At 47.2% G+C, this 72,089-nt stretch overlaps 1 protein-coding gene across 1 annotated transcript; it reads left to right on the top strand.

Moving 5' to 3' along the window:
* The first annotated feature begins 52,380 nt into the window (after positions 1-52,380).
* Positions 52,381-55,399, top strand: LOC147990885 (uncharacterized). The gene is made up of 10 exons (XM_087538436.1): positions 52,381-52,830; positions 52,944-53,117; positions 54,014-54,115; positions 54,197-54,232; positions 54,335-54,427; positions 54,510-54,602; positions 54,718-54,825; positions 55,046-55,099; positions 55,210-55,301; positions 55,390-55,399. Exons 1-10 carry the CDS (start codon positions 52,381-52,383, stop codon positions 55,397-55,399), a joined length of 1,212 nt encoding a protein of 403 aa, XP_087394562.1.
* Positions 55,400-72,089: the final 16,690 nt, after the last annotated feature.

Genomic DNA, 72,089 nt, shown 5'->3' with positions numbered 1-72,089 from the left:
CACATGTGATTTTTCAACCAACTTTGGTGCACTGGAGCATGTGCTTGTAGTTCAAATTTTAATTATGCACATAAAATTCCTAGAAACCCCAGTTAATGTATAAAAAAGGCCAAACGAACCCTGAAAAATTCCAAGATTAAACACAACACTCCTGTTGTTCTATGTTGACACTATAAAATTTTTGAAAGCAATAACAGGCAACGGATATCGTTCCGTCCCCAAAGGTGGCACGTTCCCTACCAAAACCATCACGCTTGTTGTGAGAAGCTCCGGTTTGTGAGAAGCTTATACCCAAACCTGTCCCCAAATGGGACAATTTTTTTACCACGGCATGTTGATGCCGCTCCATGATACCGTGCCAAGTTTCATGAATTTTAGATGATTTTTGGATTTACTAGAATTTAAAAACCAGGTATCTCAACGTTTTTCCTGCAATCAACAATGCCCTGGTGTTTGAAATTCATTCCCATTTCTTGCATGGGACCTAAGCATGCACCCAAGGACACAAATTTGATTTTTCAACCAGTTTATATGCACTGGAGCATGTGCATGTAGTTTAATTTTGAATTGTGCAGCTGAAATGGCTAGAAAACCAGTTTAATGTATAAAATGTCCAAACGAACCCTGAATAATTCCAATTCTTTTACGACACACATATAGTTGCATGTTCACTGCACATAAAAGGTCTAGCAATTCAAACAGCATCCATTGCCACTGTGACCCCATTATGTAATTCAAATCAAGTAGAGCCCACACAGTTTATTATCACCAACCGTGTGAGATGTAGTACAAAATATCTTGGAGCACAGTCGGTGTATAGTACGCATATGGCTTACGCGAGAAGGTGCGTCGGCTGGGCCGATCGCTCTGTGTCTGGGCCTCCCGATCGCTCTGTGTCTGGGCCACCTGGGCGCAATCAGCAAAACCAGCCCATCTGCCCGGAAGCTGGAATGACTAGCACTATCAACATTTTCCAGCCTGATTATAATTCTTTTTGCTCTAAATGTTTGGGCTATGAACACATGCTTTATCATTGTAACAATAAAATCAGGTGCCGTGCATGTTATGGTTGTAATCATATTGCTAGATTTTGTTTAAACAAGAAAATCTCGGGTCAAGCTTATCGGATCAAACCAAACCTGCAACCTCTGCTTGTTATATCTGCCACCCGCGACGCCTCCTCGCCTTCTCACCTTCGTCCACCATCCCCTTCTCCGCCTGCTTGTGCCTCGCCTCCCGAGATGGCTTGCTACCCCTGCAACCCCCTCCTTCACCTCCCTATAGGCACCAACATCATCCTAGCTGGCCCTCTCCATGCTCGTCGTGGCTATGTGGTACTAGGAGGAGAACTTCCCATGGTGTGCGATGAGTGGGCTATCGCCACCTTGGTTCCGGGAGTTTCTGCTGAAGAGTTCCATGGTGCCATTGCTCTGATCATCAACTACCTTGAAGGGCGTGGATGGCGCATCAACTACACCTCTCGCTGCGGTATGGGTATGGCTCTTGTCCAATTTACCACTGCTCGCTCTAGAGATACGGCCATCAGTCTTAGCCGGTTTCAGATCGGAGACTCTGTTTTGAGGATTACTAGGTAGGACAAAGGATTGAACTATCATAGCATTGCTTTTACTCATGATGTTTGGATCTTGATGATGAACTACCCCCTGGAATGTTGGGATGTTGGGGTTATCAGTCGCGCAGTATCTCCTTATGGTAGATTTCTCATTTGGAACAAGGATCCTAGAGACAAAACTAGAGTTATAGTGAAGCTCAGAGTTTTTAATGTTGACACTATTCCCATCAGCATTGTTGTGCTTTGCAATCTAGATGACGTTGGCTATGGGGATTCATGGACTTCCCGACTTACATCGTCTCTAGAGATTTGATTGGGCAGCAGGGTGGTGATGAGGACGCACTCCCACATGATGGTGGCAATCCACACCCATTGCCTCATGTTCATGGAGGATTTTGGCATGATAATGTGCTTGGCAACATCCCAATGGATCAAGTTGTTATTAACCCACACAATGGAAACCTAGGTGCTCCTTATGAAGATGTTCATGCTGTCAACAATAACAACAATGTTAATCATGAGGCAGAGTCTGATGAGCTATCTGAGCAGATTCCTATTGGTGGGAATTCAGTTTCTGTTCTGAATGAAGTTGGTCTAAATGCTCCTGGTATGAATGATGTTATTGGAAATGAAGCTGTTGTGGATGTTGTGGAGCAGATGCATGACACCATTGGGCCTGATTACATCCCACTTGATCAGGCACAAGATCAATAGACTTCTACTGCTACTAGCCCTGCATTTGTCCCCTCCAATGTTGATATGAACTACAATGAGCTCCCTTCTACCAGTGCTAGCATGCCTGTCCAAACCTATAATATATCTGTGGAAGGACTATCTGAGCACATTTCAGTTCTGCAGGACCTAGTGGGTAATCTGGTCTCCAATGCAAATGATATCATCCCAAAGCTTGGTGGCAGCAAGATCATTAATGCAAAATGTAATGTGGTGGATGTTGTTGGAACTGATGGTTCTAATAAAACATGCTTTCTTCAGATTCAGACTATCCAAGATCTTTCATAGCAGTCTAGTACTGTCAGCATTGAGGAAATCACCAGCCAAGAATTTGCTGAAGTTTAGAAGCCTGGCAACAAGAAGAAAAAGAAGCCAATTATTGATGAAGCATTCTGCAGGAGGAGTAACAGAATTGCCCACATCAACCAAGGTTTTAAGAACAAAGCTGTTGCTGATGCTGCAAACATGAAGGTGGATTCTTCCACTAATCAACAGAAAATGCAACACAGCCCTAAGAAGCAGAAGACTGCTGTGCCAGTTAACCTGGGTCCCCAAATTGATGTTGGTGTGATCAACAAGCATGCTCCACCCCCACCTGAGCTTCCTATGAACACCTTGTAGGCAGTTGGCACTAGCCCATGTAAGATGGCACCTCATGAAGTGTCATCTCCGGCTCTGGAGTATGACAACTCTGATGAATAGAAGCTTGATCCACTTTTGGGGCTTGGGTGGCTCCCCACTCTGTCACCTAGTTATCTTAGTTTCAAATTGTCAGTTTCATTGCCTGCACTTCTGTTTCCTTGTTCCATTTGGATGCCTGCGTGCATCACTTAAAACTATGGCCTATAATAATCTGCACTTTTGCTCTCATGGATTTCTTAGTATGTCATATGGTTGCTGTTATGGAGTATTTACCTGCTATGTGGAATTTGTGGACTTTCATGCTCAAATTATGCTGCTTAGAATAGCAACGTTTTGCAGTTGTGACCAATGTATGCTCACTCAAAATCTCCATTAACAACCAAGGATTTATCATGCTATGCTATTCATAATATGAACAATGCTCAATTATTATATGACAATCATGAATAGAAGTTGGAATATTCTAAACTGGAATGTTAAAGGGATAAATTCTTCTACTAGATGGGATGACATTAGGAAGAAAATTGATGAAAGTGCTTGTTGCATTATGACCTTCCAAGAAACCAAAAGGGACAGCTTTAATCTTGCTTACATAAAAAACTTCTGTCCCAAGAGATTTAATCAGTATTGTTTCTCCCCTTCCAATGGTAACTCAGGTGGTTTAATTACTATTTGGAATGGCAACATGTTCAAGGGTGAGGTCATATCTAGTAACTATTTCCACATTACTATCAAAATCACTTCTAACTTGGATAATAGTTGTTGGTATATCACAAATGTGTATGGTCCCAATTCTGTGGATGGCAAACTGGAATTTGTGACTTGGCTACATAATCTTAACATCAATCAGAGCAAGTTATGGATGATAATGGGGGATTTCAACTTTATCAGAGGACCTGACAACAGAAACAAGCCAGGAGGTGACCCAAACAACATGATGCTCTTTAATAATATCATCATAAACCTTGACTTAGTTGAAATACCATTGAAAGGGATATCATTCACATGGAGTAATAAACAGGACAATCCACTATTGGAAAAGTTGGATTGGGTTTTCACTAGCTCCCACTGGACTTCTGTGCATACATCTACCATGGCAATACCATTGGCCAAGATCTCATCTGACCATGTTCCCATTAAAATTATGATTGGCGGTACCATTCCAAAGAGCAACATTTTCAGATTTGAGGAGTTCTGGACTGGATTTAATGGTTTCATTGAAATACTTGAGAACCATTGGTATAATTCTATACACTTTTTTGATTCTGCCAAGCATCTAAATGCCAAGTTTAAGGCTCTTAGGAGAGGTCTCAAAAAGTGGAGCAAGAAATTCTCACAACTCAGTAAAACCATTGAAAATTGTTGCTTTATGTTAAGCTTATTGATGGATTGGAAGACCAAAGATTACTTACCAGAAGGGAGGCAAACTTCAGGAAAATCCTCATCAACCACACTAATAAACTACTAGAGGCCAAAAGGTTATACTGGAGAATTAGAGCAAACATCAGATGGGCAAAACTTGGTGATGAAAATACCAAGTTCTTTCATGCTATTGCATCTCAGGTATTTAGGCACAATTATATTACTTTCCTGATTTCCCCTGATGGCCAATACAGTTATGATCATGACCAAAAGGCTGCCTTAATATGGGCTTCCTTTAAGGATAGAATTGGCACTCATGCTGACAGTTTTAGTGATTTTGACATATCTCATTTGAGAATGGATAATATCACTTCAGGTCTTGACATGCCTTTTTCATCTGAGGAAATTGATGAGGTTATTAAGAACATGCCCAATGACAAGTCTTCTAGACCTGATAGATTTAATGGATTATTAATGAAAAATGCTGTCACATCATCAAGCATAGTTTCTACAAATTCATCTATGATTTTCATCAAGAATCTGTCTCTCTGCAGCCTATCAATATCGCTTATATTGCAATTATCCCTAAAAAGGACAACCCTGAAACTCCTAATGACTTTAGGCCCATCTCCCTTGTGAGTATGCCTATCAAAATTGTCACAAAATTACTGGCCAACAAAGCTCAGCCAGTTATTTTACCAAGGGTCAGCAAAAATCAGTATGGTTTTATTAAAACTAGGAACATTCAAGATTGTCTAGCTTGGAGTTTTGAATATATCCACATGTGTCACAAGTCAAAAAAGGAAATCATCATCTTCAAGATTGACTTTGTGAAAGCATTTGACAAAGTAAACTACAATGCTATTATTTTCATGATGAGGCATTTTGGATCTAGTGAAAAATGGATCAGTTGGGTCAACATGATTTTATCCACCGCTTCCACTTCTGTTATTCTTAATGGTGTTCCTGGGGAAAACATCCATTGCAAATGTGGTGTCAGGCAAGGAGACCCGTTTTCCCCTCTGTTATATGTGTTGGTTGGTGAATTATTGCAAATATTAGTCAATGAATCTTGGAGAAATGGTGTCCTTAATTTATCTATTGATACCAACAACACTGAAAGTTATCCCATCATACAGTATGCTGATGATACTCTTGCCATATTGCCTGCTCGGGAGGAACAAATTAACAAATTCACAGAGATCCTAGATAGCTTTTCTAGGTTTATTGGGTTCATTGTTAATTATAGTAAATCATCTCTTGTACCAATCAATATCTCTGATGATAGAGCTCAAGAATTAGCTAACATTCTTAAATGCAAGAAGGAATCCATGCCTTTCACTTACCTAGGGTTGCCTATGGGTACTACAAGACCTAAAGTTATTGATCTCATGCCAATGGTGTCTAAATTGGACCACAGATTATCTCGCATTGCAAACCTGATGACATACTCAGGTAGACTCACACATCTTAAAGCCATTGTATCTACTCTGCCCATATTTGCTATGTGTTGTATCAGAGTGCCTTTCACTATCAATCCTGGGAGAAGCTTCCTATGGTATGGAAAGGGGATCAACAAACATGGGAACTGCTTGGTTAAATGGGAGAAAGTATGCCTCCCAAACAAAGCTGGATGTTTAGGTGTGCTAGACCTTAGAATGCAAAATAGGGTTCTGCTTACCAAGTACTTATACAAATTCTACAACAAAAATGATATCCCCTGGGTTAAATTGATATGGAGAAATTACTATCATAATGGGGAACTACCAAAATTTCCTACAACTGTGGGATCCTTTTGGTGGAGAGACTGTTGTTCTATTGTGCACTCAGCCAATAATGAGCATGATGGCTCAACTATTCTCATATACAAAAGATGAACACATCACTCTGGAGGCTGCCACCAACCTGGATGACTCTATTTTTTATGAGATGTTTCATCTCCCTATGTCCAGCATTGTTGTTAAACAAAGTACTCAACTAAAAGCCGTGATTAATGATAGAGGGAACTAGACAGAGATGGATTCATGGAAATTTCACTTGGGTGACTCCAACTATTCTAACAAATGGATATACCTAGAATATATTGGGAACCCTGCTGATGCCCCCAAACCATTTTAGTGGATATGGAAATCATGCACATTAGCTAAGCAAAAGTTTTTCTTCTGGCTACTTCTACAGGTCAGATTAAATACTAGAGATTTGCTTACAAGGAAAAATTTCCATATTGAGTCTGCTAGGTATGTGCTATGTGATGATGAACCAAAGGAGTGCCTTACTCATCTGTTTTTTAGTTGTGATTTCAGCCAGAACTTCTGGATGGCCATTGGATTTCAATGGAACACTGACTATGAGCTTTTGGACATGCTCATGGAGGGCAAGAGACACAATCATGTTGTATGTTTCAAGGAGTGCCTCATTGCAGGATGTTGGAGTATTTGGAAGCACAGAAACAACATCATCTTTGATCACAAACCCAAAAATATGTAGTATTACATTAGTACTTTCAAGGAGCACTTCGAGATGATCATCAAAAAAGCCAAACCTAGTTTGGAGGAAGGGATGCAGAGTTGGTTAGATTACTTGTAGATTATTTCAACTTTTCATGTTAAATCATGTACAGTGATGTAACTTGTTTTACCATATTAATGAAAAATCAGAGTTACAGTGGGGGCCTTCCCCACTGTTTTTGCTCCCCAAAAAAGGTGTGTCGGCTACAGTCCACAGCCAGCGTGTCAAGCACACTAGCTCGCTCCCCAAATACTCCCGCCTCTGCATCCCTCGCAATCTCAAAAATATTACTGCCTCATAATCTCAAAAATATCTACCACCTGGAAGGTTTTAATGTTTGATAGCACATGATTAGTATGTGCAGACCGTGTGCGATGTCTGTTACTCCCGCTCTACTTCAGTCCCTTGATTCAAATTTTTAGTAGCCCCGGCATTTTACTCCCGCCTCTGCATCCCTCGCAATATCAAAAATATTTGCTCGCCCTTGATCCAAATTTTTAGTAGCCCCGCCTTGTTACTCCCGCCTGGTAAAATTTTTAGTTGCTGCAGTATTTCCTCAAACACAACCTTGCCCCCCTCAAAACCATTGGTAGGTCGCCGCCATCGCCGGCACCTCCATCCTCAACCTCTGCCTGTGTGCCGGGGAGCTCGAGGAGCCAATGGCCAAAAAGAGGTTGCCCGATCCACCCGCCGTCGTGCCGTTATGTAGGTTCGAGGACTTCCCCGTCCTCCCTCGGACCCGACAGTCGACGAGGTCCTACCTCGGGGTCCGGTAGTGGAGGTGGGGGACGTGGGTCGCCGAGATTACAAATCGAGAGACCCACACCCGCTGGTGGCTTGGTAGCTTCCACACGGCCGAGCTCGCGGCCCTGGAGTACGACCGCTAGTAGGTCCGCTACCACGGCACGGCGGCTAGGCTCAATTTCCCCTATGGCACACGTCCAGTCCACCTCGTTCCACCAGAGCCAGGGGTGGTGATCTCGGCTATGGCGTGGGAGGACCGCGAGGCGTGGGAGCGCCTCGAGGCCGAGGCCGCCGACAAGGCCTACATGCAAGAGCTCCGCCGGCAGCACCCGAAGCTCGGGGAGGCAGAGCGGGCGATCTTTGCTAGTGCAGAGGGTGGCGAGGTTATTGCGCTCTCCTCCGATGACGAGGTTGAAGGCGGCGTGGACGGCGGTGCAGAGGGCAGCGAGGTTATCGTGCTCTCCTCCGATGACGAGGTCGAAGGCGAAGGCGACGGCAGCGCAGAGGGCGTTGAGGTGGGCCTCGAGGAAGAGGAGATCAACATTGACAAGTGGAGGAGTGCCTTCCCCAACGACCCCGATGACGGCACCGGCCCGGACCCGGCTCGCGGCACACCGTACATGATGAGGAAGGATTGACTCAACCTCTACTTTGACCAAAAGTAGTTTAGCTCAGTTTAAATTTAAGTTTTATGTTTGGTTATGCAAAACTATCTATGTTTATGTTTGAATGCATGCTACTTTCGGTTGAAACTTCTTTGAACTTGATCAAATTGAAGTTTACAACCTTAAGTTCAGGGGATCGACTAGAAAAGGCCAAAAATTGCTAGAGTATACATATATATCCACTAAGGGTTTTAGTCCTTTAACTTTTTAAGGATCGGCTAGAGATGGCCTTATGACTTGTTTATTTCAGTTCTTCACAATGTGATGCTTTATATGTGCAACTATTTTCCGTGCAGTTCAATTTCATCAATAACAGTTTCAGGAATACCACTAGGAATTACGATATTTGGTTGTTGTTAAGGATATTGCAGTTAACATGCCTTTTCGTTTTTTAACAATAACTAGTGTACTGTAGACCCGCACAATACCAGTTTGAATGACTATTTGCTTGTTTTTAAATGTTATGCCTGATGCAGTTAAGACACCTTTCCATTTCTTGTTTTGCTTAACTAGCGTGCTTAAGCCTGCACACTGAAGCTATCATTTGTAGATTATGTTGTCTACCATGGATATATTTGGTTGATGTTTAGCCTATTGTGCTTGACATGCCTTTATATGTACTCATGCAGGACAATATTGAGAACAATGTTGTTCTCCATCGAGGTTACTTTCATTGCATTGCTTATATGTACTCACTGTTCAGGATATCGGTAGCTGGTACCATATAGCCTGGGGATGATAAGGGATTAATCGTCGAATCGGACATTTCACTGAATATATCTGTAACCCATTTATCAGTAGGTTAACTAGGGTCATATTTAATATATCTGAGGCTACATAGCAACATGCATTGTAGTGAATGACTAAATATGCAATCCCAGGCTACATAGCAACAAGGAAGAGTGTTACCTTAATGTTTTGACGATGTCTAGATATACATGTAATAAAGTCTTATATACTGGGATGGAGGGAGTGTTGTACTACATCATTTTTCAATTATTGTTTAGCTTCTAATAGTAACTTGGTGCTTTTAGGTACATATATCATTGCCGAAGATCCACACTTCGATCCTTTCTGCGTATGGGGCAATGAGATATTCATGAACCAGCATCAAGTGAGGAAACTGATAAAGATTTTTATTAAAATGGGTCAATAGATGTCAATCGAACTATTTGTTTAGACTTTATGCAAGACAACAGTGAACTGCAGGAAGGTAAGTAAGAACCCTGTAGCCTTCTTTTTACTGCCCGTAATGAGTTGTGTTAGATGACAATATCTGAATTTTTTTTCTTTTGCAGTGGATCCTGAAGCAGTTTACTCAAGATTACCTCTCAAACTACATGATTGGCGGCCGACCATCACAAGGGGTTGGACTAGAGTCCTGCATGCCTTCTGCATCCATGAGAGCACAATAGGGCCATTCCGCTTCACCTTGTTCAGCAACCGGAATGTCTGTTGCCTCTTTCTTTACCATCTATAATAGTACAAGTATAGAACCCTGGTTCATCATTCTTTATTTGGTGCTTATGTAATTCTTAAACATATGTACCTGTGAATTGAATAATGCATTGTTTGTTTGAACCTAATGGATATGAATAAAGCTATAGCCTACTTTCAAGTGTAAATTATGTACAATTTTAAATAGCAGTAGGGAGAAATTACGTTGTGCAAGTCATTATGGCACACACGGTTGGTAAAACACAAACATTTGCAATATACACCATAATCCGAGACGGTTCACAAAGAGGAAATGTGTGCAAGCATTGTAACACCCCGGGTGTCATGCTATAGTAATCCCTGAGATCAAGCTAATCATTTTGCTATAACAGTGCTTAGTCAATTTGATCAATATCCCATGTGAAATTCTAGTCAAATTCAAACTCAAATGTTAAGTGAAATTTGTAAATTGGTCAAACATGAAAACTAAAATGTCCATCATGTGGCAAATATTCTTTTGATAATATTGGTAGTGATCTAACATTTTTCCAAAATGTCTAAGTGCCCTAAACTGTTTAAAACAGTGGCTAAAGCAATTAAATTAAATGCTTTTTAAATTATAAAAAATGCTAATCTAATTTATTTAACTACCGAGCAAATTGTGGCAGTAGCCTATTTTATAATAATAACTTAGGTTCAAGTTTTGTTTATTATGAAGCTATTTTGTTTCAACAGAAAAGGAAAAATAAAAGACTTAAAACCTACTGTACATATGGGCACTATGCAACTACAATGCACGTCCCAAGCCCACCATGGCCTTCTCCTTCCTGCTGTACAGGAGGAGGCAGCGCCCTGGCATGGCCGTGCACACGGCCGTCCACGCCACGGATGTTGCCGTGTCGACCATCCGGAGCCCCCTGGAGATGCATAAGGACCTCCCCGACCGAGTGGACAAACCCTAGCCATCCAATTCGTTCCCCTCGCGCCTCTCTGTTCAGATTTAGAGCTCGCCCAGGTCATGGTCGTCGTCGTCACCGCAGCCATCATCCACCTCAGCACCTTAGAAGACGTCGAGGAGCTCCGCCATCGCCGTCTCTTTCGCCCTCGCCGAAGGGCTCGAGCTAGGATGCCCAGTACACTCGACATCAGGCACATCTTCATCGGTACATCACCGGCGTCCGACGTCGTTTGCCATGGCTCCGGTTCGTCCTCGGCCTCCCCGACCTCATCATCCAACTCGCGGTGAGCTTCTCCTCCGGATCCCATCTTCCCAGGTCTCGATTCGTGTCGTATGTCACCGCCCCGCCGCCATGGCCGAAGCTCGCCATGGCCGTGTCTGCGCTCCTTCGCGCTCATAGTGTCGCGGTCCGCGCTCCCGGGTGACCCCAGGCCGCACCTACCCGCGCCGCTGCTGCTGTCCATCGCCGTCCGCGCTGCTTCTGTTGCCCGCAGGACATGGCCGCGCCCCTGCCAGGCCTGCTGCTCTCTCATGTCGGCGGTAGTGCAGCAGCGGGGCCGTCGGCAGCAACGCGCCCCTGCCCACTGCTCTCTCGCGTCGTCCAGGCACGCGCGACGCCCGCTCGCCACCCTGGTGTGCTGCTACCGCCACCGCTGCTGCCTTTGCTTTGCTGCTATGCTACTTTGCTACTACTCTGCTCCATGCTGCTTTGCTACTACTCTACTCCATGCTGCTCTGCTGCTCACTGCTGGTGCTGCGTATGGTAGTTGATGCCTTGTTTCTGCGTTATAGCTGCTGCTGCTCATGACCATGGCCGTTGTGGCTCAGCGCCCATGCGTGCTGACCGTGCCCACACAACCGTGGCCCAGCCAGTGAACGTGAGGCATGGCTATACCAATGGCTAGCCCAATTAATTAGGAGTAGGTTAGGTTAGGGGCTAATTAATACTAGTTAAATTAGTTGCTACCCTATGACATGTGGCTCCCATTTAATTAGGTTAGTTTTATTTATTTTTTTGGTACAACCTATCACATGTGAGACACCCGTACCTATTTGACCAGTCAATTTGACTTGGTCAACTCGAATTAATCAAAAGCAGAAATTTTGGAATACTGTTAAAACTATAAAAATTAATAGAAAATAAACCATAGCTCGGATGAAATTGTTTTCTACATAAAAGTTGTTCAGAAAAATCCAACGAATCCGGATACATGGTCCATTCATCAGTCACATGCCCCTAGCATGCTGAACATGGAACCGTCCCCTCTCTTTTCATTAGTCCGGAAAACATCAGACGTCGGGAAAACCCTCCGGATGTTTTCCCTCTCCATCTGCAACGTCTAGCACTGCGTTAGTTCACCTCTAAAACCGCGTATTACCATGTTATGCTTTATGATGCTTTGTTTGCTTTATAATTACTGTTTCTTCCCCCCTCTTCTCTCCGGTAGACCCCGAGATCGATGTTGCCCTTGTGATCGACTTCACAACGGACGACACTGCCTTTGCCACCGAGCAACCAGGCAAGCCCCCCTTTGATCATCCCGATATCGCCCATTTCCTTTCTCTCATGCTTGCATTATATTTTGCTACTATAATTGTTTGCTCCTATTCTGATGCATAGCCTGCTTTTGTAACCTGCTCATTGTACCTTACCTGCTTATCCTAAACTTCTTAGTATAGGTTGGTTAGTGATCCATCAGTGACCCCCACCTTGTCCTTGTTTCCCCTGCTTCATCATTGAAGACCCGATCAGCGGGATCGAAGACCAGGCCCCGGCACCACACATCACTTTCCCCTTAGTTGCTCGACACTACTGGGTTACTATCGAGTGCCGAGGGTGAGACCTCTACAACACTTCTGATGTTAACCCTGTAGTGTAGCTATTCGGTCGTGGTCATCGAGGGTGATTCCGCCTTAACCACTTCCGATACGACTCTGTCGTGCAGCCCCTCAAGTGTGAACCTCAGGGGTGGTTCCTATTACGTTCACCTTGATGATTACATCGAATGGAATTCACCGAGGGTGATTCCTCGGGTTTTCCCCTTGATGTTTGGACACACAGATACTTGGACTTTACAACTATTACTTGGAAGGGCAGGTCGACCCTGAGGGGTACCCGCAAGTGATGTGGAGACGGGTTGACCTGGAGGGCGAGGCATTCCTAGCCCTTGCTGCAAGTCCTCGAGACGGGGCTACAGGGTCAATTCTTTATGAGTCTCTGCTTGTTATTGCGTGCTCCTAATACACTACGATTTGGATATTTGATCCAGGGGCCTCTGGCCTGATAGCACTAACCATCACGTGGGCATAGTATGGGTGTTGTGCGTTGTATGCATCAGCCGAAGCTTAATAGACGTCAGCGACTGAGCGGCACTCGCCGGATTGGACTGGTAAGCTCCTGCCTTTTTAGGGAGGTAGCTAGGTCTGCTCACCGGCCGGGTACGCAACATGCAGGACTTCCTGGGGTGATGGCCCATGACCCCTGGGGGCATAGGTTTAGTCCGGCGTGTTGACCTCTCTATTAAGCCTAGGTCAGGTTGCGGCGTATTGTTTGGCCGAGGCCGGGCATGACCCAGGAAAGTGTGTCCGGCCGGAGTTAATCGAGCATGGTGGGTAAGTTGGTGCACCCCTACAGGGAAGAAAACATCTATCGATAGCCTATCCTACGGTAACGGACACTTGGAGTTGTATCCCGATCGATGCAACTAGAATTGGATACTTGAGATGAGGCTTGGATATGAGGTGATAAATGGATAGTATGGCTCTGGGATTGCTTTCTCACAGGGAGTCGAGAAAGGATCTCTGGCCGAGGTTGATAATACTTCTATTACTTTACTTTATGCTACTCTACTCCCTCCTATTGCTGCAAGATGGTGGTTTTCAGAAGATGCTAGTCTCTGATAGGACTAGGTTCTCCCCTCTATTCTGGCATTTCTGTAGCCCAGTCCACATATACAGCCTTCCTTTGATAATGTTGCATATGTAGTGTAGATCCTTGCTTGCGAGTACTTTGGATGAGTACTCCTGGTTGCTTTTCTCCCCCTTTTCCCCCTTTCTTCTTCTTTCCGGTTGATGCAGCCAGATGTCGGAGCCCAGGAGCTAGAGGCCACCGTCGATGCCTACTACTACGTGGAGACCGCCGACGGCCAGGAGTAGTTAGGAGGCTCCCAGGCAGGAGGCCTTGCCTTTTCGATCGATGCTACTTTTGTGCTAGCCTTCTTAAGGCAGACTTGTCTAACTTATGTCTGTACTCAGATATTGTTGCTTCTGCTGACACTTCTGTATTCGAGCTCTCGAGGCCCCTAGCTTGTAATATAAAGCTTGTATTATTTTAATTTGTGTCTAGAGTTGTGTTGTGATATCTTCCCGTAAGTCCTTGACCTTGATCGTACACATTTGCGTGTATGATTAGTGTACGAATGAACCGAGGGCGTCACAAGTTGGTATCAGAGCCGACTGCCTGTAGGTAGCCGCCTTTCCAACTCCTTGGCCGAAGTCGAGTCTTGTGACTACAAAAACTTTTACTAACTTGGTTGTGTGGCTTACGGGCCCACATCGCCAATTGGGTGTTATTAGAATCTTTTACTCCTCGCCTATACTCTGGGATTCGAATCTCTCTTCTATTCGGTTTAAATGATTTTATTAACTCTAACATTAGGTTCTCGTAACCATTTCCTCCCGGAGAGCCCTTCATTCCAGATGATCGCCTGCTACACCAGAAGATTCTGAAGATACTCTCTGATTTTCTCTCGAGACTTGTACCGATCGCTTTTGCAATTCCCTACCATCGATATATCCTTATGGATAACTACGTACACTTGCCATTCATACAATCATTCCCTGATGCTCTTATTATTACAACATGCCCCGAAATACTCTCTGTTGCCCCGAGAATCCTTTGAGCTTACTGTCTTGCAGTTCTTTACCACATGAATACCCCTACGGATAATTCCTCGCACTTACCGAGTATCGGCTCATCCATTTGTTCTTGTGTTTCACAAAAGTCTTCGAAATACTATTCGATCCTCCAAAAATCCTTAGTAGCTTATTGCTTTGCAAATACTTGCCTGCTTGCATTATGGATGCTTCCCATATGGCTGGCAATATTCATTAGTCTCCTTTGACACCGTCATTTTGATCCTATTTATTCAACATGAGTGCGAATGCACGAAATCATCGGTTGATCCTTCTAAATTATATTTCCAGCTCAGATGTCATTTTGAACATGAGCTGGTTATCGACCCATCAAATTGCTATCGATTGTACCCCTAAGCCTATTCAACCTATCCATCCTTGATCAGAGCGTTTGCTTCTGGTATCTTGATTTGGAAATCATAATTCCTTTGCACTTGATTGAATTAGTCAGTTGTTTCTATAATCTGATCCCCTTGCATTCTTTCTTCTTCTAGTTGAGTATCGATACTCACATCCGATTCTTTGTGGTCTGCCAGATCCTTTTGTGGATTATTATCCGACCGTTCCAGCATATTCTCAAAACCTTGAGTTCTTCCCCTGATACAATACGCCTTTGGTACGTTGTATCATCTGCTTTTGTCAACCATGCTCAGCTTCTGAACTTGAGTTATTTGCTACTGAAGTTTGTGGTATATGTTCCTAAGTTGCCTCGATGGGTTGAACCTGTACCTTTCTGTAACACCCCGGATATGACTTCCCCAATTTGTATTCCAACTCTTGCCGTTTCCGGCGTTAAGTTATTTTATTTTCTCGGGTTCGGGTTTTTGTCTCCGTGTGTTGTTGTCGTTGTCATGCATCTCATATCATGTCATCATGTGCATTGCATTGCATACGTGTTCGTCTCATGCATCCGAGCATTTTCCCCGTTGTCCGTTTTGCATTCCGGTGCTTCGTTCTCCTCCGGTGGTCATTTCTAGCTTTCTTTCGTGTGTGGGGATTAAACATTTCCGGATTGGACCGAGACTTGCCAAGCGGCCTTGGTTTACTACCGGTAGACCGCCTGTCAAGTTTCGTGCCATTTGGACTTCGTTTGATACTCCAACGGTTAACCGAGGGACCGAAAAGGCCTCATGTGTGTTGCAGCCCAACACCCCTCAAAGTAGGCCCAAAACCCACCTAAACCTGTTCTATCATCTAGAGCGTTCGATCACGATCGCGTGGCCGAAAACCGCACCTCATTTGGACTCTCCTAGCCCCTCCTATGCCTATTTATAGACCACCCTCTCAAAATTCGCGGTACCACTCTTTCCCTAACCCTAGATCCATCTTCTCGCGCCGACCAGACACGTCCGTCCCCGGCCGGACACGTCCGCCGCCCCACCCGGGCCAATCCCGCATCAACACGTGGCAGCGTGCCCACATCGCCGCGCCGCCACCCGCCGGGCCCGCCAGGCCCAGCGCCGGCCCCCGCGGCCCGTAGCCGCCATCCGCCGCCCACCGCCCTTCTCCTCCCGAGCCGGCGCCGCGCTCCGCCGCCTCCGCCGCGGATCCATCACTCCGGCAGCCGCGCGCCAAGGCCGAGCTCGCCGCCCCGCCGCCGTTCTTCGTCGCCCCATGCCGGCGCTCGCCGCCCCGGCCACCGTTGCCCCGCGCCTGTCCTCCTCAACGCCGGTGACCCCGCCGCCCTCCGCTGTCCTCCTCGTAGCTTCCAGCCGCCCCGCGTCAACTCCGGCCGGCGAACTCCGGCGACTCCTCCGGTGAACCTCGGGGCACGTGCAAACCCTAGATCTGGGAGGTGGTTTTTCTTCTAATTCCCAAAATCCCAGATCCATGTGCTCCTGTTCATCGTGTCGTATCTCCGTATCTGTAACTCCGTTTTGGCATATAGCATATCAAAATGTTCGTCTCAGAGAGTACATCATTTCATTCCATTGCATCATTTTCATTTGAGTTCATCTTGATGCCCGAAATGCTGTTAGAAGAGGGCTACTTGAGATAATTGTCAGATCTGCTACTCCATTTGCATATTTGTCATTTTTGCCATGATTACTGTGTGCATGATATGCCCATGAGCTCTACATATGTTTTGTTAAGGGTTTTGCCATCTTTCCAGGGGTGCAACCCATGTATTTTTGTGATGTGTGTGGTGACTAGCACGAGCTTGCAAAGTGGTGCACTTGGTAGTGCTGATTTCAGGGACTTAGCAATTCCACCAAGTCCTTGGGCTGTTTATTTCATATGGCCATATGTTCCTGTTGTTTCCTAGTGATCCGTGCCTCTTTTGAGGATGATCAGTAAGGATGTTTTGTTAATCTTGTAGTGATCTATCCATCCATGTCTTTGTTTGCAATTATGGAGCACCCTAGCTTGAGTCAATCTAGCTCTACTTTTGCTACTTTGTGAATCTGGGCAGATTGTCAACTTGTTTGCAATTTTGCCGATGATGTTATAGTTGATCCGTGCATGCTATGCTATTGTTCTTGCCATGTCTAGCTTGAATTTTGTGTGTTCTAGATGGATGTATGCTTAGCTTATCATGTGTTGCTCCGTAGTGAGTGCATCGAACTCGTAAACATGCCTACTTGATATCTGTTTTCAGCATGCTCCAGTTTTCACTAAGTCTGAGAACTGATTGTGTTTTTGCCATGTTCACATGCTTGCAGTTGTATTTTCTGATCCCTTTTGGCTCAAGGTCACTAAGAGACTTTTGTTAAGCTCTTTGAGTAGCTCCATGCCATGCTTTACTTTTCCATGTTCAGGTCCTGTAGCATTTAGTTTTGTTGCTCCGAAGAGGACTATCTGATCTGAAATTCCAGACAAGTGTTAATTTCACTAAGTCTGGAATCTGTTTGCCATATGCATTTTTGCCATGCTTGTTTGAACCTGTTAATGGATGATTTGGCCGTAGCTTAGTGCTAGAATTTTGTTAAGAATCTTGAGTGCAACCCTGCCATGTATTTTGTTGTCATGTTTGGGTGCTGTAGCATGTTCATCTCCTTGCTTTTAGATGGCTACTTGCTGTAAATCGCAGACCGGTGTCATATTTGTTTTGCTTGCCATTTCCAAACCGTAACTCCGATTCCGGCATTCTTTATATCGTTTTCAAGCGATTTCATCTCATCTTTTCACTGGCACACTTGGATTTCCATGTTGAGTCCAGTTTCATGCTTTCCTTGTCACATCTTGCATATGCATCCCGCATCGCATCCCGCATAGCATATCATCTTTGCATCATATTGTTTGATCCTTGCACGTGGTTGATTGTGTCCTTGTTGCTTGTTTGTATTGTTTGGGTAGAGCCGGGAGACAAGTTCTCTAACGAGGAGCCCGTTGAGTTTGCTTTCGAGGATCCAGTCAACTCTGACTACTTTGCAGGCAAGATGATCATACCCTCGAAATCACTACTATCTTTGCTTTGCTAGATGCTCGCTCTTTTGCTATGCCAATGCTACGATGCCTACCACTTGCTTTCAAGCCTCCCAAATTGCTATGTCAAACCTCTAACCCACCATGTCCTAGAAAACCGTTGATTGGCTATGTTACCGCTTTGCTCAGCCCCTCTTATAGCGTTGCTAGTTGCAGGTGAAGATTGGGGGCCGTTCCTTGTTGGAACATTTATTTACTTGTTGGGATATCATTATATTATCTTGTTATCTTAATGCATCTATACACTTGGTAAAGGGTGGAAGGCTTGGCCTCTCGCCTAGTGTTTTGTTCCACTCTTGCCGCCCTAGTTTCCGTCATATCGGTGTTATGTTCCCGGATTTTGCGTTCCTTACGCGGTTGGGTTATAATGGGAACCCCTTGATAGTTCGCCTTGATTAAATCTTTTCCACCAATGCCCAACCTTGGTTTTACCATTTGCCACCTAGCCTCTTTTTCCCTTGGGTTTCCGGAGCCCGAGGGTCATCTTATTTAAACCCCCCCGGGCCAGTGCTCCTCTGAGTGTTGGTCCAACTCGTCAGCCGCCGGTGGCTACCAGGGGCAACTCTGGGCTGGCCTACCGGAAGTTTAGACAATCTGAGTGTGCCCTGAGAAAGAGATATGTGCAGCTCCTATCGGGATTTGTCGGCACATTCGGGCGGTGTTGTTGGATTTGTTTTAACCTGTCGAAGTGTCTTGAAGAACCGAGATACCGAGTCTGATCGAAACATCTTGGGAGGAGGTCTATTCCTTCGTTGACCATGAGAGCTTGTCATGGGCTAAGTTGGGACTCCCCTGCAGGGACTTGAACTTTCGAAAGTCGTGCCCGCGGTTATGGGCAGATGGGAATTTGTTAATGTCCGGTTGTAGATAACTTGAACCTTAACTTAATTAAAATGAATCAACTGAGTGTGTTACCGTGATGGCCTCTTCTCGGCGGAGTCCGGGAAGTGGACACGGTGTTGGAGTAATGCTTGCGCAGGTTGCTCTCTAGTTTCTCGCTCGCGCTTTGCCTCCTCTTCTCGCTCTCTTTCACGAACAGTATAGCCACCATATTTGCTAGTCACTTGCTGCAACTCCACATATACTTTTACCTTGCCTTACCTATAAGCTTAAATAGTCTTGATCGCGAGGGTGCGAGATTGCTGAGTCCCTGTGGCTCACAGATTACTATTACACCAGATGCAGGACCTGATGATTCCGCTCCAGGTGACGCGCTCGAGCTCAAGTGGGAGTTCGATGAGGACTCTCAACGTTATTATGTTTCCTTTCCTGATGATCAGTAGTGGTGCCCAGTTGGGGGTGATCGGGACCGTGTCGCATGTTGGGTTATCTTTTATTTTGGCGCCGTAGTCGGGCCATGAGTGTTTGGTTGATGTAATGTTATTTATGTACCTTGATTGACGTGGCGATTTTAAGCCAACTATGTTCTCTCCCCTTTATTATTATATTACATGGGATGTGTAAAGATTACCTTACTTGCGACATATGCCTTCAATGCGATTATGTCTCTAAGTCGTGCCTCGACACGTGGGAGCTATAGTTGCATCGAGGGTGTTACACTTTCATAATCCGTGTGAACTCGAAAGTTATGCATGTTATACTCTACTGGCTTTTAGTCAAATAAAATTTCAATGCTACAACTTCATGGAAAGTGAGAAGTGAATGAAAGATTATGCATTGGAGAAGTGGGAGTCGACCTTGAACTTTGTGTTCATGCCCATGGGAACGATGTTGAGCTTATCATGATAGCTTCTCGTAACAATAATTATTCACTTGGCATAATTTTATCTTGTATCTATGATTTTGTCCTTTGCAATCATGGTTCAGACCGTGATTGTTCTTCTTTGATCCCATTCTCGGACAAGTTAAAAGTACTTGCCTTCTGCAGATCATTACGTCTGCCAACCTCAACCTCTATTTTGATCTACCTTCGAGTATTACCCCCTGGTATCTCGAGGATATCAAAGGACCGTGTTGCTTCCTGTGGGTCTTCATCTAGTATTGCTTCTCACCGATTTCATATTTCCCTAGGGTTCTGATTTATCAGTCACCCAAGAACACCGATAAGTGAATCGATCCTGCACTCCCAACCAATAACTCTAAGTAATTTTCATTGCTAATGAGTTTAATAATCCTTCAAGTCATTCCTAGCCTGATCGGTTATATCATTATTGTGCTAAATTTTAATAGTGCTACCAGGTCCTTTCCGGAGCACAATTTTCGATGATGAGCTAAGCTTACGTCGATCTTCCTCGTCATATCATTTTGCCTAGAACAACAAGCTTGTTTTCGAGTTTGTGTCGTACCCATGGTACCAATAACATTTCACTTCATCATGCCTTTGACTTGATGTCATCACCGACCGATTACATCATCATGAAACCTATCGACAAATATGTCGTGATCATCATCAATATTCTGAGCTCTTCCAGGTTATCAATCGAATTCATGATGAGAAATATCATCATTGCCCCCTCGATGAATTATTGTTGAGCCCGTGGGCCCTATCCTCATCTTTTCCTTGCTAAAATTGTACGAATTAATTTATAAGTTGTTTTCGATGGATGATTTGTGTATCCAAAGTCTGACCTTTATCTAATGATCATGTCAAGCTATCCCGAAGCATGACTGTGGTACTCTGTTCATCAACAAGAACATTGGAAGCGCAATGCTTAATGTTTCTTGATCAATTATCCAAACACCATGGCATGGGTAACGTCAGGAGTTTCGTCGCCCCTTTTTCCAAATCGTTATCTTCTTGTTGTATTGATGGGTATATCAATCTCTGCTTGTCCTTTGGAAGGGTATACTCTGATATGTGAGTATAAACACCTTTTCCTTTCCATTTGACTGATTAATACAATAATCACATTTTCCTTTCCATTGTTTTGGTTAACCTTTCTTGTGATCTATATGATATAAGCAGTAATAGTTCCCTGCTTATATAAACACCTCGGTGTACAATTTGTCAGTAAGACCCTGTTATTATTATTGTTGACATTCCAGTAACCATCGATGGATGAGAACTTTGCCTATTGGCCCGCCTCGTCTCAATGAGCAGGAGAATGGTTCTCTTCGTCCCTCGCCCTTGGTACCAACGTTGGTGCCAACATAACTGACAGGGTATCCTATGACATGCCTTGATATCATATCCGTGTAAGATGTCACCGCTCTTCCTACTCTGAACACATAAGGTGGGCCCATAACTCGCAGTTTCACAGGATCAAAACCTGACTCTCCTATACAACCTTGATTCTGAAGTATCCTTTGCACTTGGCTTCTTATGAAATTCACGAGCCACCGTCCTATGGATGATCTAGTCTCGTATCAGACACAATATTTCTTTTCATTGCTCTGGACACCTTTCGCCTTCTGATTAGGCATCAAGCGATTGCCTGCCTGCTCGAAACTTCTTATGGTACCTTCTTATTTTGCTCTCAATGTTTTATTAAGTTTCAACTCGAGAGATACTTTTACCTCATTCCCTGAATTGTTAACCAGATAATTAACCCTATAAGGGTCAGTTCTCCCGAAGTTACTCTTTACATCCCCACTTAAATCTCGGGACGAGATTTCTTTAGTGGAGGAGATTTGTAACACCCAGGGTGTCATGTTATAGTAATCCCTGAGATCAAGCTAATCATTTTGCTATAACAATGCTTAGTCACTTTGATCAATATCCCATTTGAAATTCTAGTCAAATTCAAACTCAAATGTTAAGTGAAATTTGTAAATTGGTCAAACATGAAAACTAAAATGTTCATCATGTGGCAAATATTCTTTTGATAATATTGTTAGTGATCTAAATTTTTTCCAAAACGTCAAAGTGCCCTAAACTGTTTAAAATAGTGGCTAAAGCAATTAAATTAAATGCTTTTTAAATTATAAAAAAATGCTAATCTAATTTATTTAACTACCGAGCAAATTGTGGCAGTAGCCTATTTTATAATAATAACTTAGGTTCAAGTTTTGTTTATTATGAAGCTATTTTGTTTCAACAGAAAAGGAAAAAAAGACTTAAAACCTACTGTACATATGGGCTCTATGCAACTACAGGGCACAACCCAAGCCCACCATGGCCTTCTCCTTCTTCCTATTGTACAGGAGGAGGCAGCGCCCTGGCGTGGCCGCGCACACGATCGTCCACGCCACGGATATCGCCGTGTCGACCATCCGGAGCCCCCTGGAGATGCATAAAGACCTCCCCGACCGAGTGGACAAACCCTAGCTGTCCAGTTCGTTCCCCTCGCGCCTCTCTGTTCAGATTTAGAGCTCGCCCTGGTCTTGGTCGTCGTCGTCACCGCGGCCACCCTCCACCTCAGCGCCTGAGAAGACGTCGAGGAGCTCCGCCCTCGCCGAAGGGCTCGAGCTAGGACACCTAGTATGCTCGGCATCGGGCACATCTTCATCGGTACATCGCCGGCGTCCAGCGTCGTTTGCCACGGCTCAGGTCCGTCCCCGGCCTCCCCGACCTCATCATCCAACTCGCGGTGAGCTTCTCCTCCAAATCCCCTCTTCCCAGGTCTCGATTCGTGTCGTATGTCACCGCCCCGCCACCATGGCCGAAGCTCACTATGGCCGTGTCTGTGCTCCATCGCGCTCATAGTGTCGCGGTCCGCGCTCCCGGGTGACCCCAGGCCGCGCCTACCCATGCCGCTGCCGCTGTCCATCGCCGTCCACGCTGCTTCTGTTGCCCGCAGGACATGGCCGCGCCCCTGCCAGGCCCACTGCTCTCTCGCGTCGGCGGTAGTGCAGCAGCGGGACCACCGGCAGCGACGCGCCCCTACCCACTGCTCTCTCGCATCATCCAGGTGCGTGCGACGCCCGCTCGCCCACCCTGGTGTGCTGCTACCGCCGCCGCTGCTGCCTTTGCTTTGGTGCTATGCTGCTTTGCTACTACTCTGCTCCATGCTGCTTTGCTACTACTCTGCTCCATGCTGCTCTGCTGCTCACTACTACTGTTGCGTATGATAGATGATGCCTTGTTTCTGTGTTATAGTTGCTGCTGCTCATGACCATGGCTGTCGTGGCTCAGGCCCATGCGTGCTGACCGTGCCCACACAACCGTGGCACAGCTAGTGAATGTGAGGCATGGCTATACCAATGGCCGGCCGAATTAATTAGGATTAGGTTAGGTTAGGGGCTAATTAGTACTAGTTAAATTAGTTGCTACCCTATGACATGTGGGTCCCATTTAATTAGGTTAGTTTTATTTATTTTTTTGGTACAACCTATGACATGTGGGCCACCCATAACTATTTTACCAGTCAATTTGACTTGGTCAACTCGAATTAATCAAAAGCAGAAATTTCAGAATATTGTTAAAATTATAAATATTAATAGAAAATAAACCATAGCTCGGATGAAATTGTTTTCTACATAAAAGTTGTTCAGAAAAATCCAACAAATCTGGATACGCGGTTCATTCATCTGTCACATGCCCCTAGCATGCTGAACATGGAACCATCCCTTCTCTTTTCATTTGTCCGGAAAACATCAGACGTCGGGAAAACCCTCCAGATGTTTTCCCTCTCCGTCTGCAACGTCTAGCACTGCGTTAGTTCACCTCTAACACCGCGTATTACCATGTTATGCTTTATGATGCTTTGTTTGCTTTATAATTACTGTTTCTTCCCCCTCTTCTCTCCGGTAGACCCCGAGACCGATGTTGCCCTTGTGATCGACTTCACAGCGGACGACACTGCCTTTGCCACCGAGCAACCAGGCAAGCCCCCCCTTTGGTCATCCCGATATCGCCCATTTCCTTTCTCTCATGCTTGCATTATATTTTGCTACTATAATTGTTTGCTCCTATTCTGATGCATAGCCTGCTAATCTAATTTATTTTGCTACTATAATTGCTTTTTAAATTATAAAAAAATGCTAATCTAATTTATTTAACTAGCGAGCAAATTGTGGCAGTAGCCTATTTTATAATAATAACTTAGGTTCAGGTTTTGTTTATTATGAAGCTATTTTGTTTCAACAGAAAAGGAAAAATAAAAGACTTAAAACCTACTGTACATATGGGCTCTATGCAACTACAGTGCACGTCCCAAGCCCACCATGGCCTTCTCCTTCTTCCTACTGTACAGGAGGAGGCAGCGCCCTGGCGTGGCCGCGCACACGGCTGTCCATGCCACGGATGTCGCCGTGTCGACCATCCGGAGCCCCCTGGAGATGCATAAGGACCTCCCCGATGGAGTGGACAAACACTAGCCATCCAGTTCATTCCCCTCGTGCCTCTCTGTTCAGATTTAGAGCTCGCCCTGGTCATGGTCGTCGTCATCACCGCAGCCACCGTCCACCTCACTGCCTCAGAAGACGTCGAGGAGCTCCGCCATCGCTGTCTCTTTCACCCTCGCTGAAGGGCTCGAGCTAGGATGCCCAGTACACTCGGCATCAGGCACATCTTCATCGGTACATCACCAGCGTCCGACGTTGTTCGCCACGGCTCCGGTCCGTCCTCGGCCTCCCCGACCTCATCATCCAACTCGCGGTGAGCTTCTCCTCTGGATCCCATCTTCCAAGGTCTCGATTCATGTCGTATGTCACCGCCTCGCCGCCATGGCCGAAGCTCGCCGTGGCGGTGTCTGCGCTCCTTCACGCTGTCGCGATCCGTGCTCCCGGTTGACCCCAGGCCGCGCCTACCTGCGCCGCTGCTGCTGCCCATCGCCGTCTGTGCTGCTTCTGTTTCCGCGAGACATGGCCGCGCCCCTGCCAGACCTGCTGCTCTCTCGCGTCGGTGGTAGTGCAGCAGCGGGGCCGCCGGCAGCGACGCACCCCTGCCCACTGCTCTCTCGCGTCGTCCAGGCACGCGCGACGCCCGCTCGCCACCCTGGTGTGCTGCTACCACCGCCGCTGCTGCCTTTGCTTTGGTGCTACGCTGCTTTGCTACTACTCTGCTCCATGCTGCTTTGCTACTACTCTGCCCCATGCTGCTCTGCTGCTCACTACTGCTGCTGCGTATGATAGTTGATGCCTTGTTTCTGCGTTATAGCTACTGCTACTCATGACCATGGCTGTCATGGCTCAGCGCCCATGTGTGCTGACTGTGCCCACACAACCGTGGCACAGCCAGTGAAAGTGAGGCATGGCAATACCAATGGCTGGCCCAATTAATTAGGAGTAAGTTAGGTTAGGGGCTAATTAGTACTAGTTAAATTAGTTGCTACCCTATGACATGTGGGTCCCATTTAATTAGGTTAGTTTTATTTATTTTTTTGGTACAACCTATGACATGTGAGCCACCCGTACCTATTTGACCAGTCAATTTGACTTGGTCAACTCGAATTGATCAAAACTAGAAATTTTGGAATATTGTTAAACCTATAAAAATTAATAGAAAATAAACCATAGCTCGGATGAAATTGTTTTCTACATAAAAGTTGTTCAGAAAAATCCAAAGAATACGGATACACGGTCCATTCATCTGTCACATGCCCCTACCATGCTAAACATGGAACCATCCCTTCTCTTTTCATTTGTTCGGAAAACATCAGACGTCGGGAAAACCCTCCGGATGTTTTCCCTCTCCGTCTGCAACGTCTAGCACTGCGTTAGTTCACCTCTAAAACCGCGTATTACCATGTTATGCTTTATGATGCTTTGTTTGCTTTATAATTACTGTTTCTTCCCCCTCTTCTCTCTGGTATACCCCGAGACCGATGTTGCCCTTGTGATCGACTTCACAGCGGACGACACTGCCTTTGCCACCGAGCAACCAGGCAAGCTCCCCCTTTGATAATCCCGATATCGCCCATTTCCTTTCTCTCATGCTTGCATTATATTTTGCTACTATAATTGTTTGCTCCTATTCTGATGCATAGCCTACTTTTGTAACCTGCTTATTGTACCTTACCTGCTTATCCTAAACTTCTTAGTATAGGTTGGTTAGTGATCCATCAGTGACCCCCACCTTGTCCTTGTTTCCCCTGCTTCATCATTGAAGACCCGATCAACGGGATCGAAGACCAGGCCCCGGCACCACACATCACTTTCCCCTTAGTTGCTCGACACTACTTGGTTACTATCGAGTGCCGAGGGTGAGACCTCTACAACACTTCTAATGTTAACCCTGTAGTGTAGCTATTAGGTCGTGGTCATCGAGGGTGATTCCGCCTTAACCACTTCCGATACGACTCTGTCGTGCAGCCCCTCAAGTGTGAACCTCAGGGGTGGTTCCTATTACGTTCACCTTGATGATTACATCGAATGGAATTCACCGAGGGTGATTCCTCGGGTTTTCCCCTTGATGTTTGGACACACAGATACTTGGACTTTACAACTATTACTTGGAAGGGTGGGTCGACCCTGAGGGGTACCCTCGAGTGATGTGGAGACGGGTTGACCTGGAGGGTGCCCGCGAGATAATTATGAGGCGTGGCCGGGCATTCCTAGCCCTTGTCGCAAGTCCTCGAGACGGGGAAACGGGGTCACATCTTTCGTGAGTCTCTTCTTGTTCCCGCGTGCTCCTAATCCACTACGATTTGGATATTTGATCCGAGGGGCCTCTGGCCTGATAACACTAACCATCACGTGGGCATAGCATGGGCGTTCTGCGTCATATGCATCAGCCGAGGCTTAATAGACGTCAGCGACTAAGCGGCGCGCGCCGAGTTGGAATGGTAAGCTCCTGCCTTTTTAGGGAGGTAGCTAGGTCTGCTCACCGGCCGCGTACGCAACGTGCAGGAGATCCTGGGGCGATGGCCCATGACCCCTGGGGGCATAGGTTTAGTCCGGCGTGTTTACCTCTCTATTAAGCCTAGGTCGGGTTGCGGCGTATTGTTTGGCCGAGGCCGAGCATGACCCAAGAAAGTGTGTCTGGCCGGAGTTAATCGAGTGTGGTGGGTAAGTTGGTGCACCCCTGCAGGGAACAAAACATCTATCGATAGCCTATCCTACGGTAACGGACACTTGGAGTTGTATCCCGGTCGATACAACTAGAACTGGATACTTGAGATGAGGCTTGGATATGAGGTGATAAATGGATAGTATGGCTCTGGGATTGCTTTCTCGCAGGGAGTCGAGAAAGGATCTCTGGCCGAGGTTGATAACACTTCTACTACTTTACTTTATGCTACTCTACTCCCTCCTGTTGCTGCAAGATGGTGGTTTCCAGAAGATGCTAATCTTCGATAGGACTAGGTTCTCCCCTCTATTCTGGCATTTCTGCAGCCCAGTCCACATATAGAGCCTTCCTTTGATAATGTTGCATATGTAGTGTAGATCCTTGCTTGCGAGTACTTTGGATGAGTACTCACGGTTGCTTTGCTCCCCCTTTTCCCCCTTTCTTCTTCTTTCCGGTTGATGCAACTAGATGTCGGAGCCCAGGAGCTAGAGGCCACCGTCGATGCCTACTACTACATGGAGACCGCTGACGACCAAGAGTAGTTAGGAGGCTCCCAGGCAGGAGGCCTTGCCTTTTCGATCGATGCTACTTTTGTGCTAGCCTTCTTAAGGCAGACTTGTCTAACTTATGGCTGTACTAAGATATTGTTGCTTTCGCTGACTCTTGTGTCTTCGAGCTTATGTATTCGAGCCCTCGAGGCCCCTAGCTTGTAATATAAAGCTTGTATTATTTTAATTTGTGTCTAGAGTTGTGTTGTGATATCTTCCCGTGAGTCCTCGATCTTGATCATATACATTTGCGTGTATGATTAGTGTACGATTGAATCGAGGGTGTCACAAGCATGCACACAGTTGCTGTTTGCAAAACGTGTGTAATGTCAGACACTATCACATACGGTGCGGGAAAACTAAATGTTTGTAATTGTCTACCTATCATACAAGGTTTGTAATCATGAACTGCTTGTGATGTGTCAGGCATCGTAAAACTCCCGTGCCTAGAATCTGCCTGGCTTTAGGTAAAACCAGAAAACTCCGACTACGATGGCAATGCAAGCACAAACGAGTAGCAAGGATGAAGCATTTGGGATATTCGAGATATCAGAAACGGTTATATAGGGACAACTGTATGCATCAAGGCTCTCTATCCCCGACGGTTTCTGGGTCGTGTGGGAAGGTCCCCCCTATCGCCCACACTCACTTGGCGACGGTTCCAAATGCCGTCACGGAAAGGGGTTAAGAACTGTTTGTATAACACCGACGTGCACCAGTGACTATTCAGGATATCAGTAGCTGGTACCATATAGCCTGGGGCTGATAAGGGATTAATTGTTGAATCAAACATTTCACTAAATATATCTATAACCCATTTCTCAGTAGGTTAACTAGGGCCATATTTAATATATCCGAGGCTACATGGCAACATGCATTGCGCTGAATGACTAAATATGCAATCCCAGGCTACATAGCAACAAGGAAGAGTGTTACCTTAATGTTCTGATGATGTCTAGATATACATGTAATAAAATCTTATATAATGGGATGGAGGGAGTGTTGTACTACATCATTTTTCAATTGTTGTTTAGCTTCTAATATTAAGTTGGTGCTTTTAGGTACATATATCATTGCCAAAGATCCACACTTCGACCCTTTATGCATATGGGGTAATGAGATATTCATGAACCAGCATCAAGTGAGGAAACTGATAAAGATTGTTATTAAAATGGGCCAAAAGATGTCAATTGAACTATTTGTTTACACTTTATGCAAGACAACAGTGAACTGCAGGATGGTAAGTAAGAACCCTGTAGCCTTCTTTTTATTGCCCGTAATGAGTTGTGTTAGATGACAATGTCTGAATATTTTTTCTTTTGCAGTGGATCCTGAATCAGTTTACTCAAGATTACCTCTCAAACTACATGATTGGTGGCTGACCGTCACAAGGGGTTGGACTAGAGTCCTACATGCCTTCTGCATCCAGGAGAGTACAATAGGGCTATTCCGCTTCACCTTGTTCAACAATCGGAATGTCTGTCGCCTCTTTCTTTACCATCTGTAATAGTACAAGTATAGAGCCCTCGTTCATCATTCTTTATTTGGTGCTTAGGTAATTCATGAACATATGTACCTATGAAGCGAATAATGCATTGGTTGTTTGAACCTGGTGGATATGAATAAAGCTATAGCCTACTTTCAAGTTTAAATTAGGTACAATTTTAATAGCAGCAATTAAATTAGGGTGGAATTACGGTGTGCAGGTCATTACGGCGCACACGGTTAATAAAGCACAGCATGTGCGATATACATCGCAATCCGACATGGTTCACGGAGAGGAAACGTGTGTAACAATGCACATAGTTGTCGTTTGTGAAGCGTGTGTGATGTCACACACTATCACATACGGTGCGGGGAAACTAAGTGTGTGTGATTGTCTACCTATCGTACACGGTTTATAATCATGAACTGTTTGTGATGTGCAAGGCATCGTAAAACTCCCATGCCTGGAATCTGCCTAGAAAGCTCCCGTGCCTGGAATCTGCCTGGTTTTAGGTAAAACCACAAAACTCCTACTGCGATGGCAATATGAGCATAAACGAGTAGCAAGGATCAAGCGTTTGGGATATTCGAGATATCGGAAACAGTTATATAGGGACAACTATATGCATCAAGGCTCCCTATCCCCGACGGTTTCTGGGTCGTGTGGGAAGGACCCCCCATCGCCGTCACTCACTAGCCGACGATTCCAAATGTCGTCATGGAAAGGGGTTAAAAACCGTTTGTATAGCACCGACGCGTACCAGTGGGTGCTAATCACACAGCGATGTGAACTAGATTATTGACTCTAGTAAACCCTTTGGGTGTTGGTCACATAGCGATGTGAACTATGGGTGTTAATCACATAAAGATGAGAACTATTGGTGTTAAATCACATGGCGATGTGAACTAGATTGTTAACTCTAGTGCAAGTGGGAGACTAAAGGAAATATGCCCTAGAGGCAATAATAAAGTTGTTATTTTATATTTCCTTATATCATGAGAAATGTTTATTATTCATGCTAGAATTGTATTAACCGGACTTGATACATGTGTGAATACATAGACAAAACAAAGTGTCCCTAGTATGCCTCTACTAGACTAGCTCATTAATCAAAGATGGTTAAGTTTCCTGACCATAGACATGTGTTGTCATTTGATGAACGGGATCACATCATTAGGAGAATGATGTGATGGACAAGACCCATCTGTTAGCTTAGCATAATGATCGTTAAATATTATTGCTATTGCTTTCTTCATGACTTATACATATTCCTTCGACTATGAGATTATGAAACTCCCGAATACCGGAGCAACACCTTGTGTGCTATCAAATGTCACAACGTAACCGGGTGATTATAAAGATGCTCTATAGGTGTCTCCGAAGGTGTTTGTTGGGTTGGCATAGATCAAGATTAGGATTTGTCACTCCGTGTATCGGAGAGGTATCTTCGGGCCCTCTCGGTAATGCACATCACTACAGGAATCAGCTACTTTGCCGTCTGCCAAGGCAGACGGCAAAGGCATGGAAGGCGGATGGCAAAGGCCTTTGCTGTCTACCACAGACGGCAAAATGCGCCGGCAAAGAAAGGATCGGCAAAGACCTTTTTTGCCGTCTGCTTCCTGACGCGGACGGCAAAGGAGCCTTTGCCATCAGCGGCGGATGGCAAAGAAAGCAGACGGCAATAAACTCGCTGTTAGTCCGTTAGGTGGCTAACGGCAGTCTTTGCTGTCCGTGGCTGACGGCAAAGAGCATCAGGCCTTTGCCGTCTGCAACTCTAGGCAAATTGACCAAATGGTCAGCTGCTAGAAAACACAGGTGGTTGCCACGTGGCTTCTTTGCCGTCCGCGGCGTACGGCAAAGAGCCCGTTGCCGTCGGTGGCAGACGGCAAAGAGCCTGCATTGCCTCTTTTTCTGTTTTTTCTTATACTCAACCATTTTCACAACAAATAGATGATACATATTTTTTTCACATGGCAAGTTCACAGCAAACATATGAGATATCCAACACATATAATTTCATCATAAATGTATAGTTCCATCAACCATACATAGCAAGTTCCACATACATCCATCCAACCATACATATTACAATAGTGTCATCAAAGCATACATACATAGTTCATCGATACAAAAGAAACATAGTTCATCCGAAGAAGCACTCCGTGTATGCAAGCTTCCGTGAAGCGAATGAATTCTGCAAAATGGGAAATAAGAAAGTTAGAAGAAGAAGATTAGAAGAAGAAGATGATGATGAAGAAGAAGAAGATGAAGAAAATGAAGAAGAAGAAGAATATATGACATTTATGAGCTAATTTAGGTGAAATTGATCGTTTGTGAGCTAACATAGGTGAAATGGATCGTTTATGAGCTAACCTAGGTGAAATGGATCGCTTATGAGCTAACTTAGGTAAAATGCATCATTTTAGAGCTAACCTAGGTAAGATGGATCATTTTGGAGCTAACCTAGGTAAGATGGGTCATTTTAGAGCTAACTTGGTTAAAATGGATCATATATGAGCTAAGTAAGGTAAATGGGTCATTTTAGAGCTAACTTAGGTAAAATGGATTGTTTATGAGCTAACTAAGGTAAAATGGATCATTTTAGAACTAACTTAGGTAAAATGGATCGTTTATGAGCTAACTAAGGTAAAATGGATCATTTTAGAACTAACTTAGGTAAAATGGATCGTTTATGAGCTAACTAAGCTAATTATGCCATTTTTGACATAAGTAAGCTAAGTACATGTCATTATTGAGCAAACCTAGTGAACTAAGCATATTAGAGCTAACTTTGGTCATTTTGGAGGAAACAAAGCTAAGTATAGATCGTTTTAGAGCTAACTTAGTTAAAATGGATGGTTTTGGAGGTCAGTAAGCTTATTAAGTCATTTTGGAGGAAATAAGGCTAAGTCTAGGTCTTTATGCATTTGTTAAGCAAAACACTAGAGAAACTTACCGTGATCATGGAGGTGTGGGAGAGGGCTGGCTCGTGCCGGTACCTGGAGAAGGATCATGCGATGCTTGTGTGGAGTTCCGCTGCACCAAAGATCATTTCCAATGTCTCGTTAGCATGATGACACTCAAATGTTCAGACTAGCAAGTAGTGTCCATTCAAATTAAACTCACCGCCGTCCCAGGAGCAATCACCGGCATCGGCGGAGCGGTCCGACCGGACTTCTCGCACACAGACTGCACATTTGGTTTTGACGACTCGGTCATACTAGTTAGTAATGAGACAAACACTACATGAATGTTTTGGCTAATCAGCAGAAGAAACTTACCACAAGGAGCTCGTACATTGCCCTTGCCTGCATGTCATTCCGTGCCCTCTCCTCCTCCAACATATTTGTCGTCCTCTGCTCCAACTCCCGCTGCCTCTCCACCGCCTCTGACAGAAGTTTCTCCGTTCTATCTCTCTCACTCTGTATAGTAGCCTGCAACACCACTCCTCGTTAGCATTTGTAATCATTGATGGAAGTGCACACAATGTAATGTAGAAAGATAGCTGATTACGTATAACTAACCTTGAAGGCGAGTTGGACTGGCCGTTCACAAGGCCTTATCTCAGGAGCGGATCTCGACTGGTGCGCCTTGATCTCCGGGAGAGTGCTAGGACAAAGGATAAGTCCATCTCCAATGGCTATCGAGCCATGGGACCTCCCGCCACCAGCTATCATCACAAGCTCTGGATCAATGGGACCCTGGCTCGGGTTAAAGTCCTCCCCTTTCCTCACCTTCCCTTCATCTCTATATTTCACGAGCTTGTCGTGGGAGGAGATGTTGGTGAAGTTGTTTGCATCATTGTGGTCAGGCGGAGAGAATGCCTTGACTTAGGCAGTATGGGCCATGGCATAGAGGTCATACACCTCTGGCACCTTATCCGCCTTATTGTCGCGTGCCTGAAAGAGAGAAACAACATAAATTAGTAATTAAAGGGCTCAAGATAGCATGATGAAGGAATTGGATGAATCATGAAGCAAACCACATACCCAGTTCCGCCCGAACTGATATATGTTGGAGCTGCCTTGATGGTGTGGCACACCTTCCATTTGGGTACGTTTGTCCTTAGCCGCATTGTGGAAGCTAGCCATTCTTTTGAGCACCACTCATTGACCAACACCTCCCAACAATCCATCCGATCCGCACACCATCTCGGAGGCGCCTAAGTTAGCAAATGGAAACTTGAGCGTTACAGCTATGAATTAATAAATGAAGGAAGTAAGTACAAGGCCTTCAGAATTACCTTCATGTATTGCTCCTTACTCAGGAACTTATCGCGGCACGCCGGCTTGGGCTTCTTGATACCACGCAAGGCGTAGTAGTCTCGAACAGCCTGCACCCGAGACGCGTGCCGTAAGTTCTGTAGTAGGCGCTTGCAGACGTTCTCGATAACATTTGTCGCCTCCTCCTCGTATCCCTCCTCACACCTATAGAATGTGTGCAATCAAATGAGACAATATTGATGACTACAATTAATAACTAGCTAGTTGAAGATTTCTAATTGTGTAAAGGAGAAATTATGCAGAACTTTCTGATCACCACGTCTGCCCTCGTGTTGCACAAGACACCATCGATAATCTCACCCGGCGGGGCCAAGGCAGCCTAGTAGTGCTCCCAGCTCAATCCAAGCTCTGCAAGCCGACCCTCACCAGGCAACGTGACAAACCCCGGGAAGTTTTGCCGGCAAAGCACTCCAAGGACGGAGTTGGGCCGGTGGACCTTCTCATGGTGGTCCCAACCCCTGCAGCATGACAAGGCCAACGCATTAGATATTTGAAGAAACGTGAATGCAGAAGGTACAAAAATATTAAATGCACTTACCTCTCCCCATCAGGGAAAATCAACCACCTCTGCTCGCGGGTCGCTGGCACGGATGGGAGCCGTGTACAACCACGCTGGTAGACTGTGCCCCCCTCCTCCTCAATATCAGTCAGCTCCCCGCCATCATCAGCATGGCCACTCGGCCCCTCAGGTTGATTCGGCCAGGTACCCCATCCATACGTGTGCTTGTCCGGGGTCTCGTGGGCCCAACTATCATGGGCCGAAGGCCCGTGGACCCAAGGCTCGTGGACCGGAGTCCGTGTAGCCTCCTCCTCGGATGAGTCCACCCTAGCAATCACGTGCTCGGGTGAAACAGCTGGGGGTGGCGGCGAGGAAGGCACCCTACCAGTCACGTGCTCGGGTGAAACAGCTGGGGGTGGCGGCGAGGAAGGCACTCTAGCAGTCACCCTACCTCCTCTCCCGCGACCACGTGCTCTAGCTCCTCTCTTCTTCCCTCCCTTTCCTCGTCCCCTGCTGGGCATCGTGGTTGACGAAGAAGGGCCCGGCGGTGTCGCCATACTGTCCAGCAACGGTCGTCGGATGTGTGCGGGTGGAATGGAAGACCTCCCACCACGCGCCGACGAAGAAGGGGCCTCGGAGCGCTCCGGACCAGCGCCCACCATATTTCAACACCTGCCATGACAAAGAGTAAACGAAATTAATACAACATAAAAAAATACCGACATGAATAATAATATATGATGTTTTTCATAACAAAATCAAAAAATATATATTGTGTCAGGGTGGCGTGTCGGGGTCGGGGTGCCGTGTCGCGGTCGGGGTGCTGTTTCGGGGTCTAGGTGTCGGGGGTCGGGGGTCGGGGTGTCAAGGGGTCGGGGGTCGGGGTCGGGGTGTCAGAGTGTCGGGGTCGGGGTGCTATTTCAGGGTCTGGGTGTCGGGGGTCGGGGTGTCGGGGTCGGGATGTGGTGTCAGGGTGTCGGGGGTCGGGGTCGGGGTGTCGGGGTGGCGTGTCGGGGTCGGGGTGCTGTGTCGGGGTCGGGGTGTCGGGGGTCGGGGTGTCGGGGTCGGGGTGTCGGGGTCAGGGTGTGGGTCGCGGTCGTGGCACGTGACAGCCTTTTCTTCTTCTCTTCTTCTCCTCCTCCTCTTCCTCCCTCCTCCTCCTCCTCCTCTTCTCATCTTCCTCCTCCTCCTCTTCCTCCCTCCTCCTCCTCCTCCTCCTCTTCTTCTTCTTCTTCTTCTTTCTTCTTCTTATTTTCTTTCTTCTTCATATTTTCTTTCTTCTTCTTCTTCTTGTTCTTTCTTCTTCTTCTTCTTTCTTCTTCTTCTTTCTTCTTCTTCTTCTTCTTCTTCTTCTTCTTCTTCTTGTTCTTTCTTCTTCTTCTTTTCTTTCTTCTTCTCCCTCCTCCTCTTCCTCCCTCCTCCCCTCTTCTTAAAACTAAAACTAATCTAAAATAAAATAAACTAAAAATAAAAACTAAAACTAAATTGGAAATAAAGTAAACCTATAACTAAAACTAGGGTTTAGGGTTTCCTCTTCCTCTTCTTTTCTTTCTTCTTCTCCCTCCTCCTCTTCCTCCCTTCTCCCCTCTTCTTCTTCTTCTTCTTCTTATTCTTCCCCTTCTACATATTCTAGCACTAAACTAAACTGAATCTAACAGTAAATCTAACACTAAAACTAAATTGAATCTAACACTAAATCTAACAGCAAAAAAAGAAAAAAAACAGAAAAAAATAACTCACCGGATCGAGCGGCGGCGACGGGGGCGACGCTGGCGCCGGCGCGGTGAGCGGCGGCGCCGAGCCGGCAGGGAGGCGGGGTGATGGGGCCGCGGTGGTGCCAGGTGGTGGGCGGGTGGAGGGGGCGCCAGGGTGGTGGGGGCGCCGGGGTGGTGGGGCGGTCGGGCAGCGGCATGGTGGGGCAGCGGGGTGGTGGGGCGACGAGGCGTCGGCGCGTGGGGGCGGCGGGGTGGTGGGTCGACGGGGCAAGCGGCGGCGGGTGGCGGGGGCGGCGGCTGGCGGCGGGCGTCGGGGAGGAGAGAGGGAGAGAAACAAAGAGAAGGGGCGGGGTGGGGCTCGGCCGTTAGTTAGGAAGAATCTTTGCCGTCCGCCCATCCTTTATCTTCCGCTTTGTTTCCTCTTTGCCGTCTGGTTTTCCTCAATCAACTCGTTTAGTAGGGTCAGCTCTCTCTTTGCCGTCAGCTAGCGGACGGCAAAGAACAGGCTGATGGAAAAGACCTTGTTTGTCGTTTGTCAGTTCTTTGCCGTCCGTTTTCCTTAAGCTGGCGGAAAAGACCTTCTTTGCCGTTCGCCAGCAGACGGTAAAGAACTGGCAAACAGCAAATAAGCTAATTCCAGTAGTGCATCACTATAAGCCTTGCAAGCAATGTGACTAATGAGTTAATTACGGGATGATGCATTAGGGAACGAGTAAAGAGACTTGCCGGTAGCGAGATTGAACTAGGAATGAGGATACCAATGATCGAATCTCGGGCAAGTAACATAGCGATGACAAAAGGAATGACACATGTTGTTATTACGGTTTGACCGATAAAGATCTTCATAGAATATGTAGGAACCAATATGAGCATCCAGGTTCCCTTATTGGTTATTGATCGGAGATGTGTCTCGGTCATGTCTACATAGTTCTCAAACCCATAGGGTCCACACGCTTAACATTCGATGACGATTTGTATTATGAGTTATGTGTTTTGGTGACCGAAGATCGTTCAGAGTCCCGGAAGAGATCACGGACGTGACGAGGAGTCTCAAAATGGTTGAGAGGTAAAGATTGATATATTGGACGATAGTATTTGGACACCGGAATGGTTTCGGGACGTTTCGGGTATTTATCGAAGTACCGAGGGGTTACAGGAACCCCCGAGGAAAGTAATGGGCCTACATGAGCCATAGGAGAGAGGGGAGGCAGCCCACAATGGGTGGTCACGCCCCCCTCCCATAGGGGGTCCAAATTGGACTAGGGGAGGGGGGCGCCCCCTTTCCTTCCCTCTTTCCCCTTCCCTTCCCTCTTTCCCCTTCCCTTCCCTCTTTCCCCCTCCATGAGAAGGAAAAAGGGGGGCGAATCCTACTAGGACTGGAGTCCTAGTAGGACTCCCCTCTCCTTGGCGCGCCCCTGGTGGCCGGCCTTCTCCTCTCCCTCCTTTATATACATGGGCAGGGAACCCCTTGGAGACACACCAATTGTTCCAAGCCGTGTGCGGCGTCTCTCTCCATGGTTTACTCCTCCGGTCATATTCACGTAGTGCTTAGGCGAAGCCCTGCGCGGGTCACATCACCATCACCGTCACCACGCTGTCGTGCTGACGAAATTCTCCCTCGACCTTCTGCTGGATCAAGAGTTCGAGGGACGTCATCGAGCTGAACGTGTGCTGAACTCGGAGGTGCCGTATGTTCGGTACTTGATCGGTTGGATCACGAAGACGTTCGACTAAATCAACCGCGTTAACCTAACGCTTTTGCTTTCGGTCTATGAGGGTACGTGGACACACTCTCCCCCTCTCGTTGTTATGCATCTCCTAGATAGATCTTGCATGATCGTAGGAATTTTTTTGAAATTACATGCTACGTTCCCCAACACATATTCACATAGAAGTTATATTGTCATAGATCCTTCAACATGCGGTGCTTTCCCCCCATCTTTGCTAGCCAAAAATTCTGCACCAAGTAGAGATACTTCTTGTGAATACAAAAACCCTTAAACCCAAATCTTATTCTCAAGAGTCCACCATACCTACCTAAGGATTGAGTAAAATCCTTCAAATAAGTTGTCATCGGTGCAATAAGGCAATAAAAATTGCTTCTAAAAGTGTTAGATCATTTATTTTAAGAGAAAATTGAGCGTTCTTCAAACTTGTGATAGCAAAGAATAAAAGCGACATACTGCATAATAAAGGTTGCTATCATAGGGGGCAATATAACGTCACATTCTCTTGCACTAAGGGGTTGAGCATACAAACAAAAAGTGCATGGCAACCTCTGCTTCCCTCTGCGAAGGTCCTATCTTTTACTTTCATGTATTTACTTTTATGCAAAGAGTCAAGTTTTCTTTCTCTTTTCCTTTTTATTTTCTCTTTTGGCAAGCATCATGTGGTGAGGAAATATCTAGGCACATATATCTAGTTGGATGTGGGTAGCATGAGTTATTATTGTTGACATCACCCTTGAGGTGAATACGTTGGGAGGCGAAATTATAAGCCCATATCTTTCTATGTGTCCGGTTGAAACATTTTGCTCATTTGTATGCGGTGAGTATTAGCAATCATAGAAGACCACATGACAGTTGAGTACGTGGACTTGCCTAAAGGCTCCGATATGTGACCCTTCCTGAAAAGATGATGAATTGCAGTTGCAAAGTTGAATGAGAATATAGTTTGTTGGTTTCCAATAGAGCTTATGCTTTATACTTCGATAGTGTGATGAATTGTTACTTATTCATGAGAAGTATATGATAAAGGTTTTATGTTTAAGTTTGTTGCTGTTATAATAATTCACATGATGCTTCCATGTCCGTATTTCATTTTTATCGACACCTCTCTCTCTCTCTAAGCATGTGGACATGTTTTTCGATTTTGGTTTTCGCTTGAGGACAAGCGAGGTCTAAGCTTGGGGGAGTTGATACGTCCATTTTGCATCATGTTTACCTACTGTTATTGCCGGGGCGCTGATCCACGGGCACCTATGGGACCGGCGGAGGTCGCGCAAAGAGCAGATCGAGGCGAAGCACGCGAGCGATTTACCCAGGTTCGGGCCGCACGGATGCGTAAAACCCTACTCCTGCTTTGTGGTTTGGTATTGATTTCTAGCTCGGGAGCGCGGAGTGCTACAGTACACACCGGCGGCTAGCAAGACCGAGCGTGAGTGTTCGAACTGGCTCTCCCCCCCTACGTTGCACACGGGCCTCCTTTTATATGCTCAAGGGGTTACCCACAGGTGGCAACGGAGGTAAAGGGCAAAAATGGAAAGGTGCTGTGGTAGGCACAGCTACCTGCTACAGTGTATCATACCTAACCCTGACGGCAGGGGACAAGGGCATTAATTGCCCGTCTGTGTCGCCTAAACAGTACCGAAAGGGACCGCTATGGACGCCACCGTTTGCCACGATGGTTATCTTGTCAGCGCCTGCTTGCCACCTCGCACCCCTAGCTGCACGGCCTCCTGCCACGTGTGCTTGGGAGGGTCCTAGAGCGACACGTTGGGCGGTGTGCTGGAGCGCGGGCACGGAGTGGGGGTTTCCCACGGCAAGCTCCTTGCCGCGGTCGTCGTCTTGTCGTGTTCGGGAGCTTGTCGCTCACCGGGCCTTGCCGGGACGCGTGGCGCGTCGCGGCAAGTTTCTTGAAATGCCTTGAGTGGCCTTCCCGGCAAGCTCCTCTTGCCGGGGTTTTGTCTTCTTGACTTGGACACTTTGTTCTTGAATGGCTCCAAAGGAACCACTGAGGATCTTGGCGGTCACCCGGCAAGCCTTGCCACGGGATGCTGCGACTGCCCGTGCACAAGTTCGGGATACTAGGGTACCCCTGCTCTAGTACACCGACATGAGCCCCCGGGCCTGGGCCATACACGGTGCCGAGCGCTGTTGGGCCAGGCCCAAAACAGTGCACGGGCACGCGCGGCCTAGGTCACGCCGTGTCTCTCCGCTTCCACCGCGCACGTCCAGAACGGCACGCGTTGAATGCGGCGTCGTGGGCGACACCGTGGGTGGTTATTTTATTCGGAAATGCGGAACGTCCGCCCCCTCCCCCTTTATAAGCAGAGGAAATGGTGGCAGTTCGCACCTTCGCTCGTTGCTGTTTCCAATCTCAGAAACCTTCGCCGCTCCCTCGCCTTCTCAGAGCAGAGAGAGAGAGCAGCGCCCCGCCCCCCATTGCCGCCAGCATCACCAACGCCGTCGGCCTCCTCCACTGCTTCTGCCATGGCTCCGAAAGCCGACAAGGGGAAGGCCGTGAAGTCGACCGAGGCGCAGCGGCTCGCGGCGCTGCGGAAGGAGCGGGCAGTTTTCCCCCCCAAGCTTGCCGCGAAGGAGCTAAGGGAGAAGTACTACCTCTTCTGGTCGGCGGAGACGCGCGCGCATCCGCGCACAAAGGTACTCCCCGCCATTGCTTGGAAGGAAGCTCCGAACGGATACCCCTTTTTTGCTCTATTCTTCTACTGCGGGCTCTGTCCGCCCTTCTCAGATTTCTTCTGTGACATCATGAACACCTATGGATTCCATCTCCTTGACTTCACCCCCAACGCCGTCCTGACAATGGCAGTTTTCGCACACCTTTGTGAAAACTTTGTCGGAGTCCTTCCCAACGTAGCCCTCTTCCGCCACTTCTTCATACCCCGAGTAGAGAGAGGAGAGCCTCTATCCGGTGGGATTGCCTGGATCTCAAGGGCCGGCAAGAAGGAGACCTATCTGGAGGGAGAGTTCCGCGGCAAGTGGGAGGAGTGGAGAGCGGATTGGTGCTGGATTGACGAAGAGGATCCGCAGCCATTCACCACCCGGCGCAAAACCCCAGTAGCACGCGGCAGCGATTGGAGCGACATGGCCCCGGAAGACGACAGGCTGAGAATTGCCGTCACCAGGATCCTGCGCCTCAGGCTTGCCGGGCTTACTGTTGGCGCTGTTGGCGCAGACTTCCTTCGCCGCTGCATCGCCCCCCTGCAGGAACGGGGGAGGCCCACTTGGGAGTTCAAGAACGCGGCAGACATCATGAGGCTGCGGCCAGGCCTCAATTACAACTCACGGTCCTGGAGCTCAACGCGATGCTGCAGGAGCTGTTCAAATATGACCCCCAGCATCCCGAGGTGTTCAGGTTGCCGGGGGGCGTCGTGCCTTTGTGCAACAATTCCGCGCTCAACCGCATCCGTGCAATGATGCCGAAGTGCGACTCGCACGGGATCGTGCCAACTTGGCAGGAGCCTGTAGACGAGGTCGTGCAGCAATTCTTCGACGACTTGGTGGAAGTGCCAATCCGCCTCGACGAGAAGGACGGCCTCACCCGCGACACCACGGATGCGGAGATGGCGCTCATCGCCACTAGGCTGGAGGAGGCTGCGGCAGCCGCAGCCGCGGGCGAGTTCGGGTTCACTGCGGAGGAGGCCGATGCAGCGGAAGCGGCAAGCCGTGCCGAGCGAGGGGAGCCTGCCGGCAAGAAGGGGCTTGCCGGGCAAGACACCGAGCCGAGCGAGCCCGCCAAGGACACGAGCGGCTCGTTGCAAATCGACTCTTCTTCCACCTCGTCTTCAGACAGCCCACCAAAAGCAGAGCCTCCATCCCCACCAAGAAGGCGCCTCCGCAAGGTTGGTGATGTGGCAGAGTGGCAAGCGGGCCAACAGTCGCCACACCGCGTGACACGCTCGACCACGGCAAACACCATTGCCGCAGGAGCGCCTCATGCTACGACGGCAACTGGGGCGGAGTCTAGCCGGACCACCGCTTCAGTCCCTGCCACTACTCACGCCGCGCCAACAGCCGGAGCGGGGTCGTCTCAGACCGCCGCCACTGCTCCCGCCAAGCGGCCAAGGGAAGCTTCTCCTCCGCCTCCTCGCGTCGGGCGCGCGCCGGGCTTTGACTTCTCCGTGTTAAGCTCCGACAAGGAAGAAGAAGAAGAGTAAGATTCTCTTGTTGTACTTGCATTTCTTCAACTCTTGCTGTTGGTCTTGTTTCTCACTTGCTTTTCCCTGAATCTGTTCCTCTTTAGGACTCTGGCCCAGAGAGCGGCAAAGAGAGCTAAGGCCCCGGCGGTCATCATCGAGGACGAGCCCACTGCGACAACAGGTGGCGCGCCCGAGACAACCTTGCCGGAGCTGGCGACTTTCCTCCATGGCAGCCCCCAGTGTAAGTGTGCGAATTATTTTCCACGGTGAGGCACGCATGGGTACTTGTCTTTGCTGATATCTGCTTGTTGACTTGTGTAGGAGCCGAGCAGCCCCACCAAGAGCCAAGGGAGAATCCCCCGACAAGGGAGAATTCTCCGGCAAGGGAAGGCTTCCCGGTGAGGGAGAAGTCTCCGGCAAGGGAGGGTTCTCCGGCGAGGGATAGCGCCAGCGGCCCCCCGACGACGGAGATCACGACCGCAGAGCCTGGTGCAGGTACTCCCCTTGCTTCAAAAACTTCTCTTGGATCCTTCTTTTCTTGATCTTTACGAGTTTCTGCTGGATTCTGTTTGACTCTTCTCCCCTTTTCCGGCCGTCAGATCCATCCGCTGCGGAGGAGATGGAGACAGAGGTCGCCGCCGACGAAGCTGCCGGTGCTGGAGACGCCACCGGCGCAGAGGCCGCCAAGGCTGACGCCGCAGCAACTGGCGAGGAATCTGGCGATCGTACTGACGGCCCAGAGGCCGCAGGAGCGCCAGGCGCTACGCCGACCGCCGACCCGTCCACCGAAGCCGCAGCGCCAAGTTCCAAGGATCCCCAGCCGGGCGTTTATTTGAAGGCCGGTGACGACGTCTTCATCAATCTTCCCTGGGCATCAAGCTCCAGAGCGCCGGTCGAGGGGGAGATCTTCGATGGAGAAGTGCTCGCCTCCATGGGGCTGAAGCTGGTCGATGCGCCAAGCAGCAGCAACGAGCCCGAAGAAGAGCGACTGCTGCGCAGGTTGATGTCGCTCTACCGCGCGCGACAAGCCAAGCTGGAGTCCCGCGAGGCGCTTGTCGCGAAGGCGGGAGCAGACATTGAAAAGCGCGCGGAAGAGCTCGGGGGTTTCCACCGGGAAGCCCTCCGGTCCCTGGTGGAGGAGCGGGAGCAGCTCGCTGAAGCGCGGAAGGTCTTCCTCCTCGAGAAGGCTGAAGCCGAAGAGCGCCAGCGACTTGCCGCTGTGAAGCTAGCTGCGGAAGAGGGCGAGTTGGCGCAGCGGAAGGTCGATCTCGACGCCCACGAGGAGGAGCTTGCCCCGCGCGAGGAGAAGCTTGGCGGAGCCCTCAAGCGAGCGGAGGACGCTGCTGCCGCCGCCGAGACCGCCAAGGAGGAGTTGAAGACGAAGGTGGCGCGGCTGGAGGCCGATCTCTCCGAGAAGGGCAAGGAGCTCAGCGTCGCCAAGGCCTCCAACGTGGATCTTGAGTTGAAGCTAACCACTTTGACCAAGACTCTGGACAGCGCCAAGAAGCGGGAGGCGGCCTTGAAAGAGGAAATCAAGGCCGACAAGGCGCTGCTGGAGAGCGCTGCCACCACCCAGAACACCTTCAGGGAGACTGTGACGCTCTGGACGGAGAGTCTGGTGAACGCCGCCACAGATATCGACAAGGAGCTGGCGCAGCTGGGGATGGGAGATCTTGGGTATCCCTCCGACGACAACCTCCAGCCCAGCGCCAAGCTCGTCCTGTTCTTCAAGGGCGTGGCGACAGCCCTTCAGCGACTCGGAGAGAGGATCCCCAAGCAACTAGCTGACGAGTCGCGCGAGATCTGCGCAGGAGCCCTCGAGAAAGTGTTGATGAAGGTGGCCTTCCGCAATCCGGGCCTCCGCCTCACCAACATCCTCAGGTCCTTGCCGCCAGAAGCTGATCTGGAGGAGCTCAAGGCCCTTGTCGCACCCATTGTGGACAAGGTGAGCGGGATCAAGCGGGTCGAAGGAGATCGCGTAGATTAGGCCGCCCATTTCTTCTTTTCTTGTCGCTGCCCATCATGTCATGAAAACAATCTGTTAGAGCTGCGACAAGCTATCTTTGTGATGTAGCTTGATTCTGGGCAATGATTGCAACGTTACTCCCTTTACTTGATTCCTCCCTTTGTATGTTTTTGCCCTACGCTTTTAGGGAACTTGCCGGTGCAGGCACCTGAGCCGCGAGCGCTGAGTGCGGAACATCAGCAGCCTGCTGGCGGTGCCGCTACCGGCAAGAAACCTTGTCGCAACTAGTTGCAGCTCACTTAAGTTGCTGAGCGAACTCGAAACAAAGTAAGGGCGCTAGCGGCTCACTTAAGTTGCTGAGCGGACTCGAAGCAAAGTAAGGGCGCTAGCGGCTCACTTAAGTTGTTGAGCGGACTCGAAGCAAAGTAAGGGCGTTAGCAGCTCACTTAAGTTGTTGAGCGGACTCGAAACAAAGTAAGGGCGCATCTAGCTACGAGTTGGTTCCTCCGCGCACAGGTTTCCCATACAAAGTGTGGTCGTTCAAGGGAGATAACTTAAAAATTTTAAAAAATTTGATTGCTCAAACTTTGGCAACTTAGCTTTTCTGTTGTTTGCTTCCCGGCAAGGCGAAACTTTCTTGAACGACGCCTGGCCCATACCATCCATCGTCTTCTCCTTTCCCCCCCGGCAAACTTGTGGGCGGGGGGAACCTTGCTTTCAAAAGGAAGAAGAGACAATAAAGATATGGAGCTTTATGGCTCGTTATTGCTTACCGTGGAGTAGGTGCTGCACAAAGTGTCAGATCATATATGCCAGAAAATAGAAGGCATAAAATTGACAAAATGTGCGGAGCACATGAGTTTTACTTATGCACGGGATCTGCGCCCGGCTTTGTACAAAGGATCACATGCAACAGCGGCAAGACTTGTACAAGAGGTGGTTGCCAGAACAGGTTCCGACAACCGCGCCTTACGGGTAAAACTTATGAAGGTGCTCAATGTTCCAGGAGTTGCTCACCGGAATGCCATCTTCGGTCTCAAGGCGGACAGCGCCAGGCCTAGTGACTCGTTTCACCCGGTAAGGGCCTTCCCACCTTGTCGCAACTAGTTGCAGCTCACTTAAATTGCTAAGCGGACTCGAAACAAAGTAAGGGCGCTAGCGGCTCACTTAAGTTTTTGAGCGGACTCGAAACAAAGTAAGGGCGCTGGCAGCTCACTTAAGCTGTTGAACCGACTCGAAGCAAAGTAAGGGCGCAACTAGCTACGAGTTGGTTCCTCAGCGCACGGGTTCCCCCTACCTAGCGCGCCAGAGATGCCGGGGCGCTGATCCATGGGCACCTATGGGACCGGCGGACCGGGTCCCTTTCGGTTCGGCGGGGGCAGAGGTCGCGCAAAGAGCAGATCGAGGCGAAGCACGCGAGCGATTTACCCAGGTTCGGGCTGCACGGATGCGTAAAACCCTACTCCTGCTTTGTGGTTTGGTATTGATTTCTAGCTCGGGAGCGCGGAGTGCTACAGTACACACCGGCGGCTAGCAAGACCGAGCGTGAGTGTTCGAACTGGCTCTCCCCCCCTACGTTGCACACAGGCCTCCTTTTATATGCTCAAGGGGTTACCCACAGGTGGCAACGGAGGTAAAGGGCAAAAATGGAAAGGTGTTGTGGTAGGCACAGCTACCTGCTACAGTGTATCATACCTAACCCTGACGGCAGGGGACAAGGGCATTAATTGCCCGTCTGTGTCGCCTAAACAGTATCGAAAGGGACCACTATGGACGCCACCATTTGCCACGATGGTTATCTTGTCAGCGCCTGCTTGCCACCTCGCACCCCTAGCTGCACGGCCTCCTGCCACGTGTGCTTGGGAGGGTCCTAGAGCGACACATTGGCGGGTGTGCTGGAGCGCGGGCACGGAGTGGGGGTTTCCCGCGGCAAGCTCCTTGCCGCGGTCGTCGTCTTGTCGTGTTTGGGAGCTTGTCGCTCACCGGGCCTTGCCGGGACGCGTGGCGCATCGCGGCAAGTTTCTTGAAATGCCTTGAGTGGCCTTCCCGGCAAGCTCCTCTTGCCGGGGTTTTGTCTTCTTGACTTGGACACTTTGTTCTTGAATGGCTCCAAAGGAACCACTGAGGATCTTGGCGGTCACCCGACAAGCCTTGCCGCGGGATGCTGCGACTGCCCGTGCACAAGTTCGGGATACTAGGGTACCCCTGCTCTAGTACACCGACAGTTATTTATAATGTTTTTATGCATAATAATGCTTTCTGGAGTAATTCTAATGCCTTTTCTCTCATAATTTGCAAGGTTCACACAAAGAGGGAGAATTCCGGCAGCTAGAAATATGGACCTGGAAAAGCTACGTCAGGCCACCTATTCTGCAAAATTCCAAATAAGTTGAAACTTCACGAGGAATTTTTATGGAATAAATAAGAAATACTGGAGAAAATAACTACCAGAGGGGGGACACCTGGTGAGCACAAGACACCAGGGCGTGCCTGGCCCCCCAGGCACGCCCTGGTGGGTTGTTGAAAGTGCAACTATCCCTGGGTGGTTTTGGTAATTCCTAACAACATATAGCTCATTGAGCTAACATTATTCCAAGATTAATATTTCAGGAAAAGCTCAATGAATGGCATGGCATGGATGAGGAAAGTGGATCCCTCAAAATTCTAAGGACAAAATTTTTGGCTCAAGCGTGAATCTCAAGACTCTACATTTTATATTTTAGTGATCCAAGATCACATTGAGTCTATAGGAAAAGCCAATACTATCAAGGAGGGATGAGGTGTTGCTTAATGGCTTGCTTGCTCAAAGTGCTTAGTGATATGCTCCAAAATCCTCAACTACTCTCCCACATCCACATATGACCTAAACCAAAAGTCAAACTCGGCCCCACCGATTCTTTCTATCCGGCGCCACCGAGTTTCAAATGTCATAGCCACTGCCACAAACCCTAGGCAAATCGGTCTCACCGATAGGGATCTCGGTCTCACCGAGATGGGATTGTAATCTCTCTATTTCCCTTCGTAACGTTTCGGTCTTACTGAGATGAGCGATCGGTCCCACCGAGATTGCAATGTAAACTCTCTGTTTCCCTTTTGTAACATTTCGGTCTCACCAAGATGAGCGAATCGGTCCCACCGAGTTTACCTGACCAACTCTCTGGTTAGCTTATTACCAAAATTGGTCCCACCGAGTTTGTGTAATCGGTCACACTAAGATTACGTTATGCCCTAACCCTAACCATATCGGTCCTACCGAGTTGCATCTCAGTCCCACCGAAAATCCTAACGGTCACTAGGTTTGCTGAATCGGTCCGACCGAGTTTAACCATTCGGTCCCACCGAGTTTGGCAAATTGTGTGTAACGGTTAGATTTTGTGTGGAGGCTATATATACCCCTCCACCCACTCTTCATTCATGGAGAAAGCCATCAGAACATACCTACACTTCCAATACACATTTTCTGAGAGAGAACCACCTACACTTGTGTTGAGGTCAAGATATTCCATTCCAACCATATGAATCTTGATCTCTAGCCTTCCCAAGTTGCTTTCCACTCAAACCTTCTTTCCACCAAATCCAAATCCTGTGAGAGAGAGTTGAGTGTTGGGGAGACTATCATTTGAAGCACAAGAGCAAGGAGTTCATCATCAACACACCATTTATTACTTCTTGGAGAGTGGTGTCTCCTAGATTGGCTAGGTGTCACTTGGGAGCCTCCGACAAGATTGTGGAGTTGAACCAAGGAGTTTGTAAGGGCAAGGAGATCGCCTACTTCGTGAAGATCTACCGCTAGTGAGGCAAGTCCTTCGTGGGCGACGGCCGTGATGGAATAGAAAAGGTTGCTTCTTCGTGGACCCTTCGTGGGTGGAGCCCTCCGTGGACTCGCGCAACCGCTACCCTCCGTGGGTTGAAGTCTCCATCAACGTGGATGTACGATAGCACCACCTATCGGAACCACGACAAAAACATCTATGTCTCCAATTGCGTTTGAATCCTCCAAACCCTTCCCTTTACATTCTTGCAAGTTGCATGCTTTACTTTCCGCTGCTCATATACTCTTTTGCATGCTTGCTTGAATTGTCTGGAGATTGCTTGACTTGTGCTAAGATAGCTAAAATCTGCCAAGAACTAAAATTGGGAAAAGGCTAGATTTTTATTTGGTCAAGTAGTCTAATCACCGCCCCTCTAGACATACTTTCGATCCTACAGTTGTGCTCAGCCCAGCCCACCTCCGGTGCCCATCTTTCCATATATAAGTCATTTTGACCTATAAAAAATAAGGAGAGGACTTTCAAGACGGAGTGCCTCCGTCTCGAGGAAGAATTTGGGCAGGAGCACTTTTGCCCTCCGGCGGAGAGATTCCGCCGGGGGAACTTTCCTCCCGGAGGGGGAAATCATCGTCACCAACAACTCTCCCATCTTGGGGAGGGCAATCTCCATCAACATCTTCAACAACAGCATCTCATCTCAAACCCTAGTTCATCTCTTGTGTTCAATCTTTGTACCGGAACTATAGATTGGTGCTTGTGGGTGACTAGTAGTGTTGATTACATCTTGTAGTTGATTACTATATAGTTTATTTGGTGGAAGATTATATGTTCATATCTAATATGCTATTTAATACCCCTCTGATCTTAAGCATGATTATCATTTGTGAGTAGTTACTTTTTGTTCTTGAGGTCATGGGAGAAATCTTGTTGCAAGTAATCATGTGAACTTGATATGTGTTCGATATTTTGATAGTATGTATGTTGTGATTCCCTTAGTGGTGTCATGTGAACGTCGACTACATGACACTTCACCATATTTGGGCCTAAGGAAATGCATTGTGGAGTAGTAATTAGATGATGGGTTGCGAGAGTGATAGAAGCTTAAGCCCTAGTTTATGCGCTATTCCGTAAGGGACCGATTGGATCCAAAAGTTTAATGCTATGGTTATAATTTATTCTTAATACTTTTCTTGTAGTTGCGTATGCTTGCGATGAGGTTAATCATAAGTAGGAGGTCTGTTCAAGTAAGAACAACACCTAAGCACCGGTCCACCCACACATCAAATTATCAAAGTAGCGAACATGAACCGAACCAACATGACGAAAGTGACAAGATGAAATTCCCGTGTACCCTCAAGAATGCTTTGCTTATTATAAGAGACCATTTTGGCCTGTCCTTTGCCTCAAAAGGATTGTGCTACCTTGCTACACTTTTGTTACTATTATTGTTACTTGCTCGTTACAAATTATCTTGCTACCAAACTACTCTGTTACTTACAATTTCAACACTTGCAGGCATTACCTTGCTGAAAACCAATTGTCATTTCCTTCTGCTCCTCGTTGGGTTCAGCACTCTTACTTATCGAAAAGGCTACAATTGATTCCATATACTTGTGGGTCATCAGTGCACACTAATTAGACATCTTTTTAGATGGTCAGTACTGAAGCATTACTTTCTTTTGATGTATACTTACTTGCTATACTCCAACTTGCAGTACTGAAGCATGTGCCCCACTAATTGGACATCTTTTTAGATGGTAAGTTCCTTCTGACTTGCGCATAGACATGGTGTCATTTATGTCAGAACAATGTACACGACAGCTGACCGAGTATTAAGTCTCCAGTAATAGGACTATAAGTAGTCGAGCAACTGACTGAGTATAATATTCAAACATCGCAGCCTTGGTTTGCCTATAAAAAGAAAGAGTAAAACATATATAAATGCCAATTGCATGATTTATTCCAAATTAATAATTACAAGATGCAACAATGGATATTAGTGGCGTAGATATAACCTTAGCGATGATGAAGATCCGTGCTCCTCTCCTCCATGCATGGAGGCGGGGCTCCTTGGAGCCGACGAGTGTGAGGGAGGAGCTCGCTGCTCCTCTCCTCTGTTTTTGGGGGTGAGACCGCGAGACAAACCAATACATTTTGCAGAGGGCCAACATTTCCCTACTTTTCTCATAGTGGTATTGAATAACGAGTGGAATTCATTCATGAAAAACATCAAACTGCCATCAAATGGTGTCCATATGTCATCATCTATTCCCCGAAGACAACGAAATTGGGTGACATGCAATCAAACAAGACAAGTTGGGTATAATTAATCAAAAGCACACACATGATTTCAATAAAGAATATATCGTTGTCTCTTCCCTTGAGCCATCAATTAATAGTACGAACTCATGGTAAATTTCAATCTGTTAAACAAATGCACATGTGTGAAGCACACAACAAGAGATTGATCTAGTATTGGCACTATCGAAGGTACATAGAAGAATTCTTAAATAGTCTTGTATGATTGGAGGTTATTCATTTTGTGGAAATCCATCAATCAGAAACTTATTATTTCCAATCACAAGCATGTTCTTTACTAATTAGCATGGCAATGATCTCAAAAGGCACAAGCTTTTCTTCATACATGAGATCCTTGATCATTGTACTAACTGAAAGAGGCTGGCATTAAAAATATATCAAGACAATTATTACAACGTAAGAGTTTATTTGAAGGAATTGAAAGTATACTATTACATGCTCCATATCACATTTAACTTCTTCACGAAGAAGATCACCAGCACTCAGATGCGCAAACCCATACTGGTTCACAATCTTAGCATGCTAAGTAGCTTTGACACTGGCTCGCCCTACTGTACCAGCAATATAAGCAATGGATTGAACATCTCAAAGAGTTAAACATGAAACATCACAGGCATTACCTGTGTTGCCAAGCGAGTTCGAACAACATCCAATGGGTAAGTTACAGATACAGCTGTCAGTCCCGCTAAACCATCACCAACTAAACAAACTGACACTAAGATAATAACTTCTTCATGAAGAAGATCACTAGCACTCAGATGTGCAAACCCATACTGGTTCACAATCTTAGCATGCTAAGTAGCTTTGACACTGGCTCGCCCTCCTGTACTAGCAATATAAGCAATGGATTGCACATCTCAAAGAGTTAAACAGGACACATCACAAGCATTACCTATGTTGCCAAGCGAGTTCGAACAACACCCAATGGGTAAGTTAGGTAATTTACAGATGCAGCTGTCACTCCCGCTAAACCATCACCAACTAAACGTACTGACACTGACATAATTTGGATCGTCCAAGCCAGTCACCATTCAGAAAGCTGCAATGATTATTCAAAATTCATAAAACTATAACAAAAATATAGTCATGGCAAATCTTGCAAGTTAACACACTGAAATTCAGTGTTGACCTTTTTGTATCACTCATATGAATACAAGCTGATGGCGGAATAAGGCAATCGATACACATTTTCACAAGATTGCCTTCTAAGATTGCAGCATCTGAACTCATACCTGCCACCAGTTGAATTAGTATGTACAAAGCTCATATAACAAACTTTATCATCAACATATGGGTTATGTGACAAAAAAATACCGTACTCAAGAAAATTTTCAAGAGATTTTAAGAAAATTACTGTACATACAATAAATCCGTGTCCAAGGTTTAAGTTTGGACAGTGATTGTTCAATACATGCGCAGAGTGTTGTAAATTAACAACACCAATAATAATAGGTCATGACTGTCAATCCGGGATGTATTGTTTGGGGCAATCAGTTAAAAGCAAGGGGGAAAATATATTGCATCCAGGAAACCAAGTTGATATTATCAGTATCCAATTCCTTTGAAGAATCTATATATGTGTATTGTAAAGCAAGAAGGAGCACAAAACAACATCATGAAATAGAAGAAAATTCTTGTTTCACACAACCACACTAATTTCTACAACCCAAGGTTTGCCCCATGCTTTTTTACCTCCCAATTCCTTATCAGAGACCAGAACACATATAAAGGGGGATTCAAAGAAGAAGCACATCCGCTCCAAATTCCTTACTAGACATCAGAACACATTTAAAGGGGGATTCCCTTGTGGTCAAATCATGTCCTAGACACAGAATATCTGAAAATCAAATAGATGCTTAATTAGTCCTCGCCGTTGCTCCCAGCCCTCTGAAATTCCATCGCAGCTGCCAGCCCTCTGAAATTCCTACGCCCTCTGAGCTCCCAATCCGTTCGCATGAGAACGCGGGAGACAAAAGAAGGGGCAAAAATCCTACTACCTGGAAGAGGATGGTGAGGGACGAGGGGCGCGATGTAGATCTTGCTCACGACGCCGGCGAAGCCGCCGGTGGCGAGGAGCGCGGTGGTGCCGATGTGGCGCTTCTGCTGCTCCTGGTAGCGGTACACTAATACGGAGCCACGACTGTCGAGGGCCACGTCACCCACATGCGCCTTCGTCTACATCGGTGGGTGGGAAGGGGGACCGGGGGGACGCACCAACAATGGTCGCGCCAGAGTGGACCAGCGAAGGGGTGTGAGCTCTGTCACGCGGTTGATCGACCCTGGTGGAGATTGGGAGCCCTTTTTCTCGGCAGAGAGGCGGCGGCTTGGCTTGCGTAGAAGCTGATGGATCGCTTGTGGGAAGCAAGGAGCAGAGCCGTGGGCTAGTCGACGAGATCCTTTGTGGAGGCGGCGCAGGAACCCTAGCGGGCGCGAGTGTACCAGGAAAAGGGCCGCTCGTGTGAGTAGAGAAAGGGGAGCGGTTCGCTCATTTGGGTCGATTGTTTCGTCACGTGGGATGGGAGAAAACTGGCGGAGGAAGAAAAATCGGCATGAGAGAGGTGGTGGGGAGGGGACGAAAAAAACCAGTCAAAAAAAGTGAACGATAGTGATTAGGAGTAGAGAAACGGTGGAAGTTGAAGTCTCAAGTCCTATGACAAATTCCTTTATGAATTCCCAATCCCCCCTGGGATCTAGTTCGGCCGTTCTCCCTCCTAGGTCGTGTGGCTCCCTCAGGCCTAAACGTGGACCGAAAGTGGGTTGCAATTTAATTGCGCGAGCCGAGTCTTGAACTCAAGACCTCTTGGCTCCGATACCATGTAGAAGTGCACGCTCTAGCCAATGCAACCAAAAGACCGATCTGATGGAAGAGACTAGTCAGCACATTATAGGTCAACAGTCTTCAACCGCCGATCGCCGCCGCTCCTCTGCTGCCTGCTTCTCTCACCGGACGCCTTCTCTCGTTTGCATCTTCAACCCGCGGTCCATCCTTCCCTTGCTCCATCACTGGCCGAACGATTTTGGATCGAATCGTAGCAGCAGGACAAGTTAGGGTTTGGATTGAAGATCCCTTTAGATTAGAGAGGGTTGTCTTGGATCGCACATGGAGAATGTCCGCTCTGGTGTCGCGCTCGCCGCTGGCAGCCCCGAAGGATCAAGTGAAGCCTCTGATGCTGCTGCTGCCATAAGGGGAAAGAAGAACCGCTTATATGCTCCAATTTTGGTGAGCGAGGAGGGGCAACAGGCTGCTGCTGGGACGGGTCTACCAAGCTCATGGACCGGTGAAAAGAAGCCCAAGATCCAAAACACGCCTGCTTATGGGGATCTCGGCAAGCCTGCACGGGTGGATATCGGAAATCCTTCTGGTGGACAAGAACAAATCGAAGGCCTAGACTGGGACAACGACAAGCTCGTTAAGGAGTTCAATTCTTGTTTCGATCGGTTGAATGACGCCCCCTCTGATGATGAGAAGGAGTCTTGGCCTTTCTGTGACGAGCAGCAGCTGAAAGCGCTGAACCAACGCCTTGAATTGTATCGCATCAGAGCTCATGAGGTACCTGTTATTCAACATCATACATGTGTCAAGATCATTCATCAAACTTAAAACTTTCTGCGTCTTCTAGACTTTAATTTTGTGTTCACTCTTCTTTTGGGATGTTGATATAGGAGAAATACCGGGAAATGGATGATGAGAGCCTGTTAGCGGTGTTTCCGCCCACCAATCTTGAAGCCAATTGGTACTGTAAGTTTTACGGGGGCAGTTTTCAGTGGAGCTTTGATCCTATGTACTGCCAATATGCTCACTTGCAGGACTACCAGCGGCTCATGCTTCCAGATAATGTAGGCAACACTCGGCTCCATGCAACTATTTCAGTGTTTCATTGTTCAAAAATAATATTACTATAGTATATTCCTTAGGATAAGCTTAGAAGGTGCTTTCTGTCTTGACTTCTGTGTGCTGTTACATTATCACGTCCAATCATGCTGAGGCTGAGTGATGATGAGGCCAGGCATATATGAGGACTGTTTATCCTTCTAAACTGGTTAAAAGAGTGCAGTGATGGAATCCTTTCTTAATTCTTGCGCACAAACTTAAAACAACTTATGCTTAAAATTGTGAGCACAACAAAAGTTTGCTGCGCATGCAGCATTGTATATTGCAGTAGATCTCGTCATACAAGAAAGGCAGAATTCTATCGATCGTGATTACCCTCTCCGACACCTCACTATAAGCTTGTCCTCTTTTTCACTTTCCGCCATTCCCCCTACTATTTTTGAACTTTTTGCACCATTGTCCCTACTTTCTTTGAAACCATGCAAATAGATAACCGACCTTGCAGAGTGCCACATAACACATTGTTCTAAACTATAAACCTTCGTGGGTTTTAGAAATGGATTTTATTGTTGCTAAAGGTGAGCTATGTAAGACTTGTACGAGACGCCATAGATTGGGACTGTGGAACTTCTTCAAGGATAGTGTAGCTCTGCTTGTAGAGTTCTGTTACTTAATCTCCAGTCTTGGTGTAGATTGGTGCCTTAGGTTACATGGCTCTAGTCTTTGCAATTACTTTTAGCTCCATGTGCCCACTTGAACTGATCAAATGGATGAGTTAGTGCAGTGGGAAATCCAGAAATGAATAACACATGTTAGCCATAGGTTAGCATTGGTTGCAGGAATGCTGTTCATGACACCTGTATGTAGCTAGTAATGAATATTGATAGTGTTTTCTTCGCAGGGTGAGTATGAAGAATGGGAATATTACCATAAAACTTGTAGTACACTTGAGGGCGACCAAGAATTCGTCCAGTTCTGGGAGAAGTTGTCAAGTAAAACTGAGGTGTGTGTACATGATGTGATAGATTTGTACACTTCTAGTCGTATCTCATCATGCTCTGATTTGCCTATTTGCCGTGTGCAGTTGATTGATGTGTACCTGAAACGCAGGTCCCTCAAGGTAAATATTCCTGCAAAGTCTCTTGTGGTTAATAGGTTCACTGTATTTGTTTGATGATGTAGTCTTACGCCACATCCTAAAACCTGTTTCAATGTTTAGGAGCAAGGCCATTGGAAACTGTTGTTTTATCATGGACTGAAAATCCTAGAGAACTATCCCCATGTTTATAAGTATTTAATTCGATCAGGCTTAACTGTAATGCCCTTCCATCACTTGTTAATTTAGTTGGCATTGCAAATTATGATGATGTTTGATAATGTTTTGACTTTTTATTCAGGAATTTGCGCACAGGGCATGGCTTGAGTATAGTAGGGATAAATACTATATTGGTTTCCTTTTTGACATGTGGAAGCTGGTTACTGAGCAAAAGGTTTGATTCTTTCCTGAATACGCGAAACTAGGGAGTTGTATTTCCTCTTCTCTATCTGTACCAGCTTTTATATGCTTAATGACAGAGACATTGATATTTTTTCAACACCTCTTAGTTGAATTTCGAGGATGCTTTGAGGGAGGTCCACAGGAAAGGAAATACCATGTTCATTTTTCCAAACAGAACAAAGTTTGAGCCAAATCTACCTGGGATTGAAGAGCAGGTTGCCTTTCCTCGCACATTTGTTACTTCCATCTCTCTAGCCTTTTGGTTATGCTCTCTGTCCCCATTTTTTTATAATGTGCCGCTAATTCTTTCATATGCATGTTGTCCAGTATTAGCCTCACTTGGATCGCATTGTTGAACAGGTAACATCCGTTTTTTTGAGATCAAAGTCTAATTATAATGTTCTTCGCATTAAAGCAATTTGCATTTGCTTGTAGGCTAAAGAAGGCGGGAATGTTGATGACTTGATCAAGGGCACCGTTAAAAAAATTGTTAGTGGCTTCTTTTTCTTGCCAAGATGTTAGATGCACCTAGAATTTGGCTTTTAATACACGTGTACGTTACTATGCTGGCGTGGAAGCTAAATTTACTATGCTTTCAGGTTACGAAACCCAAGAGGTATTATGAGTATGCGAAAAAGAAGTTGGGTATTGCTAAAGAAATTGGTTTGATCCAATCTCAACCCCCACAAAAGTATGTACAAAATTGTCAGGTTGCATGTCTATAGATAACTAGGTCATATAATTGGTGTCTAACATAGTTTGTATTATTCTACGTTCAGGCTCACGTGACAAAGCGGGACAGAAATTGCGGGCTGTTGAAGTTTATGCCAATACCTCTCTGTTTACCATATATATTCTACAAGATTCAGTATTTATTTGGCTATAAGTTTAACTTGTGTTGCATCATAATATATGCACTTTATATTGCATGGTCTATAACCACTGCAGTTCTGTTATTTCTCAGCTTGTGGGCCTTTGTGGGGCTTGACTGTCATGTGTCCTTTTTTATCCCAACGAGTTATGTCTCAAAAAAGAAAAATCTCAATGAGGAGATAAAAAGGGTGATCTCCGTCCATTCCAATAAGTAAAGCTTGCGCGCATCCCAAACTTTTAGCTTTGATCATAAATTAAATCAACTAAATGTGAATTATATTTGATATAAAGATATATCTTTGAATTTGTGTTGAAAAGAACTTTTCAGTGGTATTAGCTTTAAGTCGCAAAAATGTATTGTTATTCATCTAATCTATGGTCACAGTTTGTTTTGGCCGCCTGGTAAGGCCCACTCCGGGAAACTCTAGTCATCAGCCATTGAATAGGAGAGTGTCGGAGCGTTGGATTAGAATGTCTGGTTACGTGAGAGTCTCCATCTGATCAGGAGATAAGTCCTGGACTGATTTGTACTTCCTCCATTCCAAAATATAGTGCGTTCGCGTTTCCGGAGGTCCAACTTTAACCATAAATTTAACAAACGAGACCAACTGCGGCGGAAAAAAATTATATAATTGAAAACTTCTTTCGAATACGAATTCACTGATATAATTTTTGCTCCCGCCGCAATCGGTCTTGGTAGTTAAATTTATGGTCAAAGTTAAAGCACGAAGATAGATGAAGCACTACATTGTGGAATGGAAAGAGTATCTCTTTTCCTTACTAGTAATCATGCACGTGCAAAGCCTGTTTTGGCTAATTATGAAACAGTAAAACTGAGATAGCTATGTACTTTCACAGTGATTTGAGAACCATGATCATCCGTTACATCTTATATATGCACCAAATTGTTCGGTCCTGAGAGTACCACACGAGAGGAAGCATGGCCCCCGCGACCCCGCGCCTGCCGCTGGCGGCGCCGCCTTGATTTCCTCCATCCAGCCGCCATTTCCATTGCCGAGACCAGATCCGGACTGCTCTCCGGGTCCTCTCTCGGCTGCACTCTTTCTTCCCTCCAGGCTCTCTCGGTGCTGCCCATGGCGCTTACGTCTGCGTCCTCTTCTCGGACTCCGTCGGCCGCCTCATCTGCTGTCGCCGCCATGGCCGCGACTGCTCTTGCCTCACGCAAGGCTGCCCCTAGAGCTGGTGGCCGCTTGTCCTGCGCCGGCGCTGGACTCCCGTCGAGGCCGGTTGTGGCTGCAGGTCCGGCGGTGCATCCTCCCACGCCCGGCGTCGACGCGTTGTCCACCCAGGACACAGCGTGTGCTGCTTCAGATCCCCGTTGCCCTGGCCTGATGGATGGTGGGCTCGGGTCCTTGCCGCCGCCGTGGCTTGGGTGTCTCCCGTCCCTAGGCTCTACTGACGCTGCTCCCTCCTGCGTCGCGCCGTCAACCCCGACCCCGACTGCAGCTGTGGGTGCGTCGTCCCCAACTACTGCAGGCGCTGCTACGTTGTTCCTGGCCCCTGCGGAAGCCCCGCCGTCACCCCCGACTGCTGTTGCTGAAGCAACGTCCACGGCTTCTACGAGCTGCGATACATCATCCTCTGCTACTGTGGAGCCGACGCCGTCCTCAACTCCTACCGGCACGACGTTGGGTCTGGACACGGAGCGGTCAGTCTCGTGGAGCTCCCTTGCCGACAAAGAAGAAGACAAGGATGACGATGAATTGGCTCCGCAAACGCCGCCGTCGGCTACCAAATCCTCGGTTCCGGCTACTCGGTCGGACGGGACGTGTGGAGGTTGGCAGGAGGTATTGCCGCGGCGCAATGTGCAACGCCCGGACTCACCAGTCCCTGCATTGGCTCCCCGTCCAGTCCCTGCATGGCTTCGTGGCAGATGTTGCAGATGCCTCCTTCCTGGTCACCGTGCAGCGGTTTGCCGAGATCATTTTAGGTATTCTCGGTGCCTTGAGAATGGTCATCAAGCGCGTGAGTGTCGCAATGCTTGGCGTCCCCTCAGCTTCTTGGAAAGCCCTACTGTGTCACCGTTGCCACGCCTCCCCATCAGACACCAACAAGCTCCAGCTCCTCGCAAGGTCCAGAAAGAAGCCTCGCCCCTCTCGAAGACATCTTGTCGTGATTCGTGGGCGTCGATCATTGCTGCTCCTGCTGGCTTTGTGGCCTCGACGGATATCCCAGTGCGGCCCGCCTTGGAGCGACAGGCTGAGCTGCTGCGCTCTGAGCTCCTTGGTATGGCTTCCTTCTAGCTTGAGGAGACGGTCCAGCCTCTGCGTGATGTCATTGACTCCATGCAAGGTTGGATGCTGCGGATGGAGAGCTTCATGGAGCGTGTTGAGGCTGCACTAGGCGAGCTCTCCATGGCGCCGCCTGTGTTGCAGACTGCTCACGTATTGTGCCCTTTGGTTGTGCCTGATGACAACTTTGAGGTCGAGAAGGGAGCCGAGCTTCATGGTCGTTTCCCCCCTCGTGCTACAGCATGTTTGCCGGTGTCAGCCTCTGAGGGACTGGACAATGATGTGGTTGTTACTCCGGTGCTGCAGATCATGCCTGAGCTGTGGGGGTTGTGTGGGGGCTCGGTTCTGCCTCTATCTGTCGAACAACCGAAGGTAGACCCTCCCGAGATCTCGATTGTGGCTTTACCGCCATCATCACCCCTGGAGTCTAGCCAGATACTTGATGCCGAGGGGTTTGATGATTTGGATGTTGCAATCTCTCGCTCGCCTAAGTCCATTGGGTGTCAGGCGCCAGCCACCGTACCTCTAGGTGTCCTGGAGCGTGGAGTTTTAGATGGTGGTGCCCTTCCCTCGCCTGCGACCATCGAGCAGGTGATGCCTGTGAGTGGCATGACCATTGAGCCAAGTGTGGTTGCACCCACTCCAAGTCCAGATGCTCTCTTCGCGAAAGAACTTTGTGACTTGCTCACTAGTGTGGATGTTGCTAGACCTGGTTTGGGCAGGTCGATTGCTTGCCACCTGACTGGGACACCAATAAGAGGGAAACAAAAGAAGGGGGGCAAAGGCAAGAGTAGCGCCATAGGCAAGGCGTCTCTGGCTGCTTGATGGATGATCTTCAGTCTCCTGGCCCATCCTTTTGGATTGGGTTGTCATTATGGGTTGGAAGGTGTTTGATGTCTTCTGTCAAGGTGTTCTTGTCGGGGTTCACATGGCGTAATAACTATGTCGTGGTTTGTGGATGTTGTGTAATCAAAGAGTCTGGCAGGAGTCGTCTGTGCGGTTGTGGGTTTCTTGTCACGTGAGTAGTTAATCCGTACTAAGTTTGTATTGGTTTTCGCCTGGTTTTCCCTTAATTAATTAGGCAATTCTCTTCTTCTTAATTAATCGATGAGGTAAAGCTTTTGCCTCCGTTTCGAAAAAAAATGTTCGGTCCTCGAGCAATGCGTCCCCCACCTGAGTTAAATGAAAGGGCCTGCTGCTCCTTAGACTGCTCTCATGGTGTTCTAATGAACTGGGCCAAATCCTAGCCCACAGGGTCGCGAGGGAATTAAGACCTTTAGGCCTTCGATCGAGTGTACTTCACATTGATGTAATCTTGAACCAGCGGATGACCTCCCTCTCCCTTTTGCCACTTTCTCTGGTAGTGTCATTTTGTCTGTGTCCCGTTTGCCTCCTCTTTTCAGCCGGTTCATGATAATTGTTGCATGCATTTTTGGACGCTCCTCAACCTCTGTTTTCTGGAGACCTCGCTGACTCCAACACCAATGCAGCCTCTTCCAATGAACGTACAACCGTTGATGACGGGTGAGGCGGGCAATCGGTGGTAGTCCTGTCAATCAAGAGGTTACTGGTAGCGGCAGCGAATGGCTTTGAGAAGGAGATCTGTCCGATGGGCAATGAGAAGGCGATAGTGAAGGGTAAGGTTTTTGAGTCGCCGACTAATCGCCAAGTCGTTGGAGCGAGGTTGGCTTGCGCAGGCGACTTGGCTTGAGGAGCGAGTCGCGCGGCTGGTAGGCTAGTCGACGACTAGTCGGGCGACTAGGACCTCAGAGCAGGGCGGCTTGCTTCAGCAAGGCCAAGGGAGGGAAGACTGGGGAGGTGAGCAGGCCAGAGTTCAAGGGAGGGGAGGAGGAGACGAAGCTAGAGAGTGCGCCGCCTGTACAAGGAGAAGCACGGAAGGGAAGAGACGAAGGAGAAAGGCACATGGAAGAGCAGATGCACGGTCCAGATTAGAGCATATGGACGGTTGGGATTTTATTTGGAAGCTAGGGTTGCATAATGGGCCTATTGGGCCAGCTCTCTAGCACGAAACAGAGGAGGAGCAAGATGCGTGCTCCCATCCCACATCAGAATCGCCGCCTCCATTGCTCCTACGAGCTGCTGCTGCCTTCTCCGAGCTGAAGTATCCTCCAAGCAGCTTCCTTCCCTCTCCTCCGCCTGCAACAGCACCTCTTCCCCCTCCTCCTCCTCCTTTTAACACCTGGGGCGACTTGGGGCGATTAATCACGACGAGTCGCAGACTAATCGCAGCGAGCTACTAGTCGGAGGCATGGCGACTCGACTTGGCTAGGCGACTCAAAAACCTTGGTGAAGGGTGTGTGGTGCACAAGAGGAGGCGGCAACGGATGACGCGGAGCAGTTTGGTAGCGATTTCTGTTTTGATCTGAACAATGATGTGGTAAAAAGTTGTTTGTCGTACTCTTCACTGTACCATGCTGGACTTCACGTGTAGAGGATCTGTTTTCAGACAACTATCATCTTGCATAGCAACTTCTGTAAATCGGACACAGCTATCAACTAAATTGCCGCACACTGTGCATATAATTTGTGAAAAAAAGAGACAAAATCTGAACGAAACAGTTGGGAAACAAACTGAAAGAAACATCAACATATATCCCTTGCAATGGGTAAGAGAACAAACAATGGAGCTGTTGATTAATCAATCCTAAAAAATCTGAACTATTTCCCTGAAAAAAAAAGTAAAATAAAAATCAGAACTATACCGGAAAGAAAAATCAAAGCGTGTCTATGCCTCTCAATGGATCATAGGAAACAATGCAGTTGTTGGCTTGCTGCAGGAATTCATGAATTTGTCAAGTTCCAAACTGGGCCGCATGGTAGGAAAAGACCTTTTGGTATTCCACATGCTGTTCAGATCACGCAGGTTAGTGGTATTCTTGCTTCAGTTTTGCCCTTTGTACTTTGTCTGTCACTAAAAATTTCACCAACCGATGCGTGTCTTTGTGATTCAATTCTGTTGACATGTAAATTGCACGGTGCCAACACAAGGAATATCACATTTATTTTTCAACTAAAGACATTAAGAATACCAAATGTACATATATAAAGTGTCACTCTATGTCCTTCCATGTGCCAAATAAACAAAGTTAAGAATTAAGAAACTACCAGGCATGTCCTATTTTATTAAGATGACTTAGCTAGGTTGTCTTGCTTATGCATCACTCAGGAAAAATAGCATGTCACATATACAAAAAGAAACTGGAAAAAAAAAATCAAAACCTGAACCCTGCAAGCTACACACAAGTTATGAGTGTCTGGTCTTGAGGTGCAGGCCTTCGTGTCATAAACGGCAATGTAAGACCGCATAATAACAAAGATAAAACAGAAACAGGTAGAGCTGGTACCAAGTAGCAGTCTGGCAAAGGAGATGAATCGCAAGTGTAGCTTGAGTAAAGGAGCCAAACTTGCCAAACTTGAGTAGAGTACAAAGAAAATATACACGTCGCTAGTGTAGAAATGCATGGGAGATAACATATTTTTCTGTAAGTCACAACAACCCTTATTTCTGACTGCACGGTACTATTCAATTTTCAGAAATAAATGATATGCAATGCAAAAACTAATGAGAGTAATCTTTCTATAATTAAATTAACATGCTGAGGCCAAAGAAACAAGTATTACCGGTCCTATAGTTAATAGGCATAATATGAAATCAATGGAATGATCCCCAAATTTACTAATGCGGATCATCAAACTGATACCCAAACTTGTGTTCTAATCATGGATTATGTCCTTAAAATTGCAGAGATCAAACCTAGGACAAACACATCTTCAGTTGGGCCAAATTTACACCGAATGCGGAATTCACATGGACCAAATTCGAAATCGAGACAGCGAGGGGAAATAGATTGTATTGCTTATGCATAAGGCAAAAAAAAGGCGCACCTGATCTGCTGTGGTCGAAGACAAAATGAAGCGTGCGGTGTGGCTAAACCTGATGGACAAAAAAACCGGTGTCGGCAGCAGTGTCGCTAATCCCTAATTCCCTGTCGTGTGTTGTTGTGAAGCTGCTGAGGCGCGGGGAAGTGCCACCGTCCAGGGGCGTGGCGTAAGCCACTGGGGCGCGAGGTGGTTGTATCCACGCGTGCTCCCGCGGCACCCATGGGCGAAGCCTTGGCAGGGCGGCGTCTTGATGAGCAGTTGTAAGAGGAGGGTGATGGGGAGGTTAGGGAGCACCTCGCAAATCCTGGTGCCCTTGATGCCGAACCATTTGAGGGTGCAGCCTAATTGTGCTAGAGTGAGCTCACCCTTGTAGGACTCCTCCAGCTTCATGGCGTCACTCCTCTTGAACAGATCAACCAGACCACCATGCAGATCCCGCACACCGCCTCCTCCTCCTCCAGTGTCCTCTCTATCATACTAATCTACGCGCTCCTCCTTATTTCCTATCTATCTCCTCACATGGGTGACGCAAGCCATGGGACGGCATGCAAACTCCTCCTCTGGATCCATCCGACATGCGGCGGGGGTACGCGATATGGAGTGAAGAGGAATTTGAGGGCGGGCGGGAGTGGCGGCGATTTTCTCGGAAGAGACGGGATCGATTGGGACTTGGGTGGGGGGGAGGGGATGGGGGCGGCAGGAGGCAGCGAAGATGGCGGCGGCAGGCGCGCAGCCGATCCGCAAACTAGTAGGTGTTATGGGCGAGGCTGCGCGGATCAGGGGATGCAGACTACTGGCAGACCGGGACGTCTGCTCGGCAGAACATTTGACTTAGGTCCCGTTCGGAAGCTCTCTAGAGCCAGCTTCTTAAAGTCTCATCCGAGAAGCCAGCCCGAACGGTTATCCTCCGAGAAGCTAGCTCCGCGGAGATAAAGAATCCAGCGTGCAAATTTATGGGAAACGAGAAGCAGCGCCGGCCCAGCTTCACAGAAACCAGAAGGTGGAGTTCCTCCAAATTACGGTAGGAATGCCATCCCGAAGTGCCACCCTGAAACGTTTTCCTGGCTCAAAGCCCAGCTTGTTGGCCCGACGAGAGCTGCTCGTACAGAAACACGTGCAGCGCTCCTCTGCTCTCCAACCCTAGCAGCCGCCACCCCGTCGGCAGCCGGCCGGCGCGCCCCCGCGCCGCCGCCAGTCTCCGCCGCCGCGCCTCGCATCTCTGCCTCGCCCCGCCAGTCTCCGCCGGCGCACCGCCACGCCGCCACCAATCTCCGCCACCGCGCCTCGCACCTATGCCAGGCTGGGAGCTCAAGCAGTGTGCCGAACGCCTCCTGCTCCTCACGGAAGCTGGCTGGCAAGATGAGAAGCTGGAGCCAGCTCTTTTTAGAAGCGAGATGACTTCCGAACGGGGCCTTAGTCGTTGATCTAGACGATAGACCTTTCGTTTAATATGAGCAGTAGGATATGTTTAAGTTGATTTGATCTGAGGACTCTGATTACCTTGTGTAGAGTTCGTTGTGTGGTTTTAGGGAAGTTTATGTTTGCTCTTTTATTAGTAGTTTAGATTAGATTAACCACTCCTAGAAAATCTGCCCTAATTAACAACTTCCAAAAAATCCGTCCTAATTAAGTGCTGAAAGTGTGTTATATCAACTAGACGGAGGGTGAATAAGCGATTTTTACAAATTCGTCACTGAGGAATTTTAAGGTGAGGAAATTCCTAAGTCACGAACAATTAGCAGCGGAATAAGTACTTAGATGCAAGCATAACAGAGCAGTAGCAAAGTCATCATGATGAAATGAAAACAACCATAGAGTACAAGTAGCATAAACACAGGATAAGCAGGCTGAAGACAAACTGACTGAAGAAATATGATTGAGGAAATTGAGAAAGTCTTCAGTCAAAGTCTTCAAACAGTAACGATCAAGTACAACAGTATATGAATGAGGAAATGGAGGGTTGAGGAAATAGAACCAGCAGCTTGGTGAAGATAGTGATTTGGTAGACCAGTTCCAACTGCTGTGACAGTCGTACGTCTGGTTGGAGCAGCTAGGTATTTAAACTAGAGGACACACAATCCTCACCGTATTCTCCTTGAGCTAAAGTCACACAGACCTCGCCCAATCACTCGTGGTAAGTCTTCGGGTGACTTCCAAACCTTCACAAACTCGGTCACTCGGCAATCCACAATTTCCTCTTGGATGCTCTAGACCATGACGGCTAACTTTCTGGAGGATGCACAATCCTCAAAGGTAACAAGCGTCAGTTCCACACAGGAACAACCTCTTCAGTGATGCTCAATCACTTTAGGTTTGTAGGTGTTTGGGTTTGGGTTTTCCTCACTGGATGATTTTTGTGTTGGAAATATGCCCTAGAGGCAATAATAAAATGGTTATTATTATATTTCTTTGTTCATGATAATTGTCTATTGTTCATGCTATAATTGTGTTATCCGAAAATCGTAATACATGTGTGAATACATAGACCACAACACGTCCCTAGTGAGCCTCTAGTTGACTAGCTCGTTGATCAAAGGATAGTCATGGTTTCCGGACTATGGACATTAGATGTCATTGATAATGGGATCACATCATTAGGAGAATGATGTGATGGACAAGACCCAATCCTAAGCTTAGCTCAAAGATCGTGTAGTTCGTTTGCTCTAGCTTTTCTGAATGTCAAGTATCATTTCCTTAGACCATGAGATTGTGCAACTCCTGGATACCGTAGGAGTAGCTTGGGTGTGCCAAACGTCACAATGTAACTGGGTGACTATAAAGGTACATTACAGGTATCTCCGAAAGTGTCTGTTGGGTTGGCACGAATCGAGACTGGGATTTGTCACTCTGTATGACGGAGAGGTATCTCTAGGCCCACTCGGTAATGCATCATCATAATGAGCTCAATGTGATCAAGTGGTTGATCACGGGATCATGCATTACGGTACGAGTAAAGTTACTTGCCGGTAACGAGACTGAACAAGGTATTGGGATACCGACGATCGAGTCTCGGGCAAGTAACGTACCGATTAACAAAGGGAATTGTATACGGATTGATTGAATCCTCGACATAGTGGTTCATCCGATGAGATCATCGTGGAGCATGTGGGAGCCAACATGGGTATCCAGATCCCGCTGTTGGTTATTGACCGGAGAGGCTTCTCGGTCATGTCTGCATGTCTCCCGAACCCGTAGGGTCTACACACTTAAGGTTCGATGACGCTAGGGTTGTAGAGATATTAGCACACGGTAACCCGAAAGTTGTTCGGAGTCTCGGATAAGATCCCGAACGTCACAAGGAGTTCTGGAATGGTCCGGAGGTAAAGATTTATATATAGGAAGTCTAGTCTCGGCCATCGGGAAGGTTTCGGGGTCACCGGTATTGTATCGGGACCACCGGAAGGGTCCCGGGGGTCCACCGGGTGGGGCCACCTATCCCAGAGGGCCCCATGGGCTGAAGTGGGAGGGGAACCAGCCCCTAGTGGGCTGGTGTGCCCCCCCTTGGGCCTCCCTCTGCGCTTAGGGTTGGAAACCCTAGGGGTGGGGGCGCCACCCTTGCCTTGGGGGCAAGGCACCCCCTTAGCCGCCACGCCCCCTAGGAGATTGGATCTCTTAGGGCCGGCGCCTCCCCCTAGGCACCCTATATATAGTGGGGGGGGGAGGGAGGGCTGTGCACCCCAAGCCCCTGGCCTCTCCCTCTCCCTCCCGTGACACTCCTCCGTCTCCCAGCGCTTGGCGAAGCCTTGCCGAGATCACCGTTGCTTCCACCACCACGCCGTCGTGCTGCTGGATCTTCATCAACCTCTCCTTCCCTCCTTGCTGGATCAAGAAGGCGGAGACGTATCCCAACCGTACGTGTGTTGAACGCAGAGGTGCCATCCGTTCGGCACTAGGTCATCGGTGATTTGAATCACGTCGAGTACAACTCCATCAACCCCGTTCTCTTGAACGCTTCCGCTCGTGATCTACAAGGGTATGTAGATGCACTCCTCTCTCCCTAGTTGCTAGATGACTCCATAGATTGATCTTGGTGATGCGTAGAAAATTTTAAAATTCTGCTACGTTCCCCAACAGTGGCATCATGAGCTAGGTCTATGCGTAGTTACTATGCACGAGTAGAACACAAAGTAGTTGTGGGCGTTGATATTGTCAATTTGGTTGCCGTTACTTGTCTTATCTTGATTCGGCGGCATCGTGGGATGAAGCGGCCTGGACCAATCTTACACATACGCTTACGTGAGACCGGTTCCACCGACTGACATGCACTAATTGCATAAGGTGGCTGGCGGGTGTCTGTCTCTCCCACTTTAGTCAGATCGGATTCGATGAATAGGGTCCTTATGAAGGGTAAATAGAAATTGGCAATTCACGTTGTGGTTTTGGCGTAGGTAAGAAACGTTCTTGCTAGAAACCTATAGCAGCCACGTAAAAACTTGCAACAACAATTAGAGGACGTCTAACTTGTTTTTGCAGCAAATGTTTTGTGATGTGATATGGCCAAAGGTTGTGATGAATGATGAATGATATATGTGATGTATGAGATTGATCATGTACTTGTAATAGGAATCACGACTTGCATGTCGATGAGTATGACAACCGGCAGGAGCCATAGGAGTTGTCTTTATTTATTTATGACCTGCGTGTCAACATAAACGTCATGTAATTACTTTACTTTATTGCTAAAGCGTTAGCCATAGTAGTAGAAGTAATAGATGACGAGACAACTTCAAGAAGACACGATGATAGAGATCATGATGATGGAGATCATGGTGTCATGTCGGTGACAACGATGATCATGGAGCCCCGAAGATGGAGATCAAAGGAGAAAATGATATTGGCCATATCATGTCACTATTTGATTGCATGTGATGTTTATCATGTTTTACATATTATTTGCTTAGAATGACGGTAGCTTAAATAAGATGATCCCTCGTAAAATTTCAAGAAAGTGTTCCCCCTAACTGTGCACCGTTGAGAAGGTTCGTTGTTTCGAAGCACCACGTGATGATCGGGTGTGATAGATTCTAACGTTCGAATACAACGGGTGTAAGCTAGATTTACACATGCAATACACTTAGGTTGACTTGACGAGCCTAGCATGTACAGACATGGCCTCGGAACACGGAAGACCGAAAGGTCGAGCATGAGTCGTATAGAAGATACGATCAACATGAAGATGTTCACCGATGTTGACTAGTTCGTCTCACGTGATGATCGGACATGGCCTAGTTAACTCGGATCATGTTATACTTAGATGACTGGAGGGATGTCTATCTGAGTGGGAGTTCATTGAATAATTTGATTAGATGAACTTAATTACCATGAACTTAGTCTAAAATCTTTACAATATGTCTTGTAGATCAAATGGCCAACGTTGTCCTCAACTTCAACGCGTTCCTAGAGAAAACCAAGCTGAAAGACGATGGCAGCAACTATACGGACTGGGTCCGAAACCTGAGGATCATCCTCATAGCTGCCAAGAAATATTATGTCCTAGAAGCACCGCTAGGTGACGCACCCGTCCCACAGAACCAAGACGTTATGAATGCTTGGCAGACACGTGCTGATGATTACTCCCTCGTTTAGTGCGGCATGCTTTACAGCTTAGAACCGGGGCTCCAAAAGCGTTTTGAGAGACACGGAGCATATGAGATGTTCGAAGAGCTGAAAATGGTTTTTCAAGCTCATGCCCGGGTCGAGAGATATGAAGTCTCCGACAAGTTCTTCAGCTGTAAGATGGAGGAAAATAGTTCTGTCAGTGAGCACATACTCAAAATGTCTGGGTTGCATAACCGCTTGACTCAGCTGGGAGTTAATCTCCCGGATGACGCGGTCATTAACAGAATCCTTTAGTCGCTTCCACCGAGCTACAAGAGCTTTGTGATGAACTTCAATATGCAGGGGATGGAGAAGACCATTCCTGAAGTATTTGCAATGCTGAAATCAGCAGAGGTAGAAGTCAAAAAGGAACATCAAGTGTTGATGGTGAATAAAACCACTAAGTTCAAGAAAGGCAAGGGTAAGAAGAACTTCAAGAAGGACGGCAAGGGAGTTGCCGCGCTCGGTAAGCAAGCTGCCGGGAAGAAGCCAAATAATGGACCCAAGCCCGAGACTGAGTGTTTTTATTGCAAGGGAAGTGGTCACTGGAAGCGGAACTGCCCCAAATACTTAGCGGACAAGAAGGCCGGCATCACGAAAGGTATATGTGATATACATGTAATTGATGTGTACCTTACCAGTACTCATAGTAGCTCCTGGGTATTTGATACCGGCGCGATTGCTCACATTTGTAACTCAAAGCAGGAGCTGCGGAATAAACGGAGACTGGCGAAGGACGAGGTGACGATGCGCGTCGGGAATGGTTCCAAGGTCGATGTGATCGCCGTCGGCACGCTACCTCTACATTTACCTACGGGATTAGTTTTAAACCTCAATAATTGTTATTTAGTGCCAGCTTTGAGCATGAACATTGTATCAGGATCTCGTTTAATACGAGATGGCTACTCATTTAAATCCGAGAATAATGGTTGTTCTATTTATATGAGAGATATGTTTTATGGTCATGCTCCGATGGTGAATGGTTTATTCCTAATGAATCTCAAGCGTAATGCTACACATATTCATAGTGTGAATACCAAAAGATGTAAGGTTGATAATGATAGTCCCACATACTTGTGGCACTGCCGCCTTGGTCACATAGGTGTCAAACGCATGAAGAAGCTCCATGCAGATGGACTTTTAGAGTCTCTTGATTACGAATCATTTGACACGTGCGAACCATGCCTCATGGGTAAAATGACCAAGACTCCGTTCTCAGGAACAATGGAGCGAGCAACCAACTTATTGGAAATCATACATACTGATGTGTGCGGTCCAATGAGTGTTGAGGCTCGCGGTGGCTATCGTTATGTTCTCACCCTCACTGATGACTTGAGTAGATATGGGTATGTCTACTTAATGAAACACAAGTCTGAGACCTTTGAAAAGTTCAAGGAACTTCAGAGTGAGGTTGAGAATCAACGTGACAGGAAAATCAAGTTCTTGCGATCAGATCGTGGGGGAGAATACTTGAGTCACGAATTTGGCACACACTTAAGAAAATGTGGAATAGTTTCACAACTAATGCCGCCTGAAACACCTCAGCGTAATGGTGTGTCCGAACGTCGTAATCGTACTCTATTAGATATGGTGCGGTCTATGATGTCTCTTACCGATTTACCGCTATCATTTTGGGGCTATGCTTTAGAGACTGCCGCATTCACTTTAAATAGGGCTCCGTCGAAATCCGTTGAGACGACACCGTATGAATTATGGTTTGGGAAGAAATCTAAGCTGTCGTTTCTAAAAGTTTGGGGATGCGATGCTTATGTCAAGAAACTTCAACCTGAAAAGCTCGAACCCAAGTCGGAATAATGCGTCTTCATAGGATACCCTAAAGAAACTGTTGGGTATACCTTCTACCTCAGATCCGAAGGCAAGATCTTTGTTGCCAAGAATGGGTCCTTTCTAAATAAAGAGTTTCTCTTGAAAGAAATAAGTGGGAGGAAGGTAGAACTTGATGAAGTATTACCTCTTGAACCGGTAAGTGGCGCAGCTCAAGAAAATGTTCCTGAGGTGCCTGCACCGACTAGAGAGGAAGTTGATGATGATCATGAAACTTCAGATCAAGTTGCTACTGAACTTCGTAGGTCCACAAGGACACGTTCCGCACCAGAGTGGTACGGCAACCCTGTCTTGGAAATCATGTTGTTAGACAACGGTGAACCTTCGAACTATGAAGAAGCGATGGCGGGCCCGGATTCCAACAAATGGCTGGAAGCCATGAAATCCAAGATAGAATCCATGTATGAAAACGAAGTATGGACTTTGACTGACTTTCCCGTTGATCGGCGAGCCATAGAAAATAAATGGATCTTTAAGAAGAAGATAGACGCGGATGGTAATGTGACCATCTATAAAGCTCGGCTTGTCGCTAAGGGTTATCGACAAGTTCAAGGGGTTGACTACGATGAGACTTTCTCACCCGTAGCGAAGTTGAAGTCCGTCCGAATCATGTTAGCAATTGCCGCATTCTATGATTATGAGATATGGCAAATGGACGTCAAAACAGCATTCCTTAATGGTTTCCTTAAGGAAGAATTGTATATGATGCAGCCGGAAGGTTTTGTCGATCCTAAGAATGCTGACAAGGTGTGCAAGCTCCAACGCTCGATTTATGGGCTGGTGCAAGCATCTCGGAGTTGGAACATTCGCTTTGATGAGATGATCAAAGCGTTTGGGCTTATGCAGACTTATGGAGAAGCCTGCATTTACAAGAAAGTGAGTGGGAGCTCTGTAGCATTTCTCATATTGTATGTGGATGACATACCGTTGATGGGAAATGATATAGAATTCTTGGAAAGCATAAAGGCCTACTTGAACAAGTGTTTTTCAATGAAGGACCTTGGAGAAGCTGCTTATATATTAGGCATCAAGATCTATAGAGATAGATCGAGACGCCTCATTGGTCTTTCACAGAGTACGTACCTTGACAAGATATTGAAGAAGTTCAAAATGGATCAGTCAAACAAGGGGTTCTTGCCTGTATTGCAAGGTACAAGATTGAGCACGGCTCAATGCCCGACCACGGCAGAAGATAGAGAAAAGATGAGTGTAGTCCCCTATGCCTCGGCCATAGGGTCTATTATGTATGCTATGCTATGTACCAGACCTGATGTAAACCTTGCCGTAAGTTTGGTAGGAAGGTACCAAAGTAATACCGGCATGGAACACCGGACAGTGGTCAAGAATATCCTGAAGTACCTGAAAAGGAATAAGGAAATGTTTCTCATTTATGGAGGTGACGAAGAGCTCGTCGTAAAGGGTTACGTCGATGCTAGCTTCGACACAGATCTGGATGACTCTAAGTCACAAACCGGATACGTGTATATTTTGAATGGTGGGGCAGTAAGCTGGTGCAGTTGCAAGCAAAGCGTTGTGGCGGGATCTACATGTGAAGCGGAGTACATGGCAGCCTCAGAGGCAGCACAAGAAGCAGTCTGGGTGAAGGAGTTCATTACCGACCTAGGAGTCATACCCAATGCGTCGGGCCCGATGACTCTCTTCTGTGACAACACTGGAGCTATTGCCCTTGCCAAGGAGCCCAGGTTTCACAGGAAGACCAGGCATATCAAGCGTCGCTTTAACTCCATTCGTGAAAGTGTTCAAAGTGGAGACATAGAGATTTGTAAAGTACATACAGACCTGAATGTAGCAGATCCGTTGACTGAACCTCTCCCTAGAGCAAAACATGATCAACACCAGAACTGCATGGGTGTTCGATTCATCACAATGTAACTAGAATATTGACTCTAGTGCAAGTGGGAGACTGTTGGAAATATGCCCTAGAGGCAATAATAAAATGGTTATTATTATATTTCTTTGTTCATGATAATTGTCTATTGTTCATGCTATAATTGTGTTATCCGGAAATCGTAATACGTGTGTGAATACATAGACCACAACACGTCCCTAGTGAGCCTCTAGTTGACTAGCTCGTTGATCAAAGGATAGTCATGGTTTCCTGACTATGGACATTAGATGTCATTGATAACGGGATCACATCATTAGGAGAATGATGTGATGGACAAGACCCAATCCTAAGCTTAGCTCAAAGATCGTGTAGTTCGTTTGCTGTAGCTTTTCTGAATGTCAAGTACCATTTCCTTAGACCATGAGATTGTGCAACTCCCGGATACCGTAGGAGTACCTTGGGTGTGCCAAACATCAGAATGTAACTGGGTGACTATAAAGGTACATTACAGGTATCTCCGAAAGTGTCTGTTGGGTTGGCACGAATCGAGACTGGGATTTGTCACTCTGTATGACGGAGAGGTATCTCTAGGCCCACTCGGTAATGCATCATCATAATGAGCTCAATGTGATCAAGTGGTTGATCACGGGATCATGCATTACGGTACGAGTAAAGTGACTTGCCGGTAACGAGACTGAACAAGGTATTGGGATACCGACGATCGAGTCTCGGGCAAGTAACGTACTGATTGACAAAGGGAATTGTATACGGATTGATTGAATCCTCGACATAGTGGTTCATCCGATGAGATCATCGTGGAGCATGTGGGAGCCAACATGGGTATCCAGATCCCGCTGTTGGTTATTGACCGGAGAGGCTTCTCGGTCATGTCTGCATGTCTCCCGAACCCGTAGGGTCTACACACTTAAGGTTCGATGACGCTAGGGTTGTAGAGATATTAGCACACGGTAACCCGAAAGTTGTTCGGAGTCCCGGATAAGATCCCGAACGTCACGAGGAGTTTCGGAATGGTCCGGAGGTAAAGATTTATATATAGGAAGTCCACTTTCGGTCATCGGGAAGGTTTCGGGGTCACCGGTATTGTACCGGGACCACCAGAAGGGTCCCGGGGGTCCACCGGGTGGGGCCACCTATCCCG

The sequence above is a fragment of the Triticum urartu genome, chromosome 1A, assembly GCF_056163025.1.
Source record: "Triticum urartu cultivar PI428250 chromosome 1A, HENAU_Tu73, whole genome shotgun sequence".
In the NCBI taxonomy this organism is placed as follows: Eukaryota; Viridiplantae; Streptophyta; class Magnoliopsida; order Poales; family Poaceae; genus Triticum; species Triticum urartu.
This window is presented reverse-complemented; position numbering and strand designations above follow the sequence as displayed.

Coding starts and splice junctions, on each gene's coding strand:
- LOC147990885 (XM_087538436.1), top strand. CDS start 52,381: ATGGAGAATGTCCGCTCTGGTGTCGCGCTCGCCGCTGGCAGCCCCGAA. Junction 52,831..52,943: donor ATCGCATCAGAGCTCATGAG/GTACCTGTTATT, acceptor ATGTTGATATAG/GAGAAATACCGGGAAATGGA. Junction 54,603..54,717: donor AGCTGGTTACTGAGCAAAAG/GTTTGATTCTTT, acceptor AACACCTCTTAG/TTGAATTTCGAGGATGCTTT.